The sequence below is a fragment of the Palaemon carinicauda genome, chromosome 15, assembly GCF_036898095.1.
Source record: "Palaemon carinicauda isolate YSFRI2023 chromosome 15, ASM3689809v2, whole genome shotgun sequence".
Taxonomy (NCBI): domain Eukaryota; kingdom Metazoa; phylum Arthropoda; class Malacostraca; order Decapoda; family Palaemonidae; genus Palaemon; species Palaemon carinicauda.
The window spans coordinates 885,816-957,723 of NC_090739.1; the positions used below are offsets into that span (position 1 = coordinate 885,816).

The 71,908-nt window shown below is 46.3% G+C and overlaps 2 protein-coding genes across 3 annotated transcripts in view; one reads left to right on the forward strand and one right to left on the reverse strand.

Annotated features, from left to right (window-relative positions):
- The first annotated feature begins 2,516 nt into the window (after positions 1 to 2,516).
- On the forward strand, positions 2,517 to 53,879 carry Spase22-23 (Signal peptidase complex subunit Spase22-23). Its single transcript, XM_068388026.1, has 4 exons — positions 2,517 to 2,770; positions 32,375 to 32,537; positions 33,024 to 33,127; positions 53,097 to 53,879. The coding sequence occupies exons 1-4, from the start codon at positions 2,628 to 2,630 to the stop codon at positions 53,227 to 53,229; spliced, it is 543 nt and encodes a 180-aa protein (XP_068244127.1). The 5' UTR covers positions 2,517 to 2,627; the 3' UTR covers positions 53,230 to 53,879.
- A 4,493-nt stretch (positions 53,880 to 58,372) lies between these two features.
- The window catches only part of Usp12-46 (Ubiquitin-specific protease 12/46), a 64,525-nt gene continuing 50,989 nt past the window's right edge, over positions 58,373 to 71,908 (reverse strand). For both annotated transcript variants that reach the window (XM_068388029.1, XM_068388028.1), the window contains exon 9: positions 58,373 to 59,208. In XM_068388029.1, coding sequence (XP_068244130.1) covers positions 59,101 to 59,208 — 108 coding nt within the window. In that variant the 3' untranslated portion in view covers positions 58,373 to 59,100. The remainder of the gene's footprint in view (positions 59,209 to 71,908) is intronic.

The following is a 71,908-nucleotide window of genomic DNA, read 5'->3' on the forward strand; positions in this document are numbered from 1 at the left end:
CTCCAAGCAGAAGTAGCAATTTGCATTGCAACTAATCAAAACTGTAACTATAGGTCCAATCCCTCCATGCAGAAATTGATAGCATTAAGATCGATCAAAGTTTCATGAACAAAAATATCATTTGTGTTGAAAACCTGTAACCATATACATTATTTTTTTCAGCTCGATTTTAAAAGTAACAAGAAGCAAAATATTCTATCTAGATATACAGCACAGTTATAAATAAATATTTCAGAACATTTTCTCAGCTAAAACACTAATTGCACGTAAATGGGTCAAATAGATATCATTAAACCCCTAGAATGAATCAAATCCGATCAAAATAAAATCAACAGCACATGTGTTTAAGAGTTGATGGGAGAAGTAAAAGAGGAAGGCCAAGGTTTGGGTGGATGGATGGAGTGAAGGAAGCTCTGAGTGATAGGAGGATAGATGTGAGAGAGGCAAGAGAGCGGGCTAGAAATAGGAATGAATGGCGAGCGATTGTGACGCAGTTCCGGTAGGCCCTGCTGCTGCCTCCGATGCCTTAGATGACCGCGGAGGTAGCAGCAGTAGGGGATTCAGCATTATGAAGCTTCTTCTGTGGTGAATAATGTGGGAGGTTGGGCTGTGGCACCCTAGCAGTACCAGCTGAACTCGGTTGAGTCCCTTGTTAGACTGAAGGAACATAGAGAGTAGAGGTCCCCTTTTTTGTTTTTTGTTTCATTGGTTGATGTCGGCTACCCCCCAAAATTGGGGGAAGTCCCTCGGTATATGTATGTATGTATGTACATGTGTTTAAAACATAACAAAATATTCTTTGGGAGAGATTAGCTCATCAAACTTTCAACTGAGCCCCACAATGCACTAGAAGAGTTGGATGACCCAGGCCTACATGGCTGAGGACTAGGAAGCGTGAAGTAGGAGATGATGAATGGGGAAGTATTGATTTAAAAGGTTAAGATAAAGATGACTGACGAAATCTAACCGATGACCTTTGCGGCAATATGCGTAAGGGGAAATGATAATGAAGTTCAGATTCAAAGGAATTTCAACTGGGGGACCAAACCTTTGACCGGGTGACCCCTGGCCACTCAGATCCTACCTTAGCTATGATACTGTTTGTTGGGTCATTCTTTACATTTTTTTTTCACCACTTCAGTTTTTCCTCTTCTTTTTTATGGATATAAGTATTCCAAATTCCTATCTTTTGAGTTGATGCTAATTATGAACTTCAGGGTCACACATATATCAGTGTCTATGCCATCGGGTAAAGGAAATTAGGCTGTGTTCTAACGTCTGGGATTAAAAAATTACACATTTTTTTTTCACACATACAATTGATATTTTTCACTAATCTGCATGACATTTGTTCAATTATAGCCTAGCGTGTTAGTTTAATGTCAATTCTGATATTTCTTGCATTGGAATTCATGATTTGCATGAGAATATCATACGAAAAGCCGCCCTTAATTCCAGGGTGATCGACAAAACTTGTTTTGGTTGCTAACGGCTGTGGTCATATTTGGTATTATTTCTCATATTTCTTCATTACTAAGCTGGTCAGCTGGAAGCAATAGGAATGTATGATTAGTATATTTGAAATTATTGTATTAGTTACTTAAGGTATGTTAATTTAATGGCAAAATTCCTTGAAAACTTAGATGAATGTAATGATGGTTTCTTGTTTTAAAGAACGCAGGAAGATTTCCTAAGCATTGTAATCAGTAGGAAATAGAAAGTTAGATAAATAATCTATCTAAATTGTACTTATAATGAAATTAAACCCATTTAATTTATTTAGAATTAATTTTAGGGCAAAATTCCTCGAAAACTCAGATGAATGTAACGATAGTTTCTTGTTTTAAAGAACGCTGGAAGATTGCCTAAGCATTTTAATCAATAGAAAATAAAGAGATAGATAATTAATCTATCTAAATTGTACTTATAATTAAATCAAACCCATTTAATTTATTTAGAAAGTGAAAATGTGTCCATAATGATAAGAGACATTACTTTCATCTGAACGTTTTAGTGATTGCCTAAGCATTGTAATCAGTAGAAAATAAAAATTTAGATAAATAATCTATCTAAATTGTACTTTTAATTAAATCAAACCCATTTAATTTATTTAGAAAGTGAAAATGTGTCCATAATGATAAGAGACATTACTTTCATCTGAGCGTTTTAGTCTTAATCCATGAGCTTTTAGGGTTGTCTGTGTCAGGGTTGCCAGGTGGGTTAGTGTAAAAATCCCCAAAACTCATAAAATATCCCCAAAACAACCTAAAAATCCCCATTTCCACAAATATGTTCTCCTCTGTCTTGATCACGCAGGCTTTACTAAAATAGAAATTACTCAATATACTTCATATAAGCGCAAGCAAATTAATTGCAACAATATTAAAGTTTACTCGTCTTTTTTTTCTTCATAGAAATTTGAACATAATATCCCCATCAGACACCCAAAATCCCAAACTCTAGGGATAAATCCCCATACCTGGCAACCCTGGTGTTGAGTGACGTGTAGCACTTGTATACGATAACTAGTCGGGCAAATTGGCAATTGCAATCGACTGGTTCCTAAAACATATTTTGAATGTTCACTGTATTTTTGTTTGAGCTTTAATAACAAAAAAGGAAAGATAATGCATACGTTTTTGTCACGGGCCAATGCCGTGAGCGCCTTTAGCCTGAGCACATTGGCCGCCCTGACTTTTATGTGCTTTGCTTCAACATTTTTCCTGAACTACACAGCACCAGTTAGCATCACAGCGGCCAATATTGTCTTGTAAGTCGTTTATTTGATGTTTAATTCGTTTTTTACTCATTTTATCTCCATATTCATTGATTTTATTGAAGGTTAGGTTAACAGAGAACAGCTTAGTTAGGCAAAAGGTGGTAATTATTTACAGGTGCACCGGGGGCCAATATTGTCCTGTAAGTCATTTATTTGCTATTTATTTCGTTTTTTACTCATTTACTCTCCATATTCATTGCTTTTATTGAAGGCTAGGCTAACGTAGAGAAGCTTACGTAGCTAGGCAAAAGGTGGTAAATATTTACAGGTGCATCGGGGCCCAATATTGTCTTGTAAGTAATTTATTTGCTGTTTAATTCGTTTTTTACTCATTTAATCTCCATATTCATTGATTTTATTGAAGGCTAGGCTAACGTAGAAAAGCTTACGTAGCTAGGCAAAAGTGGGTAAATATTTACAGGTGCATCGGGGGCCAATATTGTCTTGTAAGTCATTTATTTGCTGTTTTATTCCTTTTTTACTCATTTACTCAACATATTCATTGCCTTTATTGGAGGCTAGGCTAAGCTAGAGAGTTATACATAGTTGCTTCAGTAACGTGTTCTAGGCAAAAGGTGGTTAATATTTACACGTGCACCGGGATTTCTATAACGGAAATATTGTGTTCTTATATTATATATATATGTAATGTGATGAATTCGGTCTGCATTTCATTAAATAAATGAATGGTTAACGAATTAGACTCAAAACTTTCCACAAATTATATCCAATTCATGAAAATGGGAAAATAGGTGGATATAAAAAGAAATTAAGGAAATTTCAACACTTACGTGAACATTTGTTGATGAATTTGTCAAATTAAAGAACAGTTAGTGAACTGGATTATAAATCTGGTAAATGCTTACAGTAATTTTGCATAGCATTTTTTTTTTACCAGCTGTTGCTTGAAAATAAGCCAAAAACCACGTTTGATGTATGGCGCGTTTATAGATTAGTGGACACTGGTCATCTCGAGCATAGTCACTTTACTTTAAGGCCGTTTTTCTGGTCCCATACAGCAGGGGAAGCCTACTTTCTACAGGACCTCCACAGTCATTTATCATCTTCGTTCAAAAGCCTTCAACATTTCACACTTCAAATTGCTCGTTTATTGTTAAATCGACACTATCGAAGCACTCGCAGAGCAAGAAAGTCTTAAGTTTCCATTTCAAAACCTTAATATCTTCAGTCTTTTGGATGTCTAGTGGGAGCTTATTGTATAGTTAGGAAGGTTAAATTCCTTTCTACTAAATCTTAGAAACGGGGCATTACCTAAAATACAGATACCTAACCTTACCTGCATAAGTGTATGTTTACTGGGACTGCTAACTTCTCCTAATTACCTCTACTTTGACTAGTTGGCGAGTGTGTCCACCATTCTACAAGTTGCCCTGTGTGATTATAGTCATGCTAAAAGCACAGAATGCATGCCACATAGGTACACCCTAGCCTAATACAGTACTTCCCAACCTAACACACCCCGATCTAACCTGTCTTAAGATGCTGTTTCCATACCCGGCTAAGCTAGGCGGTCTCCATGAAATTCCTTTCCCTAACCTGAACTTGCAAAATCCCCATAAGATTTTATATATGTTCGACTGTAGCTTAGGGATGCTGATCATGTACAACAGGTCTTACCTAGTCACTGATGAATAAGCGTTAACTTTAGGAGGTGGGTTTAATGCACCAACAACCTCCAAGAACATATGGTATGTTTATTGTTACACAAATACAAACCCCTTGTCCTTTAATGATGCAAAAGTTCAGCTTTTCATTGTGTTTTACTATATAAACAATTGTTATATTTAAGTAGTGAGCGTTGGAACCCGTCCGTCTCTGGTGTGTTGAAGACTTTAATTCCTCAGTTCTTTTTTAGTTGGCGTCGGGTAACGACCTCCTACGTTGTGTTCCGAATTTGTGCGTGCGGTGAAGAGAGATCATGGCAAATAGAGCAGTCAAAGATGAGGCTTTCTATTTTTGGTGTTTAATGGAACAATATTATTACCTGTTAACAACTATAAAATACCCTATTGGTTTATGAAAAAGTCTTCCTAGCGTTTTGGAGACCTGTCAAACTAAATAAGTGTTTGTTCCGTAACTGACATACAAACCACGCTATTTAATAGGGGTTATTACTTTCGTCGTAGCTGAAATGACGAGCCATTAGAATTTTAACGAGGGTTTACTACCACACCGCTAGTTAGCGGGGGGTAGGGAGGGTAGCTTGCTACCCCCCCCCCCATCCTCTCATACACACCTGTGCTTGAGTTCACTTTGCTCTCAGCACGGGTGGTAGTCGGACGTGTCCGCTCTCACCCTCGCCTCTCTGACAGCCATTAATGTCTTTTTGCTTTCTCCTACAGGTTTGAGTGTGAAGTTGGCCTCTGCGAACATGTGCAAATGTCCTGGATTACCCGACCGCCCTTGTGGTACATTTATGTCGGCGGTCGAGACGGACCCTCACAGCCATTGTCCTTACTGTAGGGGCTAACGGTGTGATCGTAGTAATAAGTGTGGTGAGTGTAGGGAGTGGTCTACCTCTCAGTGGGAGAGGTTTTTCGGCGACGCAAGAAGTCCAGGCGGGATATTTCTCCTTCGAAGATTTCTTTGAAAGGAGAAAATCCCAAAGACTCCTCTTCCGTTGCCCAAACCTCCTCCAAAGCTCCCACTCGATTGGTTTCTTTCGAGAGACCGGCGAGTGGTAGCGTAGACCGTGGTTCTGTTTCCCGATCTCGGAGTTTGAGAGGTGGCGTTGCCTCCCCTAGCGAGGCAGCTCCACCTCTTCCCCTGGGGGAGGATTTAAATGTAACCTATTTATTCCAGCTTTTGTCTTCCTTGGGGCTCGAGGGTTCGCCCTCCAAGGAAGCTCTGATTGACATCATCCGATTGGGTGCCGCTGTCAAGCAATCGCCGACTTTGGCAGAGGTTGATCCTCTGTGTATTGTCAACGTTGTGGTGTCAGAGGTATCCAATGCGGTATTTCCTAATACCTCTGCATCTTCTCACCCCGCAGTAGCTGAAGGCTTAGTTTCTTCCGTTCCTGCCCAACCTACGAGGGAGAAACTAAGTCCAACAATCTCTCCTGTCGGTGATTCTTCCCCTCGGGGGAGTTCACTCACAGAGACTCCTCTTCGGAGGACTGCTGAAGGTCAGCTTGCTGATCCAACGGCCCCCAGAGGGCGTATACGTCGCAAGGCTCGCCTTCCTCTTCGCCGGAGAGGCCTTCCTTCACCTTATAAGTCGGTGAGGAGGCGCCTCTTTGGTTCATCATCGTCGTTGCAGTCCGCCGCAGAGGAGCCTCGTCATCGATCACCGACTGTTCCTGCTACGACCCTGGACCTCTCAGCGGATCGTTCGCGATCCTCTTCGGTGAAAGGTTGTCCTTACAAAGGACACATCGACCTTCCACCCGACAGACCTGCTGACCTGCCGTCGCCGTTCCTGGCAGCTGATGCGCTTTATGCGCCAACTAAACCTGTCCCTTTGGGGCAACAAGGGCGTACGCGACATGCTAAGCATGCGCGCCAACGATCTCCTGACCGCATTGAGGTTCCTGAGATAGCGCACCAGCACTCACCTGCTGCTGCTGCTCCTGAGATAGCGCGCCAGCGCTCGCCTGCATGCCAACGATTTCCTACGCGCCCACGATCTTCGGATCTGGGTGTGGTAGGGAAGTCCAAGACTTCTACTCATCAGCGCTCGCCAACGCGCCGCCTGCTTTCTCCTGCGCACCATCCTTCGGCAGTGCGCAATCGCGCGCGTTCACCTACACGCGCCCATGCCCATCTCCTACAGCAGCTACACACTGCCAGCCTGACGTGCGCCCACAAGAGGTGCGCCAACGAACGCAGGTTTCGGCTGCGCGCCCGCGCGCAAGGGATATCTCTCCTGCGCGCGCGCCCGACGACATCTCCTGCGTGCGCGAATATTCACCCTTGCGCGCGAGCGCACAATCAGCCTCCTGCGCACTCGCCGATGTCTCATGCGCACGCTTCTACGCCCCATCGCTCGCCCGCGTGCCCTCGCAATCGCCCTCCCGTGCGCTAGCAGTCTTCCGCGCGCGACCTCGGGTATTCCCCATCGCGTGATCGTCAATACCCTCCCGTGCGCGAGGCTGCAGGACAACGCATGGCTAGGTCGCCAGCGCCGCATCCCCCCCCCCCCCGACTTTTTCTACCTCCCTTTCGGACGAGGATTACCCGTCTACAGGGGAGTCACGTGAGGTGAGACGTTCCCCCATCGCACCAATGAGGGAAACCCCACCTAGCGCTGAAAAGTCTTCTCGGGCGGAGAAGAGCCTACCTCCGTCGTTGTTGGAGTCCTGCATCCCTCCCAGGAGGGAGTCGAAGGACTCCAAAACAGTACTGAAATACTCGTCAAGACTTAAAACGGAGCCAGCCGGTCACTCAGAGAACGTCCGCGAGTCTCCCCAGGAAGAGCCGTTAGGGACTGGAGACTTCGCTGCTAGTCCATCCGGAGGAGAGCTGCAGGAGTCAGAACATGCATTTTGGCAGGTTCTGACCCTTATGAGGACTCTCAATGGGTTTGCTGACTCAGAGATTCCCCCTCGAGAGGGCAAAGACACGGTCTTGGACCGAGTATTTTGGACTCAAAAACCCTCTAAGGCCAGTGCAGCTTTGCCCTGGTCTCCGGGGGTTAAGAGTACCAGGGACAAGATCGTGGTCCAGCTCTCTGAGCTAGCCTCCTCCAGCTGATCCAGTGCCGGCAACAAGCTTCTTCCACCTCCTCGGGTACAGCAGAGGAGGTACTTCGAGATCTTAGTGGAGCCTTGTTTAGCTCTTCCCCTTCACCATTCTTTGGGAGAGCTTACCTGGGGAGTCCCTCTTGAGAGACTCTCCAACCGGCAGGTCTCATTCTCGGCGGCTGAGATCCTTAATCAGGAGAAGGTTGCGAAGTGTGCTATGCAGGCCACTTCGTGGCTTGATATCTGGTTAGGACCTAAGGTATCCTGATACGTTCAGAGGATTTCTCCAAAGAACGTACCAGGAAAGCTATGGAGACCTTTCTACTCTCAGGCACTCGCACGATCTTGTTTCTGGCCCACCAAGTCTCGAACTTGTGGGCGAACACCATCCTGAAACAGTGGCAGTGGCTGGGAGGTTCCTTCAGAAGGTCCCTAGTACCGAGATAAGCAGGCCCAGACATTCTTCCGTGGAGGGAAGGAACCTATTCGAGCCTAAAGACGTGGAGCATGCTGCTGAGAGGTGGAGGAAGTCCCACCAAGACTCCCCCCTTCATAGGGCTTTGACATCCAAGTCCTATAAGCCTCCAGCACCCCAGAAGCCCCGTCCTATCAAGACCACGAAACCGACAACGGCAGCGAAGACAGTGGTGTCTAAGCCCTTTCCTGTCAAGGACAGGAAAGACAAGAAGTCCACCAGGGGAGGGAAGAATCCTAGAGGGAGCAGCCGAGGCCGCAAACGCTAGGATTGGCAGTCCCCCTGCACGTCCACCAGTGGGTGGATGCCTACAAAGTTGCGCAAACAGGTGGCAGCAACTCGGGGCCGATTCTTGGACGATTTCCGTAATCAGTCAGGGATATCGCGTCCCGTTCACAAGATCTCTACCTCCCCTGATGACGAATCCAGTGTCATTGAGCTCCCTTGCCATGGGATCAGCAAGGGCGCTCTCCAAGAGGTCTTCGACGGGTCCCCAGGCTTCTTCAATTGACTCTTTCTTGTAAAGAAGGCGTCTGGAGGCTGGAGACCAGTCATTGGCCTCTCGGCTCTGAATAAATTTGCCAAGCAAACTCCGTTCAGCATGGAGACCGCAGACACGGTCAGACTTCCAGTGAGACCGCATGACTTCATGTGTACACTGGATCTGAAGGATGCGTACTTCCAGATCCCAGTCCATCCGTCTTCAAGGAAGTACTTAAGATTCAGCCTAGGTGTACCAGTTCAGGGTGCTGTGTTTCGATCTCTCCACAGCACCACAGGTTTTCACAAGAGTGTTCACCCCAATATCGTCGTGGGCACACAGGATCGGCATCCATCTCCTCCGTTATCTGGACGACTGGCTGATCCTAGCAGACTCAGAGTCATCCCTTCTTCAACACCGAGACAAACTTCTGGGACTTTGCCAGGATATGGGGATCATGGTAAATCTCGAGAAGTCCTCTCTGCTTCCCACTCAAAGACTGGTATACCTAGGCATGATTATAGACACCAATCTCCACAAAGCCTTCCCATCAGACGACAGGATAGCAAGGCTGAAGAAGGTCGCAAGCCCTTTTCTCAGACGAGAAGAACTTCCAGCCCAATCGTGGTTGCGTCTCCTCGGTCACCTCTCATCTTTGGCTCGTCTAGTTCCCAACGGTCGCCTCAGGATGAGATCCCTCCAGTGGCGACTCAAGTCCCGGTGGAATCAAGGTTACGATTCCCCGGACGTGATGATCCCTATGAGACCTGCGGAACGGACGGACCTCCAATGGTGGGTGACAGACAAGAACCTACGAAGAGTGGATCTTCTCGTCCTCCCCTCCCGGATTTGATGCTGTTTTCGGACGCCTCAAAGAAAGGGTGGGGGCCCCACGTTCTGCACCACAGGACCTCAGACCTGTGGTCAGAATCAGAAGTGCCTCCACATAAATCTTCTAGAGATGAAGGCTGTTTTCTTGGCCCTTCAACAGTTTCAACAATACCTGGCGGGTCACTCTGTGGTGGTGATGAGCGACAACACCACAGTAGTGGCTTACATCAACAAGCAAGGAGGTACCTTTTCAAAGCAGCTATCCCATCTTGCAGTAGAGATACTGAGATGGACCGAAGTCCACTCGATTCCACTATCGGCACGTTTCATTTCGGGCAAGAGGAATATGCTCGCCGACAATCTGAGCAGAGCGTCTCAGATAACGAGTACCGAGTGGTCTTTGGATCGTCTAGTAGCCAACAAAGTCCTGACTTTGTGGGGTTCCCCGACTGTGGATCTGTTCGCTACAGCGTTGAATTTCAAGTTTTATGAATAGTACTTACCTGGCAGTTATATATATATAGCTGATATCTCTAAATCGGCAGAATTTTTCAAAACGAGGCAACCGCCTTGTGGTGGTTGGGAGGTAGGTGGTAACACCCGTCACAGGGTGGTCCAAGGAATCATTCCCATGTCTAAGACTTCAGTTCATCTCTGCCGGCTGGATCGAGAACATCGTCGGTCCACCATTGAGAGTTTTTCGAATCATTTTCCCTTCTTCGCTTTTTTGGACTTCGTTTGGTGAAGTACACTGATTTAGGGTTTTGGCAATCGTGTTTTATTATTATTATTTACTTTGTTTATCATGAGTGATAACTTAATTTTCGTGTTTGTGCGAGTGATGTATGCAACATGAGGTTACCGAAAGTGTCGGTTGATCCTCACAGTTTGTATGCAGAGGTTTTGTTTGTGCACTATATTTTAGTTGCGAAGTTTTTAATCCTGATGACAGATATACGTTCAGGCAACTCTATGACGTCACAGTCGTGTGATGTAATCTTCATGTATGTCTTGCAATTCTCTTTATTTGTTTTATGCAAGAATGGGAGGAATTCCACTTATATAAGTTTTTTAACTTTTAATGTAAAATTTTAAAGAAATGTTTGTCCATTTGGTGTTCGTTCTTTAAATCATCGATCTAATTTCATAAATCAAATAGAACTAGCGTATGGTTAATTTGCGCTGTTACTCGTTACTCTCGGTGCAGTCCCAACATGCCTTGGTAGCGTTCGTTTTGATATGGGAATTAAAGTGTTGGCTATTATTCTCCAACAACAACTAATTTATATGGAAATTCTAGTTTTAGTAGCTTTTTCATTTATATGTTCCTATTGTTTACATTTATATATATATAGATACGTTATTGCTAAATCTGTTCTTTTTATCATTACAACTCGCTTGTTTTTTAATTCCCTTTGAATTAATTGTGGATTACGTTTGTTTTCCCTTTTTCTGTTCATTTTAATCTTTAACGTATAACTTTCCCGGCGTTTGTATGTAACTGCCGGGTAGGTATTTATGACATTTAATTTTACCGGTGGTTATGTTTAACTACCGGGTGAGTGTCTTCTACATCTATTTTTACTGTATTCTCAACTCTTGCCCGGTGGTTTTTTTCTTTTTGTGACCGCCGGGTAAGTATGTTTGAAAGTTTATTTTATTATGGAAATGTCAGTTTTATATTTTATAAAAAATATTTTGTTACAGTTTATATAGCAAGTACTAGAGACGATTTTGCTTTCTCATTCAAGCCCGTGGCAGAAGAATAAGTTCTCTCACAACGGGCAGGACTAATTATGGTTTTTTGTGTAAGAGTTTAATAGTGCAAGTTTTCAGTGCTAAATTAGGCATTGGATTCTTTCAGCTCAGGGACGTTGTTTTCCTAGCCTTAGACCTCTTCCAAGCTCCCCGGCCCATGGGAGAAGGAACGTCGATCGGCGAAAGGAAACGAGAGGCGTTAGCTCACGAGCAAACGCCCTCGCGAGCGTTCCTGTTAACGTTCCCAAGAATGCTCGCCCTTGCCATGGTAAAGCAAAGAGCGTTGAACGTTAAGATTCTTACACTGCTTTTAGAATTTTGCATTGCATCAATTTTGATTTTAATGGCTATTCTTAAGTCATAGATATTCTCTGCTAATATCAATGCTTACAAACCATCATTGACTCGGTTTTTGTCCCAGAGCGCCAGTCGGCTTTATGAACCCTCTGATTGGAACCGAACGCGCCGAGTGGCATAGTGAATATCATTTTGCCTTAACGCTGGGCGCTAAGTCTTTCAAGACAGGACGTATGCAGCCTCGTCTTTCAGGGCGAATGCAGCCTTGTCTTTCAGGACGAATGCTGCCTCGTCTTTCAGGACGAATGCAGCCTCGTCTTTCAGGACGAATGCAGCCTCGTCTTTCAGGACGAATGCTGCCTCGTCTTTCAGGACGAATGCTGCCTCGTCTTTCAGGACGAATGCTGCCTCGTCTTTCAGGACGAATGCAGCCTCGTCTTTCAGGACGAATGCAGCCTCGTCTTTCAGGACGAATGCAGCCTCGTCTTTCCGGATGAATGCTGCCTCGTCTTTCAGGACTAATGCAGCCTCATCTTGCAGGGCGAATGCTGCCTCGTCTTTCAGGACGAATGCAGCCTCGTCTTTCAGAGCGAATGCTGCCTCGTCTTTCAGGACGAATGCAGCCTCGTCTTTCAGAGCGAATGCAGCCTCGTCTTTCAGGGCGAATGCTGTATCGTCTCTCAGGGCGAATGCTGCCTCGTCTTTCAGGACTAATGCAGCCTCGTCTTTCAGGGCGAATGCGGCCTCGTCTTTCAGGGCGAATGCAGCCTCGTCTTTCAGGGCGAATGCTGCCTCGTCTTTCAGGACTAATGCAGCCTCGTCTTTCAGGGCGAATGCAGCCTCGTCTTTCAGGACAAATGCAGCCTCGTCTTTCAGGGCGAATGCTGCCTCGTCTTTCAGGACGAATGCAGCCTCGTCTTTCAGGGCTAATGCAGACTCATCTTTCAGGACTAATGCTGCCTCGTCTTTCAGGACTTATGCAGCCTCGTCTTTCAGGACGAATGCAGCCTCGTCTTTCAGGACTAATGCAGCCTCGTCTTTCAGGGCGAATGCTGCCTCGTCTTTCAGGACAAATGCAGGCTCGTCTTTCAGGGCGAATGCTGCCTCGTCTTTCAGGACAAATGCAGGCTCGTCTTTCAGGGCGAATGCTGCCTCGTCTTTCAGGACGAATGCAGCCTCGTCTTTCGGGACTAATGCTGCCTCGTCTTTCAGGACGAATGCAGCCTCGTCTTTCGGGGCGAGTGCAGCCTCGTCTTTCGGGGCGAGTGCAGCCTCGTCTTTCGGGGCGAGTGCAGCCTCGTCTTTCGGGGCGAGTGCAGCCTCGTCTTTCGGGGCGAGTGCAGCCTCGTCTTTCGGGGCGAGTGCAGCCTCGTCTTTCGGGGCGAGTGCAGCCTCGTCTTTCGGGGCGAGTGCAGCCTCGTCTTTCGGGGCGAGTGCAGCCTCGTCTTTCGGGGCGAGTGCAGCCTCGTCTTTCGGGGCGTGGGCAGCCTCGTCTTTCGGGGCGTGGGCAGCCTCGTCTTTCGGGGCGAGGGCAGCCTCGTCTTTCGGGACGAGGGCAGCCTCGTCTTTCGGGACGAGGGCAGCCTCGTCTTTCGGGACGAGGGCAGCCTCGTCTTTCGGGACGAGGGCAGCCTCGTCTTTCGGGACGAGGGCAGCCTCGTCTTTCAGGATGATAGGACGATCGCCGCCTTGTCCTTTCAGGGCGACGCCACGTCTTATAAGCTCTCTGTCAAGGATGACTTTAGTGATCACTTTTCTCCTGTTGAATTGTTTGAGGTTAACAGAAGGAGAGGATCCTAAGTTCAGTTGCTCCATGTTCCCCACCCTCTGAGTTTTCACGTGGTCATTAATGGAGCTTTAAGAATATATTAATTTTTGTTTCTTAAAACAGAAACATTTGATGACTAACAACAGTAGGATCCAGACTTTGCTACTTCTGGCGAGCCTGGGAGAGAGGAGCAGACCTTTGGTCCGTGTTTTTTCTGGGATGGATGCGAAATCTTTTTCCTAGTGAATCCTCCTTTGTTAGTTACTCCAATAAGACTTTTCTGCCTAACCGACTTTGCAACTTCAATGTCTCTCTTTTGGGAGAGGGAGTCTTTTGTCCGGTCCTGGACGTAAATGCTCTTTACGCCTTCGTTCAGAAGTCAAAGTCCTCCACGGAGACATCAAAATCTTTGGAGAAGAGGGGAGCAGACCTTTGGTCAGTACTTCTTCTGAAGGAGGATTACTTTTTCCTTTTATAGGGAAACCTCCTTTAGTTTTTAGCTACAACGATTCTCTCTCCCAGTTCTAGAGAGGAGTCTAAGTGGCAGGCTATGCAATCAAACTTTATCTGGAGTTTGTTTACAAGGAAGAATGGGTCAGTTTCGGGCGTGTGTTTTGATCTCAGCTCCGCCCCTCTCATGTTCACGTAACTTTTTCTTTATGTAGCGGAATGCTGCTCTCTGGAGAAATCAGAGCGTCCCTGTATCTTGATTTTTAGATAATGTTGAGCCTATCGAATAATTAGGTCTTCCTGTCAGCAAGAAGTCTCTCTTCTGACACCAGGACGCTCAGCACCTTGTCTTTTAGAACGTTCAGCGTCTCGCTCTGTTAACCTCTCGGCTCCATGTCTTACAGGACTTTTGGCACCACGTCTTACAGGACTATCGGCGCCTCGTCTTTCAGGACGCTTGATGTCAAAGTTCCAGCATGGGGCATGACTTTGAACATGAGAATCTAGGACTTCGTGATCACACTAGTTGAATCGTGTGTCGAGATCAAGGACGCCTTCGTTCTGATTTCTTGGATCTAGAAAGGAGGTTTGTTCTAGGGCAAGAATCATCGGGATAAACATGCTCAGCAGGAAGAGACTTGTTTTTCCCTCAGAATGGTCTCTCAACCCGCAAGTCTGTCAGTCTCTGGATGTTGTGGGGCAGACCTGTATCAGACCTTTTTGCCTCCACCTGGAAGAAGAGGACCCCCTACTGCTGCTCCCTAGTCCCGGATGAGGAAGTTCTGGCAGTGGACTCCTTCCTGATGGATTGGACAGGGGTGGACATGTTTACGTTGCCCCCGTTCGAGATCATCAATTTGGTCTTCAGGAAATTCGCTCTCCTCGATTCGGGGCGAATGATCATAGCGGCGCCATTCTGGCCTGCTAGGGAATGGTTTTCGGAAGTGATGGGCGTGTTGATGGACTTCCCAAGAAGACTTCGGCAAGTCCAGATCTTCTCAAACAGCCCCACTTCGAGAGGTATCATCTTACCCCCCTTGGTCTCAACTGACTTCCTTCAGACTGACTTGAAGCTTGTCAGATCTCGAGGCTTTTCGGCACAAGCGACGAAATCTATCGCCAGAGCAAGGAGGATCTCTTCACAAAGAGTCTACCGATCTAGGTGGGAGACCTTTAGAGCTTGGTGCAGGCGGCACAGGTTTCCTCATCCACTACCTTTCTGAGCCAGATTGCAGACTTCTTCTTGGACCTCAGACAGGATGCTAAGCTGGCTGTATCTACCATCAATGGATACAGCAGTATGCTCTCCGCCATCTTTAGGCATAGAGGCCTAGAGTTGTCCCAAAGTCAAGGTTTGCAGGACCTCATTGGGCCTTTTCAGACGACGTAATAGGTACTCTTAAACCTGGATGTGGTGTTTAAGTTTCTGTGCTCCAAGAAATTTGAACTTATCTCGCTAGCCTCTCTTCGGGTTGTAGCAAAGAAAACCCTCTCCCTTATGACACTAGCGAATGCCAAGAGGTCAGCGAAGTCCAGGCGATTGGGAAGAGGGTGAACTTCAATTAGGATAGGGCAGTTTGTGGCTTAAGGTTCATCTTTCTCGTAAAGAGTGAGAACTCTTCGTAACCCTGTCCTACGACGTTTGATGTCATTAACCTCACGACCTCTTATGTGAGGAGGAACACTTCGCCCTGTTGAAATTACGGGCTCACGAAGTGAGAGCCATTGCTACCTCTCTGGCATATCAGGAATATATGTTAGTTAGGCTATTCATGGATGCTATTTTCTGGAGGAGCAACTCTGTCTTCGCTTCTCATTAACTTGGAGAGGTGAGAGTAGACTTTGGCAAGTGCTATACCTTGGGCCCATACATAGCTGCGGTTTCTGTATTAGGCAAAGGAGTTAATAACCCCACTCAACCTTGGTTTATATGCATGTATGAGGGTTTGTGTTTTTATGATGGTCTGTGAACTTCGTCTTGTGGTGCGGTTCCCTCAGTCTAGATAGATAGTTTATGTCTATGTTGCAGGGTTAGGTGGTTGGTTTGAGTAAGGTTGCAGTTTTTATTATATGGGGCGAAGGTAGTTTCTGAAGTCTAGTCAAGTTGTTGGTCTTATCCCTTTGACAGACTCGATTGAGTTTTTTGCAGCTTTGCAGGCTTACTCCTGGATAACTCCTAAGGGAAAGCCACTCTAAAGGCTGTACCTTTGAATCAGCTACCTTAGCAGGCAAGGAATCAAGGTGTTTTTATCTCCTACAACTCTTTTGTTGTTTCCCCAACGATGTTTACTGTCTGTTTCCCTCCTCCAAATGTGTGAATCAGCTATATATATATAACTGCCAGGTAAGTACTATTCATAAAAATGGAGTTTTTATGATAAAATGAAGTTTTATGAATACTTACCTGGCAGTTATATATATATTCTAAGGCCCACCCACCTCCCCTCAGGAGACAGTTCGGGCATAGATGAACTGAAGTCTTAGACATGGGAATGATTCCTTGGACCACCCTGTGACGGGTGTTACCACCTACCTCCCAACCACCACAAGGCGGTTGCCTCGTTTTGAAAAATTCTGCCGATTTAGAGATATCAGCTATATATATATATAACTGCCAGGTAAGTATTCATAAAACTTTGTTTTATCATAAAAACTCCATTTTCCGCTATACTGCTTCCCAGTCCCGGATCCCAAGGCTCTCTGGCAAGATGCCTTCCAACAACGGTGGGACAACATCGACGTGTACGCCTTTCCCCCGTTCTGTCTGCTGAGGAGGGTGCTCAACAAGACCAGAATATCGGTCAATCTTTCAATGACCCTCATAGCTCCGCTATTGCATCACGCAGAATGGTTTCCGGACCTTCTGCAACTCCTAACGGAACTTCCGAGAGAACTCCCTCCGCGACACGATCTACTCAGACAACCACATGCCAACATCTTCCACAAAGTCGTAGCTTTGCTACGACTTCATGCCTTGTGACTATCCAGCATCTCCTCGCTGAGAGAGGATTTTCGCAGCAAGTTGCTATTAGGATGTCTGGACATCTGCGAAAATCGTCCGCATCTGTCTACCAGGCAAAGTGGAAAGTCGTCTGTGGTTGGTGTCGTGGAAGCGGTCTCTCTAAACTCGATGCCACTATTCCAACAGTAGCGGAGTTCCTCGTATATTTGCGGGAAGAAATGCGCCTTTCAGTCTCGGCGGTGAAAGGTTATTGCTCAGCCTTAAGTCTAGCCTTCAGGCTCAAAGGAATGGACATTTCTTCCTCGCTGGAACTTTCCCTACTCATACGAAGTTATGAACTTACCTGCCCTCAGTCGGAAGTGAGACCTCCTCCATGGAACGTGGTTTGAGTTCTCAGGTCTCTTAAGAGACCTCCCTATGAACCATTACGCCAGGCTTCAGATCGCCAATTAACTTGGAAGACGGTGTTCCTACTAGCTTTGGCATCGGCCAAGCGAGTCAGTGAACTTCATGGTCTCTCATATGACATCGCCCATTCTAGGGGATGGGGGGAGGTAACGTTCAAATTCGTCCCTGAGTTTACAGTATTGCTAAGACTCAGAATCCGGGGGTGGCGGACCCTCGGTTCGACTCCTTCCAGATTTCGAGTCTTCGTTCTTTAACAGATGACCCAGACCATCTCCTACTGTGCCCAGTAAGGAGTCTGACGCTATATCTCAAAAGAACGGCTGCAGTCCGTCCTCAGGTGCAAGCATTGTTTGTTAGCACTGGGAGGACTAAGAGGAGGGTCACCAAGAACACCATCTGGGCATGGTTTCGTAGGGTGATCCATCTGTCCCTGAATCCAGACCCTCCGTCACGTCGCCCTTGAGCACATGATATCAGGGGCGTAGCTATGTCCCTGACCTTCAAGAAAAAATTCTCAGTGACGCAGGTTCTTCAGGCTGGGGTGTGGAAGCGTCAGACGACCTTCACAGCCCACTACCTGCAAGACGTGACCCACATGAGGCTCGATATGTTCTCTATCGGCACTGTGGTGGCTGCACAACAGCTGGTTTAAAACCTCAGGCTCCTTAGTGGACAAGTAGCAGAAGGTTGAGGGCATTGTTACCTGGTCTTAGTCTGCATGAATGAAAAGGTTTGTCTGGCTCTTATTCTTTTCTTCATCTTCCCCTCTCTTGGGTAAAGCATTCGCCATCCTGTCATTCTTCCTCAGAAAGATCTCAAGTCAGTGGTGTAAACACTATTTCAGATTTTTATTAGAATCTCTCTGTGGTGCAGGTACAGTATTACAAGCTGTGGTAAGGAAACTTCAGACGTTTACTGCCTTTTACCTGAGGGATGTGACTCGGGTCTAGACATTTGCCATAGGGCCTGCTGCAGCAGCACAGCGCATGGTATAGCGATCTTGCCTCTTCTCACAGGATCAAGGGCAAGAGATACGTGCAGGTCTAGGATGAAATGAAAGATTGACTGGCTTTTTCTTTTGCTTTTGTTCTTTCCCCCTTGTGGGATACAGCATCAAAAACCTTTCCAGGGTTGTGGACAGCTGATATTGCTAAGCCACTAGTGTATGTGGTGTTAGGATCCTTAATTATTTCTGTACATATCTCAATGCACAAATTATGAGTATCCCAAAATAAGTTTTCAGTCAGTTGGAATGGGGACTTGCTCTCACCTAAGGACGAGTCTCCTATGTAAAGGACAAGGGTTTGTATCTGTATAAGAACAAATGACAAATTTGGATTTTCCCTAACTAGAGAAGCTTGAGTCCTTTACTCATACTTTCCCTCCATTATCAACCCCCTAAAAAAGCTGCTATCTAAATAGGAATGACTTCCATTTGTATTTGGCATATAAAAAATGTACAAACGAGCTACAAGCGAGGGGTGTGCTCTACAACGCTCACAGTGTCACACACAGATGACGTTTGTAAGTCATGTTTCTCTATTTCCTCCCAAGTCTTGATCGGCTAGGAAGAGACTGATTAAGTTTGAACAGTAATTAACTGTGTCATTGAATTTAAAATGGTAAATCTTCACTGAACAGTCTGATAGTTCTGTAAATCATACTGATAAATGAATGTAATGAGGATGGTAATACGACATCTAATCTAATAACAGGTTGATCAAACATTCTTCAAACTAGTCAAGTTACACAAAGCAATAATTACACTGATGAAAGTAATGCAATGTCTGATGTAATATCAGGTCGATCGAGCATTCTACGACAATGGACATAGACATGTTAAGCATGAGATGAAAAATCATAGTCTTCATGCCATTTGGGCGTTTTGACAGTACTGGATGGCCGGCCCACGGCGAGACCAATTGGTGGGATGGGATTTGCTAGTCGGGGTGGAGCGGCTGGCGTTGAAGGTCTGACACGACTTGGTGTTGCTGGTGGGGGCAGTGGAGTTTGGCGTTGTGTGTATAAGCTGGCGAGTGTGGTTGGCCGGCTTTACAGGCGTGAGTGGGGGAGGTTGATCAACTGATGTTGGGTAATGTCAGTCAGCCAGCAGTTGTGGTTGGTCACCAGGCGGGTCCGATGGTGTTGGTACGTGTCGGTTAGTCTCCTTCGGCTTGGTCGGGGCCGCGCTTGCGGGTGGTTGAAGGGTATGCTACCAAAGGTTATATTTTGCGGCTCTGTCGGGGTCGTAACCAGTGTGAACTTTCTCATGAATTTCCGGTTGTGCAGCGATACTCAGCCCGGGCCATCAACCTTTACCACGTACTGGTCGTACTGCCTTACCTTGACGACTGTTCCGGTCCTGTCCCATTTGGTGGGATTAGGGCCGGTTTGATTTTGGATGCGAACATGGTCACCAACCCGTAGGGGTGGCAGACGGCGAGTGTGTTGTGACCAAGTATCCATCATGCGAACATGGCGCTTGCGTAGTGCTTCTTCCCTGGATGTCAGGGTTTCGCGCCATGTGGTGTGGGGGTTGTACTTCCCAGGAAGGATAGGGATGAGATCGCGGATCGGGTGACCGAAGACGCACATGGCTGGAGAGATTCTGGTGACTGGGTCTGGAGTGTTCCTGTACTGGAGGACTGCTTTCTGAACGGCATCTGTGTCCAGGTCTCCATTTGTCCCCATGTTGTTAGTAATCAGGCGCTTCATCGTTTTCACTCCGATTTCCACTCTGCAATTGCTGTGTGGAAATGCTACTGACGACAGTCGGTGGTGGACACCTCAGTCTCTCAGGAACCCACGTGTTTCGGTTGCTGTGAATTCTGGCCCACCATCGCTGGCAAGTTCCTCAGGAATTCCGTATGTTACGAATGCACGGCACAGGTTGTTATTTAGTCCTTTGGCACCACTGGTAGACTTTGATATAAGTGGCCAGTTCGAGTATCGGTCCACAATTACCAGGTAGTGGGCGTCCTTGTGAGTGAAGTAGTTGGCACACATCGACTGGAATGGGTAAACAGGCAAGACGGGTGGGGTAGGGTGGGCGGATGGTTGGGAAGGGGCCATGCGGTGGCAATCCTCACAGTTATCTCTAGTCGCCTGTATGTCTGCGGTAATGCCTGGCCAGTACGCTGATGCCTCTGCATAGCAGTCATCATGGAAACGCCCTGATGTGCCGAATGTAATGCGGATAGGACACCCTGGCGCAAGCACGTGGGGACGATAACACGATCTTTGAACAATGCAACACCGTCGAAGGTGGTGAGCTCGTTCCGTAGGCGGTAGTACGCACGGAGGTGTTGTGGTATGTCATCTTTTGACGTCGGGAACCCATGTTCGATGAGCTCTGTGAGCGCATGAAGGGCGGGATCGCTTGCTGTAGATTCCCGTACACGGTCCCAGGTGACCGCTGGAAGGTAATATAGGGCTGTGAGGTATGCGGGCTCTTCAATCGTGCATGTGTCACAGTCCCTCATGCGTATGCCGGCAAGGATATCGTGGTGGACCGACAGTATGGAGTTGGTGTCGCCTCTTGGATGGCGTGAAATGGCATCAGCTGCTTTGTTGCGCATTCCTGGCATGTATACGATGCGGAAGCGGTAGCGCAGTGTCTTCTCCTTTAGGTTGCGCAGGCGGGGATTCGGGATGTCATCCAGGGATCGGTTCCCCAACACCTTTAATAGTGGCTTGTGATCTACCGCAATGACCAGGGTTGAGCAGCCGAGGACAAAATAGCATGATTTGTCAAGGGCATCGGCTAACGCCAGGGCTTCCCCCTCTATCGCAGCATACCTGGATTCGGCTGGGTGCGTGAAACGACTCCCGACCAGGGTCACCTTCCAACCGTCGCGGCAGCAGAATGACTTGTCTGTTGGGCATTGGCAATGTTTTTGGAACAGCCAGAAACCGATGCCGCCTTTAGACCAATCGGTCGCAAGGCATGTCGGCTTGGTTTTGTTGAAGATGCGCACCCCGTTGGTAATTTCAACTACAATGGCCTCTTTAGATGCTTGGAATGCGCTTTCAAGATCGTCGGTTCACGTAAATGCCTTTTCGGGTTTCAGTAGCTCGCGGAATGGGAGCATGCGCTCAGCCATACTGAAAGCATAAGACACTTGGTTTACTAGGCCAAACCACGATCGAGCGTCGGTAATGTTCTTCGGGCGTAGGAAGTCTGATATTGCCTGCAGGTATTTCGCACAAGGGCGCACACTGTCCATTGAGATGGTGAAGCCGGCGAATTCTACCTCGCAACAGCCAAACAAAAATTTGTCGGGATTGAGGGTGATGCCGTTTCTCCTCTGGACGTCGAGCCAGGTGGCTGCCTGGTAGAAGCTCTCCTCAATAGTGTCGGCCCACAGTAATGTGTCATCAACGCATTTCGTCATGTCACGGATGTAGGATACTATCTCATCATATCGCCTTGAGTAGCCATCGCCTGACGCGGCATAGCCTTGTGGGGCGACACAGTATCAATATCTGCCCCAGGGTGTGATAAAGGTGGTCATGTGGCGGTCATCCTTGTGCAGTGGTACACTGTGGTATCCATTCCAGGCATCGAACACTGTTTTTAGTTTCCCCGGTGGGACACAACGGGCCTGATGAAAGGGCGATTGGGTGTGGTGTGTTTCGCGAGTGGCATAAGCATTGAGAGCCTGAAGGTCTACCGTCCTTCTAGGCTTGCCCGTCTTCTTGGCGCAGACTACCATTCTGTGGCACCATGTCACGGGCTCTCCTACGGGCACTGGCTCGATAACTCCCATTTTGACGTCTTGGTCCAGACCTGCTTTCACGGTTTCTTGCCAGTGTAACGCTACTGGAATGGGGGTGTGAGGGGCGACTGGCTTAGCGTCTGAGTCAACCATCAAGCGCATCGGTGGGCCCGCCATCATGGGGAGGGCTGGTGGACGCATGTGTTGAATGTGATGGAGGCATAAAGTTCTTTCAGATATTGTTGAATGGCCTCCCTGTTACCTTCTGTAGCCGGCATGGGGATAGACGTAGGTTTAGGTGGGGGCGCCGTGCGCCGAGGACAATTGCTTTGAGATTTCACGCCATTGTCACATGTATCATTTTTATGAATAGTACTTACCTGGCAGTTATATATATATAGCTGATATCTCTAAATCGGCAGAATTTTTCAAAACGAGGCAACCGCCTTGTGGTGGTTGGGAGGTAGGTGGTAACACCCGTCACAGGGTGGTCCAAGGAATCATTCCCATGTCTAAGACTTCAGTTCATCTCTGCCGGCTGGATCGAGAACATCGTCGGTCCACCATTGAGAGTTTTTCGAATCATTTTCCCTTCTTCGCTTTTTTGGACTTCGTTTGGTGAAGTACACTGATTTAGGGTTTTGGCAATCGTGTTTTATTATTATTATTTACTTTGTTTATCATGAGTGATAACTTAATTTTCGTGTTTGTGCGAGTGATGTATGCAACATGAGGTTACCGAAAGTGTCGGTTGATCCTCACAGTTTGTATGCAGAGGTTTTGATTGTGCACTATATTTTAGTTGCGAAGTTTTTAATCCTGATGACGGAAATACGTTCAGGCAACTCTATGACGTCACAGTCGTGTGATGTAATCTTCATGTATGTCTTGCAATTCTCTTTATTTGTTTTATGCAAGAATGGGAGGAATTCCACTTATATAAGTTTTTTAACTTTTAATGTAAAATTTTAAAGAAATGTTTGTCCATTTGGTGTTCGTTCTTTAAATCATCGATCTAATTTCATAAATTAAATAGAACTAGCGTATGGTTAATTTGCGCTGTTACTCGTTACTCTCGGTGCAGTCCCAACATGCCTTGGTAGCGTTCTTTTCGATATGGGAATTAAAGTGTTGGCTATTATTCTCCAACAACAACTAATTTATATGGAAATTCTAGTTTTAGTAGCTTTTTCATTTATATGTTCCTATTGTTTACATTTATATATATAGATACGTTATTGCTATATCTGTTCTTTTTATCATTACAACTCGCTTGTTTTTGAATTCCTTTTGAATTAATTGTGGATTACATTTGTTTTCCCTTTTTTCTGTTCTTTTTAATCTTTAACATATAACTTTCCCGGCGTTTGTATGTAACTGCCGGGTAGGTATTTATGATATTTAATTTTACCGGTGGTTATATGTAACTACCGGGTGAGTGTCTTCTACATCTATTTTTATTCTCAACTCTTGCCCGGTGGTTTTTTCGTTTTGTGACCGCCGGGTAAGTATGTTTGAAAGTTTATTTTATTATGGAAATGTCAGTTTTATATTTTATAAAAAATATTTTGTTACAGTTTATATAGCAAGTACTAGAGACGATTTTGCTTTCTCATTCAAGCCCGTGGCAGAAGAATAAGTTCTCTCACAACGGGCAGGACTAATTATGGTTTTTTGTGTAAGAGTTTAATAGTGCAAGTTTTCAGTGCTAAATTAGGCATTGGATTCTTTCAGCACAGGGACATTGTTTTCCTAGCCTTAGACCTCTTCCAAGCTCCCCGGCCCATGGGAGAAGGAACGTCGATCGGCGAAAGGAAACGAGAGGCGTTAGCTCACGAGCAAACGCCCTCGCGAGCGTTCCTGTTAACGTTCCCAAGAATGCTCGCCCTTGCCATGGTAAAGCAAAGAGCGTTGAACGTTAAGATTCTTACACTGCTTTTAGAATTTTGCATTGCATCACTTTTGATTTTAATGGCAATTCTTAAGTCATAGATATTCTCTGCTAATATCAATGCTTACAAACCATCATTGACTCGGTTTTTGTCCCAGAGCGCCAGTCGGCTTTATGAACCCTCTGATCGGAACCGAACGCGCCGAGTGGCATAGTGAATATCATTTTGCCTTAACGCTGGGCGCTAAGTCTTTCAAGACGGGACGTATGCAGCCTCGTCTTTCAGGACGAATGCTGCCTCGTCTTTCAGGACGTAATGCAGCCTCGTCTTTCAGGACGAATGCAGCCTCGTCTTTCAGGACGAATGCTGCCTCGTCTTTCAGGACGAATGCTGCCTCGTCTTTCGGGACGAATGCAGCCTCGTCTTTCGGGACGTGGGCAGCCTCGTCTTTCGGGACGTGGGCAGCCTCGTCTTTCGGGACGTGGGCAGCCTCGTCTTTCGGGACGTGGGCAGCCTCGTCTTTCGGGACGAATGCAGCCTCGTCTTTCAGGACTAATGCAGCCTCATCTTGCAGAGCGAATGCTGCCTCGCCTGTCAGGACGAATGCAGCCTCGTTTTTCAGGGCGAATGCTGCCTCGTTTTTCAGGACGAATGCAGCCTCGTCTTTCAGAGCAAATGCAGCCTCGTCTTTCAGGGCGAATGCTGTATCGTCTTTCAGGGCGAATGCTGCCTCGTCTTTCAGGACGAATGCTGCCTCGTCTTTCAGGACTAATGCAGCCTCGTCTTTCAGGGCGAATGCTGCCTCGTCTTTCAGGGCGAATGCTGCCTCGTCTTTCAGGACTACAGGGGGTCCTCGGGTTACGACGCTGATCCGTTCTTAAGACGCGGTGTAACCCGAATTTCCGTGTAAGTCGGAACACCATAAATATACGTACTGTACTGTACTGTAAAGTATTACTGTATACTGTACTACTGTATAATAAAATGTATCAAATGACATAAAAACAATATTAGAAAAAGAGAAAACAATTCCTTACCACATGAATTAAAGTAAATATCAATAAAAAAAGAAAACAATTCCTTACCACATGAATTAAAGTAAATATCAATAAAAAAAGAAAACAATTCCTTACCACATGAATTTAAGTAAATATCAATAAAAAAAAAGAAAACAATTCCTTACCACATGAATTAAAGTAAATATCAATAAAAAAAGAAAACAATTCCTTACCACATGAATTAAAGTAAATATCAATAAAAAAAAGAAAACAATTCCTTACCACATGAATTAAAGTAAATATCAATAAAAAAAGAAAACAATTCCTTACCACATGAATTGAAGAAAATATCAATAGAAAACTCTTCACTTTCACTTTCTCCCCCCCCTTTCTTTTTTCAACGCTTCAAACAACCTTTTAGCCTTCTCTTGAATAACCATTAAGCTCACTGGAATACGCCGTTGATTTTGATCTTCCAACCAAAGCACTAATAACCTTTCCATTTCGATAATTAAACCACTACGCTGTTTCGTTATCACTGTTGCTTTCATTGGAGCAGATCCTTTTACGTGTTCAACAATGCACTCCTTATCTTTAAGGATAGTAGCCACGGTCGAACGGCTAAGGCCAAGCGATCGGCCAATGTTCGTTGGCGTTTCACCGTTTTTAGACCGCTTAATAATGTCTAATTTCACTTCCATGGTGATGGCCTTCCTTTTCTTCGATGCACTACCATCAGAAGAATCTGCCTTGCGCTTTGGAGCCATAATGAAGGGCAAAAAGTTCAAAAAAACGATCAAACACGTGAGAGAAAGAACAGGCAATCACAACCAAAAATGGCGTACGAGTGGAACTGAGCGACGCCGTCTTCCTCGCCCACAACCACCGCAAAGCGATATTCATCCACCGCGCGCTAGAAACTAGTTCGCAATTGTTTACGTCGCTTACGACGCTAACGGTGTAAGACGGAACGACGCTTAATATTATTTTTATATTTTTATGGGGCGCGTTCGTAACGGCGGAACCGCGTAAGTCGGGACCGTCGTAACCCGAGGACCTACTGTAATGCTGCCTCGTCTTTCAGGACGAATGCAGCCTCATCTTTCAGGGCGAATGCTGCCTCGTCTTTCAGGACGAATGCAGCCTCGTCTTTTCAGGGCTAATGCAGACTCCTCTTTCAGGACTAATGCTGCCTCGTCTTTCAGGACTAATGCTGCCTCGTCTTTCAGGACGAATGCAGCCTCGTCTTTCACGGCGAATGCAGCCTCGTCTTTCAGGACGAATGCAGCCTCGTCTTTCAGGGCGAGTGCAGCCTCGTCTTTCGGGACGAGGGCAGCCTCGTCTTTCGGGGCGAGGGCAGCCTCGTCTTTCGGGGCGAGGGCAGCCTCGTCTTTCGGGGCGAGGGCAGCCTCGTCTTTCGGGGCGAGGGCAGCCTCGTCTTTCGGGACGAGGGCAGCCTCGTCTTTCGGGACGAGGGCAGCCTCGTCTTTCGGGACGTGGGCAGCCTCGTCTTTCCGGATGATAGGACGATTGCCGCCTGGTCCTTTCAGGGCGACGCCACGTCTTATAAGCTCTCTGTCAAGGATGACTTTAGTGATCACTTTTCTCCTGTTGAATTGTTTGAGGTTAACAGAAGGAGAGGATCCCAAGTTCTGTTGCTCCATGTTCCCCACCCTCTGAGTTTTCACGTGGTCATTAATGGAGCTTTAAGAATATATTAATTTTTGTTTCTTAAACGGAAACATTTGATGACTAACAACAGTAGGATCCAGACTTTGCTACTTCTGGTGATCCTGGGAGAGGGGAGCAGACCTTTGGTCCGTGTTTTTTCTGGGATGGATGCGAAATCTTTTTCCTAGTGAATCCTCCTTTGTTAGTTACTCCGATAAGACTTTTCTGCCTAACCGACTTTGCAACTTCAATGTCTCTCTTTTGGGAGAGGGAGTCTTTTGTCCGGTCCTGGACGTAAATGCTCTTTACGCCTTCGTTCAGAAGTCAAAGTCCTCCACGGAGACATCAAAATCTTTGGAGAAGAGGGGAGCAGACCTTTGGTCAGTACTTCTTCTGAAGGAGGATTACTTTTTCTTTTTATAGGGAAACCTCCTTTAGTTTTTAGCTACAACGATTCTCTCTCCCAGCTCTAGAGAGGAGTCTAAGTGGCAGGCTATGCAATCAAACTTTATCTGGGGTTTGTTTACAAGGAAGAATAGGTCAGTTTCTGGCGTGTGTTTTGATCTCAGCTCCGCCCCTCTCATGTTCACGTAACTTTTGCTTTATGTAGCGGAATGCTGCTCTCTGGAGAAATCAGAGCGTCCCTGTATCTTGATTTTTAGATAATGTTGAGCCTATCGAATAATTAGGTCTTTCTGTCAGCAAGAAGAGTCTCTTCTGACACCAGGACGCTCAGCACCTTGTCTTTTAGAACGTTCAGCGTCTCGCTCTGTTAACCTCTCGGTTCCACGTCTTACAGGACTTTTGGCACCACGTCTTACAGGACTTTTGGCACCACGTCTTACAGGACTATCGGCGCCACGTCTTACGAGACGATCGGCGCCTCGTCTTTCAGGACGCTTGATGTCAAAGTTCTAGCATGGGGCATGACTTTGAACATGAGAATCTAGGACTTCGTGATGACACTAGTTGAATCGTGTGTCGAGATCAAGGACGCCTTCGTTCTGTTTTCTTGGATCTAGAAAGGAGGTTTGTTCTATGGCAAGAATCATCGGGATAAACATGCTCAGCAGGAAGAGACTTGTTTTTTCCCTCAGAATGGTCTCTCAACCCGCAAGTCTGTCAGTCTCTGGATGTTGTGGGGCAGATCTGTATCAGACCTTTTTGCCTCCAACTGGAAGAAGGGGACCCCTACTGCTGCTCCCTAGTCCTGGATGAGGAAGTTCTGGCAGTGGACTCCTTCCTGATGGATTGGACAGGGGTGGACATGTTTACGTTGCCCCCGTTCGAGATCATCAATTTGGTCTTCAGGAAATTCGCTCTCCTCGATTCGGGGCGAATGATCATAGCGGCGCCATTCTGGCCTGCTAGGGAATGGTTTTCTGAAGTGATACGCATGTTGATGGACTTCCCAAGAAGACTTCGGCAAGTCCAGATCTTCTCAAACAGCCCCACTTCGAGAGGTATCATCTTACCCCCCTTGCTCTCTACTGACTTCCTTCAGACTGACTAGAAGCTTGTCAGATCTCGAGGCTTTTCGGCACAAGCGACGAAATCTATCGCCAGAGCAAGGAGGATCCCTTCACAAAGAGTCTACCGATCTAGGTGGGAGACCTTTAGAGCTTGGTGCAGGCGGCACAGGTTTCCTTATCCACTACCTTTCTGAGCCAGATTGCAGACTTCTTCTTGTACCTCAGACAGGATGCTAAGCTGGCTGTATCTACCATCAATGGATACAGCAGTATGCTCTCCGCCATCTTTAGGCATAGAGGCCTAGAGTTGTCCCTAAGTCAAGGTTTGCAGGACCTCATTGGGCCTTTTCAGACGACGTAATAGGTACTCTTAAACCTGTATGTGGTGTTTAAGTTTCTGTGCTCCAAGAAATTTGAACCTATCTCGCTAGCCTCTCTTCGGGTTGTAGCAAAGAAAACCCTCTCCCTTATGACTCTAGCGAATGCCAAGAGGTCAGCGAAGTCCAGGCGATTGGGAAGAGGGTGAACTTCAATTAGGATAGGGCAGTTTGTGGCTTAAGGTTCATCTTTCTCGTAAAGAGCGAGAACCCTTCGTAACCCTGTCCTACGACGTTTGATGTCATTAACCTCACGACTTCTTATGTGAGGAGGAACACTTCGCCCTGTTGTAATTACGGGCTCACGAAGTGAGAGCCATTGCTACCTCTCTGGCATATCAGGAATATATGTTAGTTAGGCTATTCATGGATGCTATTTTCTGGAGGAACAACTCTGTCTTCGCTTCTCATTAACTTAGAGAGGTGAGAGTAGACTTTGGCAGTGCTATACCTTGGGCCCATACATAGCTGCAGTTTCTGTATTAGGCAAAGGAGTTAATAACCCCACTCAACCTTGGTTTATATGCATGTATGAGGGTTTGTGTTTTTATGATGGTCTGTGGACTTCGTCTTGTGGTGCGGTTCCCTCAGTCTAGATAGATAGTTTATGTCTATGTTGCAGGGTTAGGTGGTTGGTTTGAGTAAGGTTGCAGTTTTTATTATATGGGCGAAGGTAGTTTTCTGAAGTCTAGTCAAGTTGTTGGTCTTATCCCTTTGACAGACTCGATTGAGTTTTTTGCAGCTTTGCAGGCTTACTCCTGGATAACTCCTAAGGGAAAGCCACTCTAAAGGCTGTACCTTTGAATCAGCTACCTTAGCAGGCAAGGAATCAAGGTGTTTTTATCTCCTACAACTCTTTTGTTGTTTCCCCAACGATGTTTGCTGTCTGTTTCCCTCCTCCAAATGTGTGAATCAGCTATATATATATAACTGCCAGGTAAGTACTATTCATAAAAATGGAGTTTTTATGATAAAACAAAGTTTTATGAATACTTACCTGGCAGTTATATATATATTCTAAGGCCCACCCACCTCCCCTCAGGAGACAGGTCGGGCATAGATGAACTGAAGTCTTAGACATGGGAATGATTCCTTGGACCACCCTGTGACGGGTGTTACCACCTACCTCCCAACCACCACAAGGCGGTTGCCTCGTTTTGAAAAATTCTGCCGATTTAGAGATATCAGCTATATATATATAACTGCCAGGTAAGTATTCATAAAACTTTGTTTTATCATAAAAACTCCATTTTGCGGTGTACAATTGTCTGTGGTTGCCGCACTGCACGACATCTCACCCAGTGTGGGGAAGTCCTTGGAGATTATGCCAAGATCGACGCAGGCACTGCATGACAATGAATGAATGAATGATTTAAAGTTTTCAGGCATCCTGACATCTAAGGTCATTGACGCCGGACTGCATGACAAGAACACTCTGTCGGTCGAATCCGTGACGTACACTATTTGTCGAGATTCGGTTTGCGGATCTCCGGCGTGTGTTCCGCAGAATCGGACGATGGCTGTCCCTAAGATACGGATACAGTGATGCCTCAGCATACGAAAGTAATCCGTTCAGGATACGGTTTCGTATGCTGATTTTTTCGTATCCTGAGTCGCGTTTTACATGTAAATAGCCTAATCCGTTCCAAGTCTTACGAAAAGACACCTTTTCTTTCATGAACACGCTAAACTGTAGTAATAAACATGCAATGCAGCCATTTCTATCATTCAATAATTAACCCAACCATTAAAAACAGCTTAATCCATTCCAGAAACCATCATGAGATTATTCAATAATGTAGTTATAGCCTAGTTATCCCCTCCAAGCCCTAAGAAAACGGTCCATTTTCTTTACTACTGTATAAAAGTTACGGTACTGTATGTGAAGCATTTGGATCAGTGAAGGTGTATTGTTACCTGTACACCTAAATTAAGGGTTGATACCCTGAAAAAAAGGTACAGTTAATTATAAAAAAAAGTTGAAACTTACCTTTTGATTGAGACGATGTCCGATAGCGAAGTCGCGGCAGAGGAGGATGGCATAAGGCAGAAAACGTAACAAGTGACAGACTACCTACAATAATTTACACACTTAACACATTAACACTTAAACTTTACGAAATAAAAAAAAATGGCAGAAATAATTAACACTTAACATTACGTATGGAAAACTATAAAATGAAAGAAAAAATTACAGTACTTTAACACTTAACGGTAATATAAAACTTAAAATTGAATTCGACGAGTTGGGATCTCGTAAGCTTTTCGTATCCTGAAATTTTTTTCGTATACTGGGGCATAAAAATCTTCGTATCGCTTTTCGTATCCTGAATTTTTCGTAAGCAGAAACTTTCGTATCCAGAGGTATCACTGTATCTTGTTTATTCGCCGCCTTATTCTCATCGAGACCGGGAGCAGGTCCGCGGTCGTCAGGCCCATCAGCTTGATAACGTTAACCCTGACCAGATAACTTTGGCGACCGGTGTCGGCCATGGCAGGAAGTGTTGCAGGTCTTGCCCGCTTGACCGGTCTGAATCCCAGGGCGAGATAATCCCCTGCATGGATGCTGAGCCGGAGGTTTATGAACGGCTGCGGTTGGGAGTTCCGCCTGAGCCATCTGTCGCACATTTTGTCTTACAAGTGGTGATCTCGTGCTAGCAACTGTTCACCGTCGATCGTTCGGATATCTGACATGGCACACAACTCTACGAATGCCGCCGTCTGTGTTGGCGGATTGAGCCGCCGATTTACTCCGGCACATTCTATGTGGTTATCGCAATTACATTTGCGGCACTTTCTACTGTAAGCCGGGCACTCAGTCTTCCTGATTCGCCAGGGCGCATTCTTGCCATGGCCCTTCTCACCACAGTGTCCGCAAACAGCTTGTTTGCCACCGTCACTTGCATCCGTCTGACGTGCATCACCCCTCGCTTTGTATGCCACCAAAGGTTATATTTTGCGGCTCTGTCGGGGTCGTAACCGGTGTGAACTTTCTCAGGAATTTCCGGTTGCGCAGCGATACTCGGCCCCTGCCACCATTGCGTTCTCTCCGCGCACCGCGAGGGCTTTTATCGCACTGAGCACCGCATCCTCCGATTCGCCTACCAGGCTCCTCCCCTCGGCGCTGGTGATGTCCTTGCGTAGGCTCTCCTCACAACATTCAAGGAGCTGTACCACAACATCATCGCCTTCGAGCCCGGTTCCCTTGCGGTATTCGCCCCAGTGAGTTAGGAAATAGTCCCACTCCTGACTCGTGCCGGCCGCTGATATCGTTGGGCGCTTGAGTTTTTCAACCTTGGTGCTTGGCGGGTGGTATTGAGCTACTGGGCCCTGGGCATGAGTCATTGTGTGTGCGTTCAGGAGCGCTGCGGTAATGATGGGCTCTGTGGATGCCTCAGTTTGATAGGTGCATCCAGGCACTGGGCAACCAATGCTTTGTGCGGCCATTTTGCTGCTTATCACCGTGAATTACCTACTAGGGAATTACTGACAGAGTGGATCACTTTAATCACTGTAAATCATTTGGGTACTACTGACCTTTTGAGTCCTTTTAGCTGTATTCACGTTCTCCACAGGTTTGCGGGTTTGTTCATATGGTCGTGTTGGGACACACAATCAGGTAGATCTAGTAACAGACTTAACTTTAATACATAGCAACACTGTTCTTGATAATTCCCGGTTGCATTAGATTCAAGTCCGTTCACTTTTGTTATGGCCACGTTTTGTTTACCCTCGGCTGGCACTAGTCACCACATAATCACTCAGCTCGTCGCATCACTTACAATAATATCTTTTACAATGACTTCTCCCTCGGATCGTTTGTACATAAATAGGAATTATTTCCATTTGTATTTGGCATATAAACAATGTACAAACTAGCTACAAGCGAGGGGTGTGCTCTACAACGCTCACAGTGTCACACACAGGTGACGTTCGTAAGTCATGGTTCTCTACTATCGAAGTGGTTTATCAGGGAGCCGGGAGGTTTGCTCCCCACTACTGGCAAGTAACTACTAGCAGGTTGTTGACACCTTGTTATAACTTTTAATATTATGGCTTCACTGTAGTCCATTCTCCTATGTAAGGGACTCATGGTTGTCATTTAGGAAAAACTCAAATTTCTTCCAAATTTGTCCTTTTTCATTGTTAGAACATTTTTGTTAGAATTAAACTGTCCTGTGGCAGCATGTCATGTTCATTCTTGAACTACTGCTTTGCGAGTAATATCCTTAATACTGTCTACGGTTTAGACTAGCCTGACATAAAAATAAAGCAGTTTTACTTTTGATATTTTCCGAAGATGCAACTTAATGTTTTTATATCCATTTACAGGAAAAATGTGCCTGAATATGCAGTTTCAAGGGAAAAAAATGATCTTGGTGCTCTGCGATTTGATCTCTCAACAGACCTGAGCAAGCTCTTCAATTGGAATACCAAGGAGTTGTTTCTTTATTTGACAGCAGAGTATGAAACTCAAAATAACAGGATTAATCAAGTAAGTTTAGCACAAGCAAATGTTTTATCTATTAAGTGTTATAATTTCAAGATATTTGGAGCATAGTTAACTTTTTTCTTTTCTACCAGTTAGTGATGATATTTTTTTATCAGCATTAGTTACCTATACTGTAATTTGAAAAAAACTGTGTTTTGGTAAATAGAAATGAACTAGGGATTTCATTCAGAAATTGTACTACTGTAAAATAATGTAATGTATAATAATTTTCTATGTGAAATATCCTTATTCATAATTACTCCCACCGCTGAATATTGAAACTACAGATTGCTCTTCATTAGTGACTAGCAATTTCATTCTAAAATAAAAGCTTTAAAGAATGTTTATTTAGGAGCCAGTATTTGATTTGTCATTATAATTTCTTCCTTAATTATTGAATGTCATTGCTATGCAATTACTAAAACAAGAATAGAACGTGTTGATTGATTATTAACATACTCATAGTTTTCTGAACTTTCATCTTTTTAGGTTGTGTTGTGGGACAAAATTATCCTTCGTGGTGAAAACCCTCAGGTGGACTTGAAGAATCAGCACTTGAAGTATTACTTCTGGGATGATGGCAATGGTCTTCTGTACGTATGGTGGTGTATTGAATATTTATTTGTTCCCTCATGAATAAAAACCATTCTTTTCTCTACTATGGACATATGTTAGTGAAAGCTGGCAAACAGCTATAAAACTTTTAATAAGGTGTCAACAACCATTGCGGTTGTTAACAGTGGGAGCGGGGCAAGTACCCCCCTCCCCCCACGCTTATTCATACTACCTTCACTTTGATCTTAGCCTTGGTAGGAGACAGACGTCTCCTTCCACATTCACTGGCTATGGCAAATGAAACTTTTCTCATGAGATTTGTTCTCATTGACACTTGTGTCTCGGGGGGGGGGGACTTTTTCCTTAACCCTTTTACCCTCAGGCTATTTGGAAATTTCCAACCCTTAACCCCCAGGGGTTATTTTTTTTCAAGCACATTTTGCAGTATATTTTTTTTAGATTGCTCTAACAGCCTTGATTTTTGTCATAGAGAGGTCAGGTTGGTCTCATTCTCTTGGAAAATGCCCAAAGATTCTCAAAAAAATATCAAAAATATGCACAAAAAAAATTTAAATAGCAGTTTTTTGCAAGGACGTACCAGTATGTCCATGGGGGTAAAAGGATGAGTTTTGTGAAACATACCAGTACGTTCTTTTGGGGGTAAAAGGGTTAAGTTGGAGACTTGATTAGACTCAACTCCATTAACTCGGTTGGTTAAAGGTGAGCAACTGTAGCCAGGGACCTTATCTTTACTGCCTTGAAGTTAGACTTCTCTGAAGACTTAGGATCAGAAATCCTCTAGAGAGGAAGTTTGTTCTTTCCATTTTATTATCAAATTACAGACCCTGTCAGTTTTTTGTTTTTGGACTACTACTGATGTGGAAGAACATCTCTAAACAAACATCAAAAGCCTATGATTTACATATTAGGTCTGTACTTCCCTGCACAGAAAATATGTAAGTGCTTACAAAGAAATTAGGTGGATTTTAAAGAGGTCTGAGCACAAAATACTTAGATATATATGCTAGGTGAAAGTACATTGGGAAGATCATATGATCATATATAAATGATAGAATACTGTATTAGATTTTGACTCCATTGATAAGGTAGCTTGTACACACAAATAGAAGTGGAGAAACAGCAACATCCAAGGCAAAAGGAACATTGTGGCAGAATATCTCAGCCCCCAAGGACAGGTTTTCATTCTCGCACAGTGGAAAGGGTTTTTAAGCCATGGGACTTTATCAGTACGACCTCATCACCATTCATCTGAACAGGGACCTCCCTATCTTTAATTCCCCTTCTTCAGACTCATGGGCCTCACTCAAAGATGTCTTCCCGTTCTATATGATTTATCGGGTGATCAAATTACTGCACTACTGTATTGTCATTTGTGCGTCATGAAATGACCCTTAGTAGTTACCAGAAGTCACAAACCCAAATAGTATCCCAACATGGTAGCTCTTGTGGAGATCAGATCTCTGGGTAGATTCTACCCTAGCCCACCCTTCACCATTAGCTGTACTTCAAAGGTTCAACCAGTCAATGAAATCGCCTGTGCTTTATGAATGGGGACTATCCAGCATCATCTTGGAGCAAAAGGCTTTGCAGCAGATGTCTGGATGTATTCAACAGTCCTTAGCATTATACATTCTCCTCTCCTCTTACACCTCATTAAGGTAACCAAATAATTCTTCTTCACTCAAGGGTTTAAGTATTTCCCTGTAATTGTTCACTGGCTACTTTCCACTTGGTAAGGTTAGAAGACTTTAGATATGGTAAGCAGCTCTTATAGAGGGTCACTCCAAAATTAAACCATTGTTCTGTAATCTTCAGTAGTGCCGTAGCCTCTGTACCATGGTCTTCCACTGTCTTGGGGTATAGTTCTCTTGCATGATGATATGCTCAGCAACACTATTTTATGTTTCCTTATTTCTTTTCTTCACTGGGCTATTTTCCCTGTCGTTCCCTCTGATCTTATACATACATACATATACCAAAGGCACTTCCCCAATTTTGGGGGTTTGCCGACATCAACAATGAAACAAAACAAAAAAGGGGACCTCTACTCTCTACGTTCCTCCAGCCTAACCAGGGATTCAGCTGAGTTCAGCTGGTACTGCTAGGGTGCCACAGCCCAACCTCTGATCTTATAACATCCTTTTTTTTTTTTAACTGGGGTTGTAGCTTAGTAATAATTATAATTCATCTACATTCTGGAATTCACAGCAGAGACGTTAACCCATGTGGTTCCTAACCTAAGGTTCAAGCCATTCTTGATTCTGTCCGTCAAAAGTACCACTGTTAATCATCAAGACAAGATGGTTCTCTGTCCTATGATGTGTGTTGCTGTCTTAGGAGGACTTAATACCTCAAGCCTGAATGTTGAAGACTTCATTAGGTTTCTTTGCGGTTTTCTGATGTAATCAAACGTGCCTATGCCTCATCTGATAAGGGACTCCATAGGTTATCACTTTTACCCCCTAGGTAAGGTTAAATTTCGAGCACATTTTGCTATATGTATTTTTTTTAAATTGCTCTAACAGCCTTAATTTTTGTCATAGAGAGGTCAGGTTGGTCTCATTCTTTTGGAAAATGCCTGAAGTTTCTCATAAAGTTATCAAAAACATGTAAATAACAGCGTTTTGCAAGAACGTACCGGTACGTCCTTTGGGGGCGAAAGGGTTAAGCGCTGTCAGTGCACTTCACTCAATATACTTTATGCATTACTTATGAGTCTGCAGTTTCCTTGATTTTTAGCATTTTACTATTCCTCTTTTTGCTTTCCAATTTCTTAATTTTTAGTTCAATTGCAGGGGTCTTTTGCTCCTTGGTACTAAATATCCTCCCAGTACTAGTTGATATTGTCCAACTTTATAAAAACTGCCATCTAATGAGGAATATTTCATTCCTGGTGTATGGGCTCATGAACTATAAGCAACACTCACTCACCCTGGAGAACCTCATGTTAAAGTAAGACCTTCACTCACCTTGAAGAAGAACTTGTTGGTGTCTTAAAATAAAAAACCCACCTTCACATCTTGCTGCTCAACAGTGTAGTCCTTATCAGGACTGGTTTTGAATATGTTACTTGAAAGAAAGAACTTGACAGCAAGGTTTGCAGGGTACTTCCTCCCAATAGCCGAGTCTTCTTTTAGAAGGACGAGAGTTTGTTTGTGTCCGAAAAGCTCTACCAATGATTAACCATTCATAAATGGCTGTGCTAGCCTAACCATCACAAAAGGTTAAATTATCCTTTCATTTCATAACCCTTACTGTATATATATTTTACGCATGCTAAATATAATAATCAGAGTGAAAAAATGACGCCAGCAATTTAAAACCCCAACATTTGACAGTTTGACTGCAGGTATGAAGAAAGGAAACCAAGGCAGCTAAAATATAAAAATTAATCTAAATTTATGAAGTAATTTAGGCAAATATATGAATTAATTTAGAAAGTTATAAAATTTTAACACTGGGAAGGGAGGACAATGAAGGGCCAAACCTGTTTAAAATAGATAGGCAAGATGCTGAATCAGTATCAAACCCAAACAATCAAATAGCAAACAATTATTCAACTGCTTTCATATTATCACATTAACATAATATGAAGAAAACCCTGAATACTGCATGTACACTGTACGTATGCGCAGTGCTACTACTGTACGCATATCAAAACCGATATATTTTTCAATATTAAACTTACCCGATAATCATGTAGCTGTCAACTCCGTTGCCCGACAGAATTCTATGGAGGGATACGCCAGCTATCACAATACTAGAAGGGGGTGTATTTACCAGCGCCACCTGTGGCCAGGTACTCAAGTACTTCTTGTTGACACCTCCTCAATTATTCCTCTGTCGTGCTTCCGGCAAGACGTTCTGGGATACGCTTATGTTCTTGGAGTATTTTCACGACTTTGGTGAAGTATTTCTCTTTGATTTCGGCTGTCGCTTTACTGGAAACTTCTATATTAGCTTAGTTAGCTTTTGGAATTAATTTGATTAATTATGGTGACGAGAGTATGAACTCTCGTTCACCTTTCAATGGCCGACCCTTCCCTTAGACGGAAGTGTTGGTGTCTAAGAGAGTATAGACTCTCTTTCTTAATTTTGCTTAACAAAAGTTATAGATTTATTTTATATCTCTCCGCCTCTTATAGGCCTCTTCGATTAACTTCCTTTTATTATAAACTCATTAAAATTAATTTTTATATTTGTTTATATTCGACCTTCCTAATAGTAGGCGGTCTTTTACCGAAGTTAATAAACTTTGAGCCCGTCATTTCGGTTTTACCTGTTAACATATTATGCTATTTCCGCCACAGAGTTTGAAAGATTTTCTTTGACAGTCTCGTACTGTTTTCAAAGTTGAACTAACGTTTTGTTTTGTCTCTGCAGTTGTTGACGTTCAGAACGTTCAACTTGCACTCTATCGTTACGATAGAGAAAGAATGTTCACGGTTTCACGTTGCAGTAAGAGTAACCGTGTCTAGCGTTTTGTTCATTCTTTCTTAACTTAATGGTTTTGATCCTAATAAAGGAACTTTTCAGTTTTTTCCTTTAACAATAATATGTTTTAACGATATATATGATTGGGCTCTTCTCTCAGGTTCTAAGTCAAGAGAGAGAGAGAGAGAGAGAGAGAGAGAGATAGAGACGGAGGGAGAAAGAGGATAAACGTTTCAGTCAAGCCTGCCAGGCGTACGAGTAACGTCGTTATCGTTTTTGCTCTTCTCCCTAGTCTCTTTAGGGGAAGAAACTAAACGTTTCTAGAGTGATCTAGTGTTTAGTCTCTTTCCAACCACTGAATTATCTTTCATTAGATTTTTCTGTTACATTGTAATTCTGTTTTCGCAATTACTAACTTTGAGAAAGGATAGAATTGCGTATTTCAGGTACAAACCACTTAAAGTTTCGAGTTCAGTGAAATAAGTGCAAACAGAAATCAAAGTGATGAGTGATTAGTGCGTGAGGGTACTTTTGTGCGCGCCAGTCGTCCTCCCAGTCCGGGACCTCTTGCAAGCTCCCAAGCCCAGGGGAGAAGCAATGTCGAAGGGCATAAGGGTTCAGCAGGCCTTGATCGGCGCACAGAAGTATTCTCGGTGGTTGTGGGCGTGTCTTACCGAGACCGTCACTCCCACCCGCAGACGATTGAGCCCTTATTTTGCTCGTCTGCAGAAGAGATTAGGGGAGAAAATAAAGGCAGAGTAACGCTGGTCTCAGGTCTCAAGACCTCTTAAACGTTAAGTCCAGACCTATGCCAGACGTACGAAGTTAAAGTTCACAACCCGAATGCAGTCATTGGGTTAGCTCTGACTCTCCTCAGTCATCAGTTGATTACACTCCGCCTAAGAGGAGTAAGGTTCTGCCACAACAGATCTCTGCTGTTAAGGCTTTACCTCAGCAGAACTTAGTGTCTGCCGACCCCAAGTTAACTCTACTGCAGTCCATACAGTCACAACTTTCGGTCTTGATGGGTGAGTGTCGGGCTGAGAGTGTTGCGCCTCCGCCTCCGCCTACACTCCCCCCCCCCGCCTATGATCGCTCCGCCTGATCACAGTACCACCTGCCAGGCGTACGATGTTGTGAACTCTTCTACAGTCCATGCAAGCACAGCTTTCGGACTTGATGCGTGAGTGTCGGGCTGAGAGTGTTGCTCCTCCGCCTCCACCTACACTCCCTCCACCTACACTCGCTCCGCCTGATCACAGTACCATCTGCCAGGCGTACGATGTTGTGGACTCTACTACAGTCCATGCAAGCACAGCTTTCGGACTTTATGCGTGAGTGTCGGGCTGAGAGTGTTGCTCCTCCGCCTCCGCCTACACTCCCTCCACCTACACTCGCTCCGCCTGATCGCAGTACCACCTGCCAGCAGTTCCACCTGCCAGGCGTACGATGTTGAGCCACGTGCTGAGTTTGCTGTTCCCTGTGGTGTTCAGCCTCCGCCTTCCTTAAGGCAACCTTTACATTGGGATCAGGAGGATTATACCTCTCTTCCTCCGCCTCCACTTGCTGCTCCACCAGTGATGCAACACTCGGTTGAGGTACAACAACCTCTCCCGTCCATGAGTCAGTCTCCTCAGCTCTCGCTGCAGCGAGCTCAACCCTCCACAAGGCAAGCACCACAACACCTTAGCCTTGCGCCTCAGGAGCCTCAGCTTGCGAGACATTTACCTTGTTCTGCACAGCCTCTTCCTCATCGCGCTCCGCTCACACCACAGGAACTGGAACTTGCTACTCCGCTTCCGCCAACCGCTCAGCAAGCGCAACCTTGGGTTCAACCACTCATGCTAGGAGTCAGCCTCCTCCACCCATGCGCCTTCCTTCTGCTTGTCTTTTATTCAGCCTTTGCAGACTGAGCCTCAGGTGTTCCCTCATCGGAGTCTTGAAGAGGAAACCACAACTATTGTTGTTCCAGCTCGTTCTGACTCTGCTGTTCAGCATACCTTACCTCATTTTCATACCATGGTTTAAACCCCATGCAAGCATGCATAAAGCACTCTAGCACTGGTCATGGAATTTCTGAGAAATGTTAAACGCCATGCACACGCTCTGCTTTCCTTACAGCAGGCTCTGCTTACAGCAGGCTCTGCTTACTACATGCTCAGCATACAGCATGCTCTGCATTCAGCATGCTCTGCATACAACATGCTCTGCATACAGCATGCTCTGCATTCAGCATGCTCTGCATACAACATGCTCTACATACAGCATGCTCTGCATACAGCATACTCTGCATACATCATGCTCTGCATACCTTACCGCATGCTTCTCAACACATCTTGGGTTGTTGCCAACTCACTAGACTGTCAAGCAGTTTCATAACGTTGCCTTCTAGTCTGCTGCTTTTGCACCAGTGAACCCTCACTCAGAGAACTTAGCTTTTCTAGGATAAGGTCCCTGTAGATGAGAAAGTTCTTTTCTCCCTCCTTCTGATATTCCCTTGAGGACTCTGTCATTTGGAGGGAGCCTTTAGCTGCATAACCTCTTATGGACTTTTATTTAAGCATAACATGCTTACAGGGAAGGTAATGGTTCCACTTCAGCCGCTAATCCCGTCTGTTACCACACCTGCTCCCATAGACCTTGAGCTGTGTTGCATGACATGCAGTCCAAGCTTAGTCCTTGTTAGAGGATTTTTTGTTTACGGAGTCAATGTGTCACGGGGAAGACGTTCAACAACCAACAGAAGGGACTTGTTGTGACGCAGTGCGGCAACCTCAGCAACCCGTTAAGGAGTTGTCTGTACGACCCAGACAGTCTAGACAGATTCGGGTTGTCACTGTACTTCCTCGCTTGCCCATGATTGACAGTTTACAGACTGTGCAGCAGTATCATGATCTTGTGTCCGGCTCCGTCAGACGACTGGCTTTTAAGAGCTCCCACAAGTCGTCGCTGTCTGGAGATTTTCAATGGACTATGGATCTGACCAAGGAACTGGGCCTCCTGGTCAATTTTGAGGAGTCTCAGCTCGTTCCATCCCAGACCATTGTCTCCTTGGGTATGGATCTTCAGAGTCGAGCTTTTCGGACTTGTCCGTCGGCCCCAAGGATCTTCCAAGCCCTAGAATGCATCCAGAGCATGCTGAGAAGGAACCGATGCTTAGTCAGGCAGTGGATGAGTCTAACAGGGACACTTTCATCGCTGGCCCTGTTCATCGAGTTAGGGAGACTCCACCTCCGCCCCCTTCAGTATCATCTAGCTGCTCACTGGATAAAGGACATGACGCTAGAGAAGGGCTCAGTTCCTGTTTCCGAAGAGATGAGGTCTACTCTAACGTGGTGGAAGAACAGCATTCTTCTCAAGGAAGGTCTACCATTGGCTGTTCAGACCCCCGACCACCGTCTCTTCTCGGACGCATCGGACACGGGCTGGGGTGCGACACTGGACGGACAGGAATGCTCGGGAACATGGAATCAGGAGCAAAGGACACTTCACATCTATTGCAAGGAGTTGTTGGCAGTTCATCTGGCCTTGATAAACTTCAAGTCCCTCCAGCTTAACAAGGTGGTGGAGGTGAACTCCGACTACACCACAGCCTTGGCTTACATCTCCAAGCAGGGAGGGACTCATTCGAGGAAGTTGTTCGAGATCGCAAGGGACCTCCTCATTTGGTCAAAAGATCGAAAGCTCACGCTGGTAACGAGGCTCATTCAGGGCGATATGAATGTCATGGCAGATCGCCTCAGCCGGAAGGGTCAGGTCTTCCCCACAGAGTGGACCCTTCACAAGAATGTTTGCAGCAGACTTTGGGCCCTGTGGGGTCAGCCAACCATAGATCTATTCGCTACCTCGATGACCAAGAGGCTCCTCTTGTATTGTTCTCCGATTCCAGACCCAGCAGCAGTTCGCGTGGATGCCTTTCTGCTGGATTGGTCCCATCTCGACCTGTATGCATTCCCGCCGTTCAAGATTGTCAACAGGGTACTTCAGAAGTTCGCCTCTCACAAAGGGACACGGCTGACGTTGGTTGCTCCCCTCTGGCCCGCGAGAGAATGGTTCACCGAGGTACTGCAATGGCTGGTCGACGTTCCCAGGACTCTTCCTCCTAGAGTGGACCTTCTGCGTCAACCTCACGTAAAGAAGGTACACCCAAACCTCCACGCTCTTCGTCTGACTGCCTTCAGACTATCGAAAGACTCTCAAGAGCTAGAGGCTTTTCGAAGGAGGCAGCCAGAGCGATTGCCAGAGCAAGGACGACATCCACTCTCAGAGTCTATCAGTCTTAATGGGAAGTCTTCCGAAGCTGGTGCAAGGCCAATGCAGTTTCCTCAACCAGTACCACTGTAACCCAGATTGCTGACTTCCTGTTACATCTAAGGAACGTAAGATCCCTATCAGCTCCTACGATCAAGGGTTACAGAAGTATGTTGGCAGCGGTTTTCCGCCACAGAGGCTTGGATCTTTCCTCCAACAAAGATCTACAGGACCTCCTTAGGTCTTTTGAGACCTCAAAGGAACGTCGGTTGTCCACTCCAGGCTGGAATCTAGACGTGGTCCTAAGGTTCCTAATGTCATCAGGATTTGAACCGCTCCAATCAACCTCTTTTAAGGACCTCACATTAAAAACTCTTTTCCTCGTGTGCTTAGCAACAGGTAAAAGAGTAAGTGAGATCCACGCCTTCAGCAGGAACATAGGTTTCACATCTGAAACGGCTACATGTTCCTTGCAGCTCGGTTTTTTGGCTAAAAACGAGCTTCCTTCCCGTCCTTGGCCTAAGTCGTTCGAGATCCCAAGCCTGTCCAACATGGTGGGGAACGAACTGGAGAGAGTACTTTGCCCAGTTAGAGCTCTTAAGTACTATCTTAGAAGGTCAAAACCATTACGAGGACAATCAGAAGCCTTATGGTGTGCTATCAAGAAGCCTTCTCTACCAATGTCTAAGAACTCAGTTTCTTACTACATCAGGCTTCTGATTAGAGAAGCAAATTCTCATCTGAAGGAAGAAGACCTTGCTTTGCTGAAGGTAAGGACACATGAAGTGAGAGCTGTGGCTACTTCAGTGGCCTTCAAACAGAACCGTTCTCTGCAGAGTGTTATGGATGCAACCTATTGGAGAAGCAAGTCAGTGTTCGCATCATTCTATCTCAAAGATGTCCAGTCTCTTTACGAGTACTGCTACACCCTGGGTCCATTCGTAGCAACGAATGCAGTAGTAGGCGAGGGCTCAGCCACTACATTCCCATAATCCCATAACTTTTTAACCTTTCTCTTGAATACTTTTTATGGGTTGTACGGTCGGCTAAGAAGCCTTCCACATCCTTGTTGATTTGGCGGGTGGTCAATTCTTTCTTGAGAAGCGCCAAGGTTAAAGGATGTGATGAGGTCCTTTAGTATGGGTTGCAGCCCTGTATACTTTAGCACCTTTGAGTTGATTCAGCCTCCCAAGAGGAACGCTGCGCTCAGTAAGGAAGACGATCTTATTAAAGGCAGAGTAACGGTTCAAGTCGACTTCCTTACCAGGTACTTATTATTTCATTGTTATTGTGGATAACTGATTATATGAAATACGGGATACTTAGCTATCCTTTAGTCTTGTACACTGGTTTTTCACCCACCCCCCTGGGTGTGAATCAGCTACATGATTATCGGGTAAGTTTAATATTGAAAAATGTTATTTTTATTAATAAAATAAATTTTTGAATATACTTACCCGATAATCATGATTTAATCGACCCTCCCTTCCTCCCCATAGAGAACCAGTGGACCGAGGAATAATTGAGGAGGTGTCAACAAGAAGTACTTGAGTACCTGGCCACAGGTGGCGCTGGTAAATACACCCCCTTCTAGTATTGTGATAGCTGGCGTATCCCTCCATAGAATTCTGTCGGGCAACGGAGTTGACAGCTACATGATTATCGGGTAAGTATATTCAAAAATTTATTTTATTAATAAAAATAACATTTTTCTTTAATTTCGGTAAATAAATAACAGTTAAAAAACTGTTTACTGAACAATTAAAGTTTATTCATTCTACAAAGTACAAGTATGTATTAACATCAATGAATCTTGCTTGTATTACGATAAATCAGCTTAAAAATGTGTTAAAAAAAAGGTTATTTATTGACATATCACCCATGAATATTAATTGTCTTACTGAACAATTAATTAGCTTTGGTTAAAAATATGCGCAAGTTGAAGAAAACGGTTTGGTAACTAGCATCAAGGTAAAAAGATAACCAATGGGAGAGCAGAACGATGATGGTGTGTTTACTACTTTGCGGTGTGCTAATTTCAAAATTATATTTTGCCTCGTATCACGAGTGCTTTTTGGTAATACTGTGCGAGGTGAAAAAGTCTTCGTATCATGAATTTCAACAACTGAGGTACTGTGCCGGTTTTTAATGGGCCTGAACTGGAGGATCTCCCTTATACACACCGAGTTCATGCTTTGCTCGTTGATACACTGGCCCTAGAGCAGGGAATCAATATTTCTTTTGTATTTATATCATATTGGATTCCCTGTTCTAACCTTTCACAGTATTGTACTTGGAGATGACACAGCACCTCCCCAAAAATAGGGTTTTCCTTTGTCAAAACCACTTTTTCAGTAAACAATTTGTATTTTTCATGTCTACAAACTTACCCTTCCTAGGAAATTCCCCCATTAGACACTCGTTTAAATCCCTTTGTGGTAATGAAAGGGAGGTCTCTCAGTTGACAGGACTTTTAGGCAACTCTCCACTCAGTCTGCCATTTTGAAACTTTGATTCAAAATTTAAGGCTCCATCCACTTCATAGATTTATGTTGACTGCTAAGTGCTATATTATTTGCTTCACCCCTCCTTCAAAAACATTATTAAGGTCCTGAGTTATTTTAGAGATTTCCTATATCTCGATCTCTATAAACATCGGTCCTCAAATTCCAAAGGCTGAGGGGTTGTTGTTTATACAACTATCAACTTTAAAAGTTACCTCACAAGACTAGTAAAAGTTGGACATATTTAAACTTTAAAAGTAGAATATACAGAAATGGTACATCATTGACATTAGTGAAAAACGTAACTTTGTACCTCCAGCAACGATTGCTCCCAAATCTTAACTACCAGCGAGCTCAGCTCTCGTTACTTCAGCAATCATGCAGAAATGAAAATAAAAACTATACAGAACTTTATTTAACAAAGCTCGTCTTGTGGATGGGGCCCATAATCATCCTTTTCTATAAAAAAAAAAAAAAGTGAATAAAGTTTCTATAGTTTGAAAAAAGGCAAATTTTTATTAAGAGAGTGTGCTTTTTTAAATAGAAAATTCCAGGATACAGTACATAAATTCTATGGTCTTCTGAAAAATTCAGTTGTTCCGTAACTGAAATACAAACCACGCTATTTACATGGGGTAATTACTTCGGTGTAGCTGAATGACGAGCCATAAGAATTTTAACGAGGGTTTACTACCCCACCGCTAGTTAGCAGGGGGGTAGGGAGGGGTAGCTTGCTACCCCTCCCCCCCTCACACACAGTGCGTGCTTCACTTTGCTTTTGGCTCGGAGTGACGACAGACCTGTCTGTGCTCTCCTCCGTTTTTGACTGCCATAATTTGTTTTGCTTTTTCTTTCAGTGTTTGTTTGAAGTTGGCCTCTATTCTTTCATCATGTGTACATGCCCTGGACAAGCCGGCCGCCCTTGTGGTACCTTTATGTCGGCCTTGGACACCGATCCTCACTCCTTATGCCCTCAGTGTAGGGGCCAACGGTGTGATAGGTCTAACGTATGTATTGAGTGTAGGGAGTGGTCTACCTCCCAGTGGGAGAGGTTTGCCCGGCGACGCAAGAAGAAGGCTAAAAGGGATATTTCTCCTTCAGAGGCTTCTTTGAAGAGAGAAAATTCCAAAACTACTTCTTCCGTAGCCCTTTCCTCCACCGTAGCTCCCACTCGAGCGGTCTCTTCCGAGAGGCCGGCGAGTGGTAGCGTAGACCGTATTGCTGTTGACCGATCCCGGGGTGCGGGAGAGGTAGTTGCCTCCCATAGCGAAGCAGCTGCCCCTCCTCCCCCGGAGGAGGTTTTAAATATTGATTTGTCTGTTAATAACAATGATTTATTACAGCTTTGGGCTTCCTTGGGGCTTCAGGGTTCGCCCTCCAGGGAAGCCCTGTTTGACATGATCAAACTGGGTGCAGCTGTTAAACAGTCGCCGACGACAGCAGGGATAGATCCTCTGTCGGTCGTTGACGTTGTTGTAACGGAGGCATCAAGTGTTTCTGCTCAAACTCCTGTGCCTGTTGTTGCTGAGGTAGCTGAAGACTTAGGTTCCCCCTCCAAACATCCTTCGAGGGAGGAACTAAGTCCTACGGTCTCTTCTGCCGGTGATTCTCCCACCTGGGGGAGTTCACTAACAGAGACTCCTTTGCGGAGGCCCTACGAAGGTCAGAGTTCTGATCCAACGGCCCCTCGTGGGCGTATAAGGCGGAAGGCTCGTCCTCCCCTTCACCGTAGAGGCCTTCCTTCTCCTCACAAGGAAGTTAGGAGGCGCCTCTTCGGCTCGTCATCCTCGCAGTCCTCTGCGGAGGAGACAACTCGCCGATCACCGTTCCTGCCAGCTACCACCTTAGACCTCTCCAGGGATCGTTCGCGATCCCCATCGGAGGATGGTCGTCCTTCGGGACTTTGTATCCAGTCACCCTCCAGACATGCTGTCCTGCCATCTCCTTTCAAGGATGATGCGCGCTACGTGCCATCTAAACCTGTCATTGCGCAGGCACCAGTCCCTTCGGGGCAAAAGGGTAATGAGCGCAAAACTGCGCATCAAACCCTTGCGCGCCAGGTTATACCTGCGTGCCCTTCTGCTGTTGCCGCTGATCCTGATTTAGCGCCACGGCGCTCACCTGCGCGCAAATGTTCCAGTTACGCACCAGGGTTCCCCTGCGCGCCCACAACCTTCGGCGCGCCCGCGCCCATCAGCAGTTTCTGAAATAGTGCTCCTGCGCCCACCTGCGCACACGCGCCCGGCAGTTCCTGATAAACGCGCGGTCCAAGAGGCACCTAAGTTAGCTCACAGGCGTCTCTGGACCCCAACACTCTTATACTGTAATACTAAGAGTGATGCGCGCCAACCTTGCGCTGTTCCTGTTATAGCGCAAACGCGCTCGCCATCGCACCAGCGCGCTTCTACATCACAGCGCGCAGTCCAGGAGGTTCCAAAGATAGCGCACTTGCGCTCACAGGTTCTCCTGGACTCTCTGCTAACTGCGCGCAATATAAAAAATGCGCAGAATGTTCCAGTAGCGCGCTAATGTTCCAGTTGCACGCGATGCGCGCCCAACCCAACAGCGCACACCTACACGGTCAGTTCCTGCTGCGCGCCCATCGCAACAACGCACACCTGTGCGCCCACGATCCCCTGCGCACCCGGCGATCAGGCCCCTGCGCATGCTGCTCGCCCGGCTATTTCACGATCGCCTAAGGCAACTGCACAACCTGCGCACCTCTCGTCTGCGCGCCAACACGCGAACTCGCCCTCGCGCTATCACTAGGCTGCGCAATCATGCCCACGCCCGGTCGTGACAGACACGCGCCAGCATGCTACTGCGCACTCGCGCTCATCAGTAGCCCATCAGCCCGCTGCGCGCCCTCGCATCCAGCCTTCTTCCCCGCCTCATAAGATAGCTCCTGCGCGCCACACGCCCTCACCATCTCCTACGTGCACCCGCGCCCCCTCAACCTCGCACGCCCACACTAAAGTACGTGTGCGCGAGCGCGAATATTCTGCTGCGCATGATTCATTTACGCGCGATCCAGAACAGGGCTTTTCACGCCCGAATTACATCACCAGGGGTACAGGCGGACAGGTCATCATCACTCTCCCCTCCCCGCAACCGCAGAACAGTGCGCTCGCTGGAGGAGGGGAAGTTTCCGGACAGGTCTAAGGACCCTTCTTCTTCCTTCATTGCACATTCTCAACAGGCGAACCCTCATGTGTCGACTCTCCAAGGGATCGAACGATCCCCCTTCCCTCCAGAGGGAGTATCTGACAGGGCGACTGTCAGCCAGCAGCCCTGGTTTGGCGACAATTTCAGAGCGCTTATGCAGGCAATGAAGCCTGTGCTTTCTGACTAGAGTCACAAATCAGTGGCAACTTCCTCCCCACTGAAGAGGAAGAGAGGAGTCCCAGACGTGGTAACTTCTCCAAGGACTATCCTGTCTCCTCGCAAGTCCTTACGTAAGGCTCCTACCCCACCTCAGACTTTCTCTCCCTCCTCTGCGGATGAGTATTACCCATCCTCAAGAGAGCCGGAAGATCCGGTCCGTTCCCCCATCGCACCAATGGGGGAAACTCCACCGCTTCCTGAGAAGTCTCCTCGTATAGAGGTGGCGAAGGCCATACATCCTTCATTGCTGGAGTCCTGCACCCCTCCTAGGAGGGAGCTGAAGGACTCGAAGACTGTTCACAAGTCTTCCGCAAGGACCCGACAGGAACCAGATAGACCTTTAGAGAACGTCCGCGAGTCTCCCCAGGAAGAGCCTCTGGGGACGGGAGACTTCGCTGCCAGTCCGTCAGGAGGAGAGCACCAGGAGTCAGAACATGCGTTCTGGCAAGTCCTGACCCTCATGAAGAACCTCAATGGGATTCCAGACCCAGAGATTCCTCCTCGTGAAGGGAAAGATACGGTCCTGGACCGAATCTACGGCACCCAGAAACCCTCTAGGGCCAGTGCAGCTTTGCCCTGGTCTCAGGGGATGAAGAGTGCCAGAGACAAGGTCGAGGGCCAGCTCTCTGAGCTTGCCTCCTCCAATAGATCCAGTGCCGGTAACAAGCTCCTCCCTCCTCGAGTACATCAGAGGAGGTATTTTGAAATCCTAGAGGAGACTTGTTTGAGTCTTCCAGTACACCATTCGGTGGAAGAACTCACTGGGGGAGTCCCTCTTGAGAGACACTCCAACCGGCAAGTGTCCTATTCCGTAACTGAGATCCTAAGCCAGGAGAAAGTTGCGAAGTGTGCCATGCAGGCAACTTCGTGGCTGGACATCTGGCTGGGATCTCTGGGCATCCTGGTACATTCTGAGGACCTGTCCAAAGAAAGTACCAGGAAGGCACTGGAAACATTCTTACTCTCAGGCACGCGAACCATTGAGTTTCTGGCCCGTCAAGTCTCGAGCTTGTGGGCCAGCACGATTCTCAAGCGTCGGGACGCAGTGGCTGAGAGGTTCCACCAGAAGGTCCCCATTTCTGATGTTAGCAGGCTCAGACACTCTTCCGTTCTCGGTAAGAGCTTGTTTGAGTCAAAGGACGTGGAGGAAGTCCAATCAGGATTCCCTCATCCACAAGGCCCTGACATCGAGGCCTTACAAACATCCAGCAGCTCAGCAACCCCGTCCAGCTAAGGACACTAGGAAGACAACGACAACGGCAGCGAAGCAGGTGTTTAAGCCCTTTTCTGCCAAGGGCAGAAGGGGCAAGAAGTCTTCCAGGGGAGGAGGTAAAAATCCTAGAGGGAACGGCCGAGGCCGTAAACGCTAGGATTGGCAGTCCCCCTGCATGTCCACCAGTGGGGGGATGCCTACAAAGTAGCACGACAAGGTGGCAGCAACTCTGGGCAGATACCTGGACGATTTCCGTAATCGGTCAGGGTTATCGCGTCCCCATTCATCTCATGTCTACCTCCCCTGACAGCGAATCCAGTGTCATTGAGCTCCCTTACCATGGGATCGGTAAAGGGACAGGCCCTCCTGGCAGAAATCCAGACCATGTTGAAGAAGGACGCTCTCCAAGAGGTTGTGGACGGGTCCCCAGGCTTCTACAGTCGACTCTTTCTTGTGAGGAAGGCGTCTGGAGGCTGGAGACCAGTCATCGACCTCTCGACACTGAACGGGTTTGTCAAACAGACTCTGTTCAGTATGGAGACGGCAGACACGGTCAGGCTTGCAGTGAGACCACAAGGCTTCATGTGCACACTGGACCTGAAGGACGCGTACTTCCAGATCCCAGTCCACCCATCTTCAAGGAAGTACTTAAGATTTTGCCTAGACAACAAGATCTACCAGTTCAAGGTGCTGTGCTTCGGTCTCTCCACAGCACCTCAAGTGTTCACCTGATTTCATCATGAGCTCACAGGATCGGCATCCGTGTTCTCCGTTATCTGGACGACTGGCTGATCCTAGCAGACTCGAAGGCAACCCTTCTTCGCCACCGGGACAAGCTTCTTGAACTTTGCCAAGATCTAGGGATCATGGTAAACTTCGAGAAGTCCTCTCTGCATCCCTCTCAGAGACTGGTATACCTAGGCATGGTCATAGACACCAATCTCCACAAAGCCTTCCCATCAGACGACAGGATAGCAAGGCTGAGGAAGGTCGCGAGACCTTTCCTCACACGAGAAGAACTTCCAGCCCAAACGTGGTTACGTCTCCTCTGCCATCTCTCCTCCCTGGCCCGTCTGGTTCCCAACAGTCGCCTCAGAATGAGATCTCTCCAGTGGCGACTCAATCGCGGACACCCTGATCCCTATGGAACAACCGGAACAGACGGATCTCCAGTGGTGGGTGGCAGACGAGAACCTACCAAAGGGAGTGGATCTTCTCGTCCTTCCCCCGGACTTGATGTTGTTTTTGGACGCATCAAAGAAAGGGTGGGGGGCCCACGTTCTGAACCACAGGACCTCAGGCCTGTGGTCAGAATCAGAAAAGTACCTTCTCATAAACCTGCTAGAAATGAAGGCCGTGTTCCTGGCACTTCAGAAGTTCCACCAAGTCCTGGCGGGCCACTCTGTGGTAGTGATGAGCAACAACACCACAGTGGTGGCTTATATCAACAAGCAGGGAGGTACCTTTTCAGAACAGCTATCCCATCTTGCAGTAGAGACACTGAGATGGTCCGAAGTTCACTCGATCACACTAGCAGCTCGCTTCATTCCGGGCTAAAGGAATGTGCTCGCCGGCAGTCTGAGCAGAGCGACACAGATAGTGAGTACCGAGTGTTCTTTGGATCCTCAAGTAGCCAACAAAGTCCTAACTTTGTGGGGTTCCCTGACTGTGGACCTGTTCGCTACAGCACTGAACTACAAGCTCCCGCTGTTCTGCTCCCCAGTCCCAGATCCCAAGGCTCTCTGGCAAGATGCCTTCCAACAACGGTGGGACAACATCGATGTGTACGCCTTTCCCCCGTTCTGTCTGATGAGTAGAGTACTCAACAAGACCATAATATCGGTCAACCTGTCAATGACCCTCATAGCTCCGCTATGGCATCACGCAGAATGGTTCCTGGACCTTCTGCAACTTCTTACGGAGCCTCCAAGGGAACTCCCTCCACGTCACAAGCTACTCAAACAACCACATGCCAACATCTTCCACAAAGCCGTAGCTTCGCTTCGACTTCACGCCTGAAGACTATCCAGCATCTCCTCAAAGAGAGGATTTTCGCAACAAGTTGCGAACAGGATGTCTGGACACCTGCGCAGGTCATCCGCAGGGGTTTACCAGGCGAAGTGGCGAGTTTTCTGTGGTTGGTGTCGTGGAAGGGGTATCTCTCCACTCGATGCCACTATTCCAGCAATAGCGGAGTTCCTCGTGTATTTGCGGGAGGAAATGCGCCTTTCAGTCTCGGCAGTGAAAGGCTATCACTTAGCCTTAAGTCTTGCCTTCAGGCTCAAAGGAATGGACATTTCTTCCTCGCTGTAACTTTCTCTTCTCATACGAAGCTATGAACTTACCTGCTCTCAGTCGGAAATGAGACCCCCTCCTTGGAACGTGGTTCGAGTTCTCAGGTCTCTTTACGAACCACTACGCCAGGCTTCAGATCGCCACCTTACTTGGTAGACGGTGTTTCTGCTAGCTTTGGCCTCGGCCAAGCGAGTCGGCGAACTACTTGGTCTTTCATACGACATCGCCCATTCAAGAGGATGGGGGGAGTTAACGTTCAGGTTCGTCCCTGAGTTTGTTGCCAAGACTCAGAACCCAGGAGTGCCGGACCCTTGGTTCGACTCTTTCCAGGTCTTGAGTCTCCGTTCTATAACAGATGACCCAGACCATCTCCTACTTTGCCCAGTAAGGAGTTTGAGGTTGTATCTTAAGAGAACAGCTGCAGTTCGTCCCCAGGTTCAGGCCTTGTTCGTGAGCACTGGGAAAACGAAGAGAAGGGTCACCAGGAATACCATCTCAGCCTGGATCCGCAAGGTAATACACCTGGCCTTGAATCCTGACCCTTCTCCGCCACGTCGCCCTAGAGCGCATGATGTCAGGGGCATATCTACGTCCCTGGCCTTCAAGAAGAATTATTCAGTGATGCAGGTCCTGCAAGCTGGGGTGTGGAAGCGTCAGACCACCTTCACAGCCCACTACCTGCAAGACATGACCCACAGGAGGCTCGATACGTTTTCTATCGGCCCTGTGGTGGCTGCACAACAGCTGGTCTAAACCTCAGGCTCTTTAATGGACAAGTAGCAGAAGGTTGAGGGCATTGTTACCCAGTTTTAGTCTGCATGAATGAAAAGGTATGTCTGGCCCTTATTCTTTTCTTCATCCTCTCCTCCCTTGGAGAAAGCAGCATCCTGGGTTCTCTGCACAGCTGACCTCAAACCACTGCAGGTAAACCATGCTTCCTTGTGTTCATAGTATAAAGTGTAATACTGTCATGACCCCATACCCTGACGAGGTGGTATTGGTTGAGTCCTAGCCTAGATTTCCATCTGAGGAACTCCAGGTCAACTTCCTAGGACGAGTCACTTTTCGCCTTCGCACACGCCTTACGTAGGCCGCAGCAGTTTCACAGCTGCTAGCGAGGAGCAGGGACTCCCTATTGTCTGAGTACGTAGACACTCAAATATGGATTCCCCGGGCAAGCCAAAGCCAGTATGGCAGGGACTTACCACCCTTCCTAAGGGTTAAGTCACCCCATGTAAATAGCGTGGTTTGTATTTCAGTTACGGAATAAATGACAAATTCGTAGATAATTTATATTTTTCCTAACTATAGAAACCTTAGCTATTTACACATATTTGCGCGCCAGCCCTGTCCCCCGGGAGAAGTCCTACCTCTAAGCAAAGTGAAGCACGCACTGTGTGTGTGAGGGGGGAGGGGTAGCAAGCTACCCCTCCCTACCCGCCCGCTAACTAGCGGTGGGGTAGTAAACCCTTGTTAAAATTCTTATTTTCATTCAGCTATGCCAAAGTAATTACCCCATGTAAATAGCTAAGGTTTGTATAGTTAGGAAAAATATAAATTATCTATGAATTTGTCATCTTTAGCTTAAAATGTCCTTTGTCATGCTTGAGTAATTTTCAATTATTGCCTAAAATTTTTTCCTATTTAAACTTTAACAACCTTCATGTGTTATAGATGTAAAACATTTATTTTTTCCTCACATGTCCTTCAACTGTTAATCAAGGAAACTGTTAGGAGAGGCACAATGTTGCAACCTCATCAAATCTATAACAATATTTTAATTTGAAATTTACCTCTCTCTCCGATTGCATTAATAAGGTATTAAGGAATGAATAAAGTAATAACATATATGGGTTTCTAATATGCAGAACAATTGTAATAATTTCTCTTTTGTCTACTCCTCAGGGGACACCGAAATGTGAGCCTGTCCCTTTCATGGAACATCATACCAATTGCTGGGACACTTCCTCTCTGGAGTGGCCAGGGGTCCTACAAGCTGACATTCCCCTCAGACTACACCCAAGGCCGCAGTTATTAGCTTTTGGGAATACACTACTTGAAATAAAGAAATGGTGTACTTCATGAAGAATGTCTGTTCCATCTCGAGTCTTTACATGAAGAATGTCTATTCTATCTTGAGTCTTTCAAGTGTCGGAATTTTTTTTCTTCAGAATACCACTTTATTTTTTGGTTTTCAGGAATGTGATTGGTTTTATTTTATGTGCAGTAGAAAATCTTATTTACACCTGCAAAGATTTATAATAAATCAAAATTTTGGATGTCTATTTGGTAAATTTGAGTTACAGTATTTGGGTGAAGGCATTTTTGTATTTATACTTGTGTACATTAGTCTGCTGTTTACTAAGTAAGAGCAGTTTGTATAACATTTTCTCATACATTGTCTCAAACTATTCAGTTGTGTATTAATGTCTGTCAAATTGTTTTTTGGAGGATAGTTCAGGTAAATGTGTGTGATTTTTCATTATAAAACTCTCGTCCTAAAGCTGTTTAGCAAATTCAGATTGCATATTCTTAATTGCATTCTAATTGTAGAATTTTCTCTCAAATTATTTAAAGCTGTTTAAGAATTGTAGAATGTACGATAATTTTGAATAGCATTTGCATTCTGATTGTAGATTTTTTATCTTTTCTTATTAGCCTGAACTGGGAAAAAAATAACTTTTTCTAGTTAAGTGTATAATTACCCTAAATGTCATGTTTACAAAAAATGAATAATTTTTCATTACTGTAATTGAAATTAGATTTTCACTTATAAGGTGTGTAATTTGTAGTATCCAATTAGGAATTGAACGTGAATATTTGAAAACATTTAGATTTTTTTGTGTTGGATGTAAGGTATAATGTATATCAAAGCAACATGACTACTACCTGCACCTACAAAAGCAATGTTAATTTGGTAATGTAGTAGGCTTTGAATTTATATATTTTTGAAATCTCTTCGCAATGTTCACATTTTATAAGTAAATTGTTGTAAGAGTAAATTTCTTGTACAGTATATGACTTTGGAATTGAGGAGATTCCATCCCTCATGATACTATCTGCCAAGGAATGGATATTCTTGATATTACAGTTTAATATAGTTCTTCACAGTCAACAACAAAACTCGGACAGCAATTGTTATTGGTGTGTGGTTACCATGTTATATTAGACTTGTCGGGGTTCCTCACCTAACCAAATTTTTGTAGGTGTAAAGAATGTGATGAGCTGGAAAAGCTATAGTTATTATCTTTAATTTTATGAAACACTTGTGGGACTAGCAACCTTATATCAGAAGACTTCTTATCCCTGGAAAACCCCACAGAGCAAGAACCTCCCTGTTACGCAGGGATGTAGGGACTACTTCAACCTCTCTCTGGTAACTAAGTGTGTCTGCGAGTACATTCCTCTTGTTGACAACTTCTATAGCGTGGAACATTGCCCAGATGTGCATTTGCTTCTTCAACTCGCCGAGAGGGCGCTAGACCGTGCGCCATTGCACGTTTATGCGTCTCCAAAGTGGTGGTGTTGCCCATCAACATTACCAAGTGCCTCCTGAAACATTCCTGGAAAGTTTGCTGAGCTAGAAAGACTGCTTGTATTGCCAGGGCAATGTGCAGATGCTTCTCAATTTCCACCACCCACCCCTGAGAGAACTAAGTCAATAAGGTGTACTCCCCACCTCTCCTTTGATGTATCCGAGAACAATTGCATGGAGTAGAGTGCAGCATCCATGGTGAAGTTTTCCTCGTTCAGCCCCAGGTGAGATCACCCTGGTCTTCCTACCCCACTGGAACAAGAAGGAAAGAGTGATTCCTATAGGCTGGAGACATCTGGTGAATCAGCCAATCGTCAAGTTACGCCAACAGACATATCCCTTGCAAGTGGACCCAAGCTGCTACCAGGGTAAACATCAGAGTGAATGCCTGAGGAGCCGTACAGTTCAAAGCATTGTACTGTAGAGGGAGAAGTAGACATACTTTCAAGGGGACTCATCAAAGGTACTTGAAAGTATGCATTCTACAAGATTCATCTACCATTTCCATCCTGAAATTAGTTTGAGCCACACACTTGAGTTGCGAGAGGTTTGTAACTGGTCTTCTGTCTATTTTTACACCAGAAAGAGTCGACTGTAGAAACTCAGAGACGCCTCTCAAACCACTAAGCGTATGCTCTTCTCCAACATCCGTTCTACCTATGTCTGCAAGGCCAGGGCTTTCAGTGATGGCGTAGGATTGGGCAAAATGACAGGTGGCACGGGCCCTGTCAACGGGATGAAGTTACTGCCCTGAAGGACACTAACTACCCTAGTTGTCTGCCAGGTTGTTCAGACGCCCGACTAACATCCTCCTACACTTGAAAGGGCTGTGCATGCACTCCTTTTGGCCAGAAGTTGCTAGTAATTCTGACCAGGGTCTAGAAAAGACCTTCCTTGCATCTGATTCTGCAGGCATGGCTTAACCCGAAGGTTTGTCTCCCAGATCCCTTTGAAGGGCTAGGGCTCTAGGAAACTGCATGCTGGATCAAGGAGTCATGTGAAGAAGTTCTTCACTTTACCACTGCCTAAAAGTGACTCCTCAGAAGAGGCACCACCCTCTCCTATGAGTTCCGTAGCGTCAGACTGCTTTGAGAAATGGGCCACCAAAACATTCCTCCTCTTGAAAACCCAGTGGGCTCACTGTCGCTGGTTTTCCAGAAAGATCACTGCCTTCTCCCTAAACAGCAAGAGTCTCGTGTACTCCTCCAAAGTCTCCAGGGTTGATAATGCATTTTGACTTTGTAAAGTACTGTCACTTCACCAGACCATTGATCAAGCCTAGAGACAGCTTGGAGGGAGGCCATAGCCACTGACTCATGGGCTGAGGACAAGCCTATTGCCTTGAGTCTCTCCTGAAGAGTAGATGAGCAGCAAGCTTTGGTTTGTAACCTTCTCTGCCTGGAGAGTGGGGTCGGGGCAAGATCTTGTCTGACCTGCTAGAAGTGAGTGTTGGTTCTCACATCCATAGATCTAATCCTGGGCTAAAATAGCTAGATCTCAACAGCCCAGCTCCAGGGATGGCCTGAAGTGCTAATCAATGACTAAGGTTCTTTCTCAAGGTCCCTCCTCCCAGCCTGTTACTCACGTTTGAGTGCAAGGACGCTGACAAAGGAGCTCGCTCACTCTGGACTGTCTCTCCGTCAGCACTGGGCCATGGTCCAATGTCTTAAGGCCAGGTAAATCCTGAGTACCCAGCCATTGTAGTGTGTGCAGCTGGCTACTCTGCAGATTTACCCCCTCCCATAAATACGATCTATCTGCCTCAAGGACAAAACCAGCAATGTAATTTGGGACTGAAGAAGGCCCACAACAGCGGTGGAAGAATCCCTAGTCCGAATCACTGCCGAGATGGCAGTTGTAACTTGTACTCTTCCCTCTGTTGGCTGAGACAGAGGAATGACCACTCGCCCCATCTTGTGGAAGCCTCTAGGGTTGGTCTACCAATGTGTTGCAACTTGAGAGAGGAGCAGGAGTCTACTGCTTAGGTAGGTAGAGTGATGGACAGTGCCAAAGTACTCCATCTGGGTAACAGAGGATATACGGGGCCATACATTTCTGCCTCTCCTGATGACTTTGAAACCTTGGTCGCAGCATTAAGAGGAATGAAACATAGGGCCATCGATGTGGCCTCAGCAACCATAAGTGGTGCCTTCCTCCCCAAAAGAAATGTGGTGTTCTTATATCTCTTCCTATTCTTTGAGGAGAAAGCATCTAAGAGTTGGAAGTCTTAGGAGGAAGAAAGACGCGAACAATTTTGTTCTTATTAACCTTCACCTCAGGCTGTGTAAGGAGTCTAGGTCTGAGCAACTATCAACGACAACACTCCCACATGGCGAAAGACCACTGTGGTTACTGCAACAGGAACCACAACACTAGGGAACACTATTACGGAGAGGGGCAAGGCACACTCACTGGGGCTTGTGATACAGACACAGGGGCTGGCCTCACTGGAACAGCAGAAGAGACTACATACCTCAGAACCACAGGCACAGGGTTAAAGGAGGTTGATGCAAGGATAGCCACCCGGCACTGACGCAACGTATAATTCTGCCTTGGAGCCACCTTATGCCTAACTTTAAGTATGGCACAGACTTGTGCCAGAACATTTCCTCCTGGCACTGGTGTAGAAGGGTGCACCTTTACTGTTCTTTTGGACTCGGGGATCACAGGGCCATCAACAACAGTCATATAGAGGACCTACCTGACAGACTTATGGAAGCCAAGCCTTAGCCTTCCTTAGATCAAATTCGTCGTCAGCAATCTGCACGGCACTGGGAGAAGAGCTTCCAACCTCCCGCGGGGCACGGTGATTAACTAGGTAACCTCCCCCCCCCCGCCCACACACCATCAGAACCTGAAAAGCCCGATGACATACAAGACGTGGTCTACTCTCTCCTGATGCATATTTCTGGGGACCGAGCCATGGGAGTATGCCCAGATGCAGTGGTGGCAATCGCCACGAAAAAGGAGAGGGTTCCTTAGTATCTTGGCCACTGCCAAAAGACAGCAGAGAAGGCTTGGCTCTCTTCCTATTCTTCAAGACATACACCTGCCACTGCACAGGAGGCTATGACATACACTTGGCCCACGGGGAAGATTGTGAACAATAATGACCCAACCGCAATGCAGAAGTGTGTTTATCTACAGTAGGTTTAGCCGTGAAATGTCCACCCTTTCCCTGGCAAGTGTGAATTTCCTTCACATCCATATCCACAAACAAAAACAGCCAAAATTCAGTTTCTGCAAGAAAAAGAAAAATATAAAAACTTTTGGTTAGAGCGCAACAGTACATTTGTACTGGTTGTGGCTAAGATAAGAATGTAGAGCTCCCAACAGGTGAGAGCCCTTTCTTACTACCTATCATTAACTATTTTAAAGGAACAAAAGTTTATATAAGCATAGATACAATTGAATTTTCTGTGGTCATACCTATGGATACAAAATTAATATAAGTTATAGATAGAATACCTGCATATTGTGAAAATTGTATTGTGGAAGTTAGTCAAGGTAAATGTGGATTTATAGGAAAAGGATCAACACTGATGAATAATGAATCGAATGCTGAAGCAAAAAAAATATCTTGGAGAAAGTACAAATATTGGAAGCATTATTTGTTCTAAGTGCTAGGAGCATTATTAAAAAGGTATAGTATATAAAACAATTTATTAGACCAACAATAATGATGTGGCTTAGATATAAATGATAAAAATCACAAGAAAATGGGTGAATTTAGTGGTGAGAAGCAAGAGATGGAGGAGGAATGATGGGACAAGGAGAGAAGGGTAAAAAAGGTAGACAAGTGATATGGTCATGTAATAAAGGATAAGAAATATGTGGCAAGGAAAAGAAAATGATTAGGGTGGAAGTGCAAGGGAATTAACGAGTAAGACTTGAGCAAGGTAAGATTACAGTGTAAAAAGTCAGTCGGAAATATGAACCCCACATCAAAATCAGGCAGAGATGAGAAGGAAGTTAAAGAGTTATGAAATCCTCAACTTGTTCAAAGTTCAGGTAAAAGAAACAGTATTAAAGGATGGCCGATTATAATTTAACTTCCCAGCCATTTTAATAATTTAAAGAATCTTTTATAAACTCTTATTTACATGTTGCCTTCTCAATATTACAGTACAATAACATTTGTTATGACTATTCAAATCTGATACAAATATACATTTCGTGCATTTAATCTATAATAAAACTCAACTCTATAAATACATTAAATACACAACTAGACTGAACCCTTGTTTAAAAGATTAGGAGCCTCTCTCTACTTAATTCAGTCTGTAAATGGCATGGCCAGCAAAAAGTGTTGGCCTTATCCACTGGAACCGGGAAAATGGGGAGACGGAAAAGCTCTTTAGGCTACTTCACTCGTTACGTAGGATCACGAGCTTGATAAAAGAGGATGTACCCCGTCTCAGAAGACTTCTGAATCTCGGAAGTTAAACCGTAAAATTCTTCCATAAGAGATGCATCAATTTTCTGAAATGAAAAGAAAAAAAAAAAATTTCCAATGCTATTCATGAGATGCTAAACAGCTAATCAATTTTATTCAGTAGTCTTCAAAGCCTATAAACCCTTAATCTTATGACAATCATGATTAAAAAACAAAAAGATTGGCAAATAGTAGCTTGAATGAACAGTAAATGAATGCAAAAATTTGGTTACTAATTAGCAAAGTATTATGTAAAGAATGATCATGGTAATCGTCTTTTCTTTTAGTTATCCTTTACGTAAAACATTCGGCATTCCTTATCACAGGACTAGCTTAAACACAGTTGACCATATTAGAAAGTAGTACTTGATGAATGCTTTTGAAATTATAAATTTTAAAGTTTTTCCCTAACTATACAAACCTAAGACCTTTAATTGGAGAATGATTCTGGTGAAGCTAAAAACAGCCGTTAAACTTTTAACGAACTAAACAGTGGTTGACTGTCGAGCGAGAGATAGGTTCCACCCACCGAACAGGTATAGCAAATCACACTTTAACCTCTATGACAAATTCGAAGATAATTTGTATTTTTCCTAACCATACAAACCTTAGCTATTTACAAAGGGTTATTACTTTTAGCGTAGCTGAAATGGCGAGCCATTAGAATTTAACGAGGGTGTATTACCCCCCGCGCTAGTTAGCGGGGGGGGGTAGGGGAGTGGTAGCTAGCTACCCCTCCTCCCCCTCACACACACGTGAATACTCACTTTCACTTAGAGGTAGGACTTGTCTTGGGGGACAGGGCTGGCGGGCAAATATGTGTAAATAGCTAAGGTTTGTATGGTTAGGAAAAATACAAATTATCTTCGAATTTGTCATTTGTTCCGTAACCGAAATACAAACCACGCTATTTACAAAGGGTGACTTATCCCTTAGGAAGGGTGGAAAGTCCCCAGCCATACTGGCTTTGGCTTTACCCGGGGACTCAGAATCCGAGTGAGTCGCACTCGAGAAAAGGAGTCCCTGCACCTCACAAGTTCCTTGCTCCGCAAGGAACCATGTGGCCTACGTAAGCTTGTGTGTGAAGGAAGAAGTGTGACCCGTCTTAGGCAGTTGACCTGGAGTTCCAGAAGGAACTCTGGGTTAGGACGTTCCCAATACCACCTCGTCAGGGTATGGGGGACGCGACAGTATTGACTCAATACTCGGAACACAAGGAAGCATGGTTTACCTGCAGAGGTTCGAGGTCAGCTATGCAGAGACCAGGATGCTGCTTCCCCGTAGAGGGGATGATGAAGAAAGAAGTAAGGGCCAGACATACTTCTTTCGTTCATGCAGACTAAAACCTGATAACAATGCCCTCAACCTTCTGCTACCTGTCCAAAAAGGAGCCTGAGGTTAGACCAGCTGTTGTGTAGCCACCACAGAGCGATAGAAAACGTATCGAGACTCCTGAGGGTCACGCCCTGCAGGAAGCGGGCTGCGAAGGTCATCAGACGCTTCCAGACTCCAGCTTGTAGCACCTGCGTCACAGAGTAGTATTACTCGAAGGCGAGGACGTTGCGATGTATCCAACATCGTGCTGTAGGGCGACGTGACGGGGGAGGGTTTGAAGACAGGTCGAGATGAATGTACTCGAGTCCGGGCTGAAGAGGTATACTGGTGACTCTCCCCCCATGTCCTCCATGTGTTCCCAAATCGGCTGCAACTGAGGCCAAACTGCAGCTGTTCCCAGCGCTAACCTCTCGATTCCTTACTGGCAAGAAAGAGAAGGTCTTGGGACATAACACACAGAATGGAGACTCGAAATCTTGAATGAATCGGACCGAAGGGTCGGGACCCTCAGATTCTGAGTCTAGCCAACAACTCAGGAGCGAGCCTGAATGTTGCCTTCCCCTCTTCCTTAGAAAGGGGGGAGTAGTAAGAGACCAAGAAGATTGCTTACACACTGGCCGTGGCCAGAGTGAGCAGAAGACCCAAGGCGGAATACAATCCGAGGCCTGTCGTAAACGGGTCTTGAGAAGATCTCTTAAAGGACTAAAAGTCCGAGCCATGCTCCAAGTTGGAGGTCTTCCTCCGACTAGGGCAGGGACGATCGTAGCTTCGCATGAGCGAGGTAAGATCCAGCGGGCAGGAAAAAGTTATTCCTTTAAGCCTGAAGGTCAGGGAAAGGCTGAGCGACAGGCTTCATTGCCGAGAGCGGAAAGGAGCTTCCTCCCGCCGAAAGGCAATAAGACCGTTATTGCTGGAGAAGAGGCCTCACGGGAAGAGGTATATCTCCCACGGCACCCACCACCTTAGACTCTTCACTTTGCCTGGGAGACCCCTGTGGATGACTATCGCAGATGACGCGACCTCCGTACCGCGACTGTAGCGGGTTGTCTCTTCTAGAGGAGGAAGCGTAGTGTCTCCAGGCATGAAGCCGAAGCGATGCCCCGGTTCGGGAGAGATGTCGCAGTGTGGTTGCTTGAGTAGTCTGCGCCGTGGGAGAAGCTCTCCCGGGAGTTCCGTCAGGGGAAGCAGAGGGTCCAGAAACCGTTCTGCGCATAGTCCCAGTGGAGCTCTCCAATTGAAAGGTTGACAGACAACCTGGTTTTGTTGAGACCCATTGTCCGCAGACAAAAAGGAGGGAAGACGCAGGCGTCGAATTTGTCCCACCATCACCGGAATGCATCTTGCCAGAGTCTCGGGGTCTGAGACTGGGGGTAAGACTAGTGGAAGCTTGAGGTTCCAAGGTGTTGCGATCAGGTCCCCCAGACCAGCACTTGCTGGTTACCCAAGGTCAAAGACCCCTAGGTACACTCTCTCTATGAGGCTCTGCTCGGATAGTCTGAGAGAGACATTCCCCTGCCTGGAATGAGAGAGCCGATGGTGGAATTGAGAGAATCTCAATCATCCCGGTATCTCTACTACAAGATGTGAAGGTGTGAAAATGCGTCCCCTGCTAGTTAGGATGAAGTCGACGCGCAACGGGGCGACTTGGCAGGAGCTGTAGGATCTGAAGAGGGGCCAGACTAAGGCCCTTAAGCCTGCCTGAATGATGGAGAGGTATCCTTCAGGTCTTGACCATAGGCCTGGACCGGAACATGGCCCCCCCCCCCCTTTCCTTTGACGAGTCCGAGAACCGCATCAAGAATGTGGGGAAAGGACGAGAATATCCACTACCATCAAGAGGCTCCATAGGTCAACACCCATTGCAGGTTTAATAGTTCCGCTGGTCCCATAGGGCCAGGGAGTCCGGTTAAACATTGCCTGAAGCCACCGGGACTTGGATCGCCCCACATGGAACTTATCCTGAGGCGACCGTTCGGACTATAGACGGGTCAATGAGGAAAGAAGAACTAGGAAACGTTCCAAGGTAGGGCTGAAAGCTCTGCTTGACTGAGAACAGGTACTGCGACTCTCCTCAGTCTTGCCACAGTCAACCGAAAGGAAGGCTCGGAGGATGCGGTAACAGAATCTGGCGTCCCCAGGTGGTCACCCATCCAAGTACCGACGTTACTTAACCTCGCTGGACGGACGAGAAGCGGGGTTTCCAATGTGGTAAGGCGGTTGACTCAAAATCATGGCCAGATACTCCAGATGTTGAGGCAGAGGAAGAGAAGGCTCCAAGCAAAATACCATGAGCCCACACTCATGGTCACATTCCGGAAGCTAGTCCCGGCGCTGAAGAAGGTCGAAACCCGAGCCTACCGGAGTTGACCAGCCCTCCAAACAGCAGAGGAGGCGGAAGCCTGCACCTGAGCGGCCAAGAGGAAGGCAGGGAGAGTTCTCTGGGGAAACAAACCTGCTATGCCACGGCGGGATAGCCACACTGCATCATAAGCAGGAATACCTGCAGTCTAGGCTGAATTCGACGAGCACCCTGGAAGATGGATGGAATGGAAACTGAAAGTACCCGTCCTTCCGATCCAGGGTTAAAGGAGTCCTGTCGCCTCGTTACCAGTCTGATCGATTCTGCTGGTCTACGCTGGCCGAAGTTTGTTCGACAAACTTGATCAGGACTGAGAGGTCGACTATGGACATCCCCTCTCAGATCCTTCCTTACAAGAAAGGATCGACTGAGGGGACCGGGGGTGAAGCCGTCGATGATCCTAAGACCTTCGCCTAAGGTATGGATCATTCTGCCCAACCGGGCAACTCTGCTGACGCTATGGCATAGAGGTTCAGAGACACTGAATTCGCTGACAGAGACAGCAGGCGCGATATCCTTGGCTACTCACAGAGATTGTGCGGGAATGGGCATCGGGAAGCTGTCATTCGGATGAGTAACCTTAAGCATCCTCCCAGCGAAAAAACCTGCAATCCTAGAGTTCGTGAACTCCTTTTAGGCCTATGCCCCCCCGGGGGAATCTCCCGTGCCATCTGTTCCTGACAGGAGGAAACTGCAATTGGACACCTTGTCCCAGTTGTCGTAGCCGATAACTTAGGCCGACGTGGTTGAAAGAAAAGGGCGCTGGAGCCCTGCAGAGTCTGGAAGAAAGCGCCTTGGAGGAGTGAAACCGGAAGTCGATTTACTCCGCACAGCAGCTGTCTAAGTCTCTGTCCTTGGGCACAGACAAAACTCTTCTCAAGGATGGAAGGGTGTCTGAGGTCGTCGACCTCCACAGATGAGACACCCGAAGGAAGCCTTCAGTCAGCGCGTCCAGATGGTACAACATCGAGCTTGTCCGCAAGTAGATACTTAACGACGAAAGGCCAAGGTGTCTGAGCTCGAGAGGAGGAAAGTACCCTTGATCTTCCTGTAGCTTCCTTGAACCAAACCTCGGGCCGTAACCGAGGAGGGAAAGAACCTGGTAAGCTCCCAGAGGAAGAGGTAAGCAGTCACCCCTTGTCCGATGGAGAAATCTTGAACGGAAAGCCCCCCCCCGCCAAAAATCCTTCCAGGGCAGGAGAAGGAGAGAGTACTCGTACAGGAGAGGGGACCCTCGAGACCGACCTCTTGGGAACCAACTTCGCCCTGGGGGAAGTCACCACGAAGTCCACTCCTCTCTTTCTCTTCAGCGTAGGAGAGACAGCCGCTGGTTTGTTACCCTGGCCGGCGAGTACTGGTTTCATAACCCTCATTAACGCCCGTGCCAGCGGACCAAACCATGTCTGCTGCTCCAAGGACACAGAGTCCGAAATCCTCGCTAAGGTGAAAGGGATCGGGCGATCCTTTGGAGTGGACCCGACGATACCTGCCTGAAAAGAAGGTGGGGAAGAATGCTGTACTGACCCGTCTTCGTCCTGCACTACCAACCTGTGCTTGGATGGAGGTGATCCCGAGTGCCGTCTAGGAGCACGCGTCCCTGCTGCTACCACCGGCTGTGGAATTCGCCGCGAACTATGGTCGCGCGAGGGCGAACGGTTGCGCAAAGGCGAACAGTCGCGCAAAGGCGAATGGTCGCGCGGGCGCGCAGGCGAGCGGGCGCACGATCGCGCGGGCGCGCAGGCGAGCGATCGCGCGGGCGCACAGGCGAGCGATCGCGCAGGCGCGCAGGCGAGCGATCGCGCAGGCGAGTGGGCAGGTAAATGAACACGTGTCCGAGGCGACGAACGCAAGCGATGGCGTGACGGCGAGGGATCGTGCTGCCGCGTAGGTGAAGAAGATCGCTGGCGATAATGACCGCGTGATGGTAAGCGATGGCGGGCAGCATGTGTAGGTGAATGATCGCGTGAAAGGGTGCGATGGTGATCAGCATCCGCAGGAGGGCGATCATTCAGGGTTGTGCGATGAGGAGCAGCATGCGTAAGCGGGCAATCGTGCAGGGTTGTGCGATGGCGAGCAGCATGCGCAGGTGAATGATCGCGTGAAAGGGTGCGATGGTGATCAGCATCCGCAGGAGGGCGATCGTTCAGGGTTGTGCGATGAGGAGCAGCATGCGTAAGCGGGCAATCGTGCAGGGTTGTGCGATGGCGAGCAGCATGCGCAGGTGAATGATCGCGTGAAAAGGTGCGATGGTGATCAGCATCCGCAGGAGGGCGATCGTTCAGGGTTGTGCGATGAGGAGCAGCATGCGTAAGCGGGCAATCGTGCAGGGTTGTGCGATGGCGAGCAGCATGCGCAGGTGAATGATCGCGTGAAAGGGTGCGATGGTGATCAGCATCCGCAGGAGGGCGATCGTTCAGGGTTGTGCGATGAGGAGCAGCATGCGTAAGCGGGCGATCGTGCAGGGTTGTGCGATGGCGAGCAGCATGCGCAGGTGAATGATCGCGTGAAAGGGTGCGATGGTGATCAGCATCCGGAGGAGGGCGATCGTTCAGGGTTGGAGGGTCGCGCGATGGCGATCAGCATCCGCAGTTGAGGGTCGCGCGATGGTGATCAGCATCCGCAGTTGAGGGTCGTGCGATGGCGATCAGCATGCGCAGGTGAGCTAGTAGCTGGCTAACCATGTTCCTTCAGAAGTGTTGGAGAACGTTGGCGTGCCAGCTGTAACACACGTGGGCGATCCGGAGATCGCTGGCGAGCTGATGATCGCTGGCGAGCTGATGATCGCTGGCGAGCTGATGATCGCTGACGAGCAGAAGGCTACGCGTGGAAGCCTGCGCAAAGAAGAAGTCCTTGACCCCGACCTGAACCGAAGTTCTAGATCGCGAGGGCGAACGTGGGCGCACAGGGCACGTAACAGGAACCGCAGGGAAGATCATCTTGAAAGCGCTGACGAACAGGAGAGCGCTGATGAGCAGAAGGGCGCGCAGGGAAACCCTGACACGCAAGGGAAGAACCCCCGTGGGGGCAACCCTTTGCCCCGAAGGAATCGTTGTCCGCCGGGAGACTGATGTCCGTCGGAAGACCGCTGTCCGTCGGGCAGACCGTTGTCCGTCGGGAAGACCGTTGCCCGTCGGAAGACGAGATCAGACTGCTGTCCATCTGCACCAAGGCGGAAGATCGAGAAAAAAGGAGTGTAGGCTGCAAACGGAGATCCAAAAGGGCGCCTCAAGCACCCTTATAGGGAGATGAGAGGCCCTTACGACGAGGCGGACGGAGGGCCTTACGGCGAGGGAGGCCAACAGCAACAGCAACAGAAGAAACCTCCGAAGAGGAGTCTCTATGAGTGTACTCTCTCGCGAACGAAAGAGAAACACTTCGAGGAAGAGACTGGTCAGCCAGTGACCTAAAAGGAGCAATCCTCCGAAGAGGAGCTCCTGCAGTTGCCCAGCCCCTTGAGCGAAACTGCAGGTGCGACCGCTCAGCACCAAGAGCATAGTCGCACGAAAAAAAGGCAAGAGAAGAACCCCCCAAAAGGGGAAAAACTCAAGCCTGGACAGGAAAAAAAACTTCCCTCGGAAGGAAAGTTATCCGCCCAAGGAGGCAAGCCTCCTGACTGTTCTAAAATGAACTGGAGAGCTGTCCGTCGACACGGGAGTACTACCAGTAGAAGGAGACACGCCCCTGACGAAAATACAAGGGGGGAGGCAGCAACAGCCGAATCCCCAGGACTCAACCAGACAGCTCACACCGTTGCTATATTACAGAAACGAACTAGATCGGTAACTGTAAAAAAATAAAACAAATAATATTAGTACACATTCATTCCCCCGGGAAGGCTCCGAAGAGGAATCCCGAGGGAAAGGAACAAGAATTACACAACAGGCACGTGCCCTCACAACCACTTACACTCGCGGAAGGAGAGCTGTAACCAAAACAGAATTATAACAATTATAATTATGTAACTATGTAATTATGTAATTAAAAAAATGAATGAACACTAAAGAAAGAACGAAAACCCCGAAAGGAATCGTTCTACAAGCTGAAAAAAAACAACTACAATTAGATTCATAACTAATTGATACAAACGTACGCGTAGCAACCCCCCACACGGAAAGGAAGCTAGGCTACAAGGGCGTAGTAACACGTAGTAAAAGGGTGAACGACCTCAAGAGAGAGAGAGAGAGAGAGAGAGAGAGAGAGAAAGACATAAGTCAAACTCGATCGCCACCCATAAAATACGCCGTGGTGGCCTAACTGCCGAGGCCTCCACGTAGATATCGTACACTACACACACACATCTGAAAAGGAAACTTACTTATTTCTATACTCAAATATATATACAAACATGAAAACATGTTTACATATATATTGAGTAAAAGAAAAGTAAGCGATTAAGTAAAGACAAAACAGACAATGGCTGCCAAGCGAGGACCAAGACAGAGACGTCTGTCACAGTCCGAGCCAAAAGTGAAAGTGAGTATTCACGTGTGTGTGAGGGGGAGGAGGGGTAGCTAGCTACCACTCCCCTACCCCCCCCGCTAACTAGCGCGGGGGGTAATACACCCTCGTTAAATTCTAATGGCTCGCCATTTCAGCTACGCTAAAAGTAATAACCCTTTGTAAATAGCGTGGTTTGTATTTCGGTTACGGAACAACTAAGATTTGCAGGGTGATTGAGGCAGGATTTGATTGATTGATTTGAGGTTTTCTGGCAACCTGACATCTAAGGTCAATGACGGGTTGAGGCAGGAAATTTAACTTTATAGTCTTGGGTCTGTATAGAGGAAGAATGAAAGTTATACTTTACCTTTGTTAAAACTAATTAACAAACCTTAAATGTGTCTGTGAACATCAGTATCTGTAATTAGGGAGTTGAGTGGAACTCTCCAGGTAAGGTTTTCTTTGCTCAGCTCACCATTCCAGACACACTTGCCACTGTTTTGGCCAGAACCAACTAGTGGGAAGGATCAGTGGTTGCTGACCAGTAATGTTTCAGACACCACTAAAGTTATTTCTGGTGGAGGTGCCCCTGGGGCACAAGCTTCTCCAACAACTTGAGATGTCCGAGATGACGGAAGTGAAGTCGGAAGTCGTCGATAGGTCAGAAACTGTTGCGCTACCTCCCTGATTTTATTGATGGGAAAACTATCAGTGCTGCCGTGTCTGTCTACATTCGCAAGTCCATCCTTCTCTTGGGCAGGAGATTATGATCCTCAGATCGAGGTAAAAGGAAAGGAGTTTGTCTCAATCCTAAGCAACTGCCTTCAAGAGGATGATAATGTCAACCAATCAATGAGATACTAGAAAAGAAGTATCTTGTTCGAACGGAGACAAGTTGAAGTAAACTCACTGGTGAACACACAGGGACCAGTAGACGATCAAAGCACAGGGTTTTGAATTGGTACACAACTCCCTTGAGGATGAAACAGAGGTGCTTTCGGCTTGACTCATGGATCGGTATCTGAAAATATGCATCCTTCAAGTCCATAGAAAGCAGGAAGTTGTCCTTCCGTATGGTTGCATGAATTATGCTCACCATTTCCATCTCGAACAAAACTTTCAGTGAAAATTTTTTTCAGAGGTTGATAACTTGTCTCCCTCCCCTGGTTGACTTTTCCACAAGGAATGGGTGACTGTAGAATTCAGGAGACTTGTTTGACCAACTTTTAGAGCATTCTTCTACATGAATGACATTACCTCTGATGCGAGAGCCACAGTCATCGGAGATTTCAAATAATATGTCTAGAATCTCATCAGATGGAGAGGGGAGGAAGAGAGTTGGTGAAAAAAGTTGGTATGCTGCGGAGGACTTGTACCATCCACCTTTCAGCTACATGTCGCCGCAAAGTTCCTCAATAGCTCAACAGGCATCTCTCCACTCATGGCAGATAGATGCAAGAAATGCTGACATTAAAATCCCCTTCTTCCCTTTTGGGCACGGCCAGACCAGGATTGAAGGGGGGGAACCTTGTGGAAGGCACTGGTGTAGCAGATCTTGATTTGGAAGTCACTGTCAGCTGGTTAACTGGAATAACCTCTTGAAGTAGATGAACTCAAAGGGCCCTTACGTCAGAAGTCAATGTCACCTCTGACAGTGATGAGAAGGAACAAGTGACCAGGATTGGAAAATCAGCAAACCTTGAATCCTTGTCTTGGGATGCGGAAGCACTCGCTTTCTGAGTGTGTAGTCTTCAGGACAGGTGACTAACATGGGGTGTCCTAACACTAGAAGTCCAAGCATCGGGCAATTGTTCACAATGTGTACAACCTGGTGTGAACACATAGGGAGGGGCAGAGACCTGATACTAGGCAACTAAGAGGCCTGGAGAAATAAGAGGATCCTTTGCATACAGGGACGAGTAACATGGAGACCTGCTGCCTGCTGGTCGTGCTTGTGGCAGGCGTGCACATCACAGGTGACCACCTCTTCTCGAGGGTAGCAGGCATCACGTCCAAGTGTTGGCAAGCCATGAAAAAGGCACAAGAACAGATTACAAGGGTACAGGAACAGGAGAAATGGCAAGGGAAGGTGAGTGTGCGCTTTGTTTACCACATCACTTCATCAATGTCAAGGATTTCCAGGCTATTGGCGACCTTAATTCTGCAGCTGGCCAAGACAAAAGAGCCACTGCAGCAGGAGGAAAGGACTTGTCGAAGGGGGCCACAACACATCACTCCTCTGCAGAGGCAGCCAAAAAAGATGGCATAGTGGCAGGAGACTTTCCAGACTTAGTGGCAGCTAGCATCTCAAGAAGCCACTCCGCAGATGGGCACCATCTATGCCTAGGTAAGCCCACAATTTGCCTAGGTCCACATTCCTTGCAAGGGTCCTCAAAAGGCAATACATCAACAGCAGGTTTTTGAGAGTGTGGCAGGGGTTTATTGCCATCACTGGGGAAAGGCATTAGTCCTGCCTCCTTCCAAGTGCTGCCAGAAGACAAGGCAGTCTCTCCCTGCTCCTTCCAAATTCCTACAAAGGAATGTAAAGGGGAAACAGCAGGATTAGCTCCTGAAGAAGGGTAGAAGCTATAGAGTTACTTTGGCATCAGCTAGGGGGTTACCAAGTCAGATACCAATGAGTCCCTCTCAGACTACTACTATGCAAACTCCACCCACTACAAGGGAGGCCATGCCTTACACTCCTCACGAGGAGATGCCCATAAACAGATACGTCCCCTGTAAATAAAACCGAATTGATGGGGCTCTACCTCCAGCTTGCTTACATATCAGCCACAATGACAGCTGGTTTTACCTAGGCAAAGTAGCATATCTGCCCTTGGATTGAATTGAATATAGGATTTAGGCATTAAGCCAAGCACTGGGGCATCAAAGGCCATTCAGCGCTATATAACGAAAATCATTCAATCATATCTGTATACTCACACCATTTAGTATCATTTTAACCTTTAATAGAAACCGCAACACTTTCATACAATAAAATTTAGATGTGAAATAAATAGGGATTAAAAGGGTAAAATAAATAAATAAATTAATAATATCAATTATAGCTCATAATATAACCCAATACTTTGTATAAATATTCTCAAGTTGGGGTAGCTATGAGAATAATAATAAAAAAAAAAACTAACATTCTGGAAAAAAAAAAAGATTAAATAAACAGATTAAGGACGCAGAAAAGTACATGTGCAAAAGCTGTGGCCAAAGCCAATATGGGTTTTGCTCTGTCGGTCAACCACTGTTTATTATTATTATTATTACTATCCAAGCTACAACCCTAGTTGGAAAAGCAAGATGCTATAAGCCCAGGGGCTCCAACAGGGAAAAATAGCCCAGTGAGGAAAGGAAATAAGGAAATAAATAAATGAAGAGAACAAATTAACAATAAATCATTCTAAAATAAGTAACAACGTCAAACCAGACATGTCATATATAAACTATTAACAACATCAAAAACAAATATGTCATAAATAAACTATAAAAAGACTCATGTCCGCCTGGTCAACAAAAAAGCATTTGCTCCAACTTTGAACTTTTGAAGTTCTACTGATTCAACCACCCGATTAGGAAGATCATTCCACAACTTGGTCATAGCTGGAATAAAACTTCTAGAGTACTGCGTAGTATTGAGCCTCGTGATGGAGAAGGCCTGGCTATTAGAATTAACTGCCTGCCTAGTATTACGAACAGGATAGAATTGTCCAGGGAGATCTGACTGTAAAGGATGGTCAGAGTTATGAAAAATCTTATGCAACATGCATAATGAACTAATTGAACGACGGTGCCAGAGATTAATATCTAGATCAGGAATAAGAAATTTAATAGACCGTAAGTTTCTTTCCAACAAATTAAGATGAGAATCAGCAGCTGAACACCAGACAGGAGAACAATACTCAAAACAAGGTAGAATGAAAGAATTAAAACACTTCTTCAGAATAGATTGATCACCGAAAATCTTGAAAGACTTTCTCAATAAGCCTATTTTTTGTGCAATTGAAGAAGACACAGACCTTATATGTTTCTCAAAAGTAAATTTACTGTCGAGAATCACACCTAAAATTTTGAAAGAGTCATACATATTTAAAGAAACATTATCAATACTGAGATCCGGATGTTGAGGAGCCACCGTCCTTTACCTACTTACAATCATACTTTGAGTTTTGTTGGGATTCAACTTCATACCCCATAATTTGCACCATGCACTAATTCTAGCTAAATCTCTATTAAGGGATTCACCAACCCTAGCTCTACATTCAGGGGATGGAATTGATGCAAAGAGAGTAGCATCATCTGCATATGCAACAAGCTTGTTTTCTAGGCCAAACCACATGTCATGTGTATATAGTATGAAAAGTAATGGGTCAAGAACACTACCCTGTGGAACACCGGATATCACATTCCTATAATCACTATGGTGCCCATCAACAACAACTCATTGAGATCTATTACTTAAAAAATCAATGATAATGCTAAGAAACGACCCACCCACTCCCAACTGTTTCAGTTTGAAAACAAGGGCCTCATGATTAACACGGTCAAAGGCAGCACTAAAATCAATGCCAATCATACGAACTTCCCGACCACAATCAAGGGAT

What these genes read in the sequence shown, in the direction of transcription:
- Spase22-23 (XM_068388026.1), top strand. Translation starts at nt 2,628, where the DNA reads ATGCATACGTTTTTGTCACGGGCCAATGCCGTGAGCGCCTTTAGCCTG. An exon ending in AAAATAACAGGATTAATCAA is followed by an intron (nt 32,538 to 33,023) that starts GTAAGTTTAGCA and finishes TCATCTTTTTAG; the next exon opens with GTTGTGTTGTGGGACAAAAT. An exon ending in GATGATGGCAATGGTCTTCT is followed by an intron (nt 33,128 to 53,096) that starts GTACGTATGGTG and finishes TCTACTCCTCAG; the next exon opens with GGGACACCGAAATGTGAGCC.